This window comes from Triticum urartu, chromosome 4 (genome assembly GCF_003073215.2).
Source record: "Triticum urartu cultivar G1812 chromosome 4, Tu2.1, whole genome shotgun sequence".
Lineage (NCBI taxonomy): Eukaryota > Viridiplantae > Streptophyta > Magnoliopsida > Poales > Poaceae > Triticum > Triticum urartu.
In genome coordinates, this window is record NC_053025.1 from 614,399,071 (window position 1) to 614,460,212 (window position 61,142).

Below are 61,142 nucleotides of genomic sequence, written 5' to 3' on the forward strand. Positions count from 1 at the left end.
CCGGATCCAGCGAGTGCATGGTACCGTGAGTACCATGACGCTGCCGGTCCCGCGCTTCCTGAGATGGGCGCGGTGCATGCACGGACGCCGAGGTCTTGGAGTGCGCCCGGTCGTTGAGGGAGCCGGCTACGCCGCCGATGGGCAGCGCAGCCTTGCCCTGGGACCTGGCAGCACCGCGAGTTCCCTCGTCGACGCGTGTTCCTCCGCCGGCGCCTGCCCCACCGGCCGTTTGCTCCGGCGGTGGCTGGCTCGGCGCGGACGGAGCAGCTGCCTCCGAAACTTTCTTCTTCGGCGGCATGTTGATGAAGAAGACGAAGATCTAGCCCGCGAGAACGCCGGATCTGATTCACACAACTTCGACGCCCCCTACCTGGCGCGCCAGAGATGCCGGGGTTTCTGATCCACGGACACCTATGGGACCGGCGGACCGGGTCCCTTTTTGGTTCGGCGGGGGCGGAGGTCGCGCAAAGAGTAGATCGAGGCGAAGCACGCGAGCGGAGAACAGATCGAGGCGAAGCACGCGGGTGATTTACCCAGGTTCGGGCCGCACGGATGCGTAAAACCCTACTCCTGCTTTGTGGTGTTGTATTGATTTCTAGCTCGGGAGCGCGGAGTGCTACAGTATACTCCAGCAGCTAGCAAGACCGAGCGTGAGTGTTCGAAGTGGCTAACCCCGAAGGCTCTCAGAATGGCCGACCGACCCCCTCTACGTTGCAGACAGGCCTCCTTTTATACTCAAGGGGTTACCGACATAGAGCAACGGGGGCCAAGGGCAAAAATGGAAAGGGAGCCGTGGATAGGCACAACTAGGTGCTGTAGCAGGCACAGCTACCTGCTACAGTGCTATCATACCTAACCCTGACGGCAGGGGACAAGGGCATTAAATGCCCGTCTGTGTCGCCTAAACAGTACCGAGAGGGACCGCTAGGGACACCACCGTTCGCCACGATGGTTATCTCGTCAGCGCCTGCTCGCCACCTCGCACCCCTACCTGCGCGGCCTCCTGCCACGTGTGCTTGGGGGAGGCCCCCAGAGCGACACTTGGTGGTTGTGCTGGGGCGCGGGCTCGGAGAGGCGGTTCCCGCGGCAAACTCCCCGCCGCGGTCGTCGTCTTGTCGCGTCCGGGAGCTTGTCGCTCACCGGGTCTTGCCGGGACACGTGGCACGCCACGGCAGGTCTTCTGGGAATGCCTTGAGTGGGGCCTTGCCGGGACGCGTGGTGCGCCACGGCAAGTCCCTTGAAAATGCCTTGAGTGGCCTTCCCGGCAAGCTCCTCTTGCCGGGGTCTCGTTTCCTTCCCGGCAAGCTTCCCTCGCCGGGGCCTGGAGATGCTTTTGATAGCTTTCCCGGCAAGCTCCTCTCGCCGGGGTCTTGTCTTGGGTACTTTGTTCTTGAATGGTCTTCAAAGTAGCCGCGGAGGGTCTTGGCGGTCACCCGGCAAGCCTTGCCGCGGGGATGCTGCGACTGCCCGTGCACAAGTTCGGGGTACTAGGGTACCCCTACCTTAGTACACCGACACCCGGCTCCCATGTTTTGGTACCTTACGTTCCTCTATATCGGCTAAGGTAGCACTGGGAGAACTACTGCGATTGTGCCCCGGTTCTGCTGGGCTAAGAACCTCAGTAGAGAAAGCTAAAACTGACTGTCATGATAAGGCGAGAGACTGGTTGCTGTTCGAGAGGTTTCGAGTCCCTAAAGACTTATGCCGCTTAGAGCGAGGAGTCGGCCTTGTCCAGCTTAAGGCGTGTATCGCGCCCCAAATTCGGCCTTCTGAATACTAGGGGCTTCGCCGAAATTTAAAATTATAAAATTCTATGGCTAAGTGAGAGTGATAACGCATTATAGTCTGATTGCCTTCTTCGTTGTGCTGAGCACCTCCCTCGAAGGACCCAACAATGGGAACAAGAGTGCTCAGGTTTATCCCGAACACCCTAGCACTTGTGGAGTGGGGGCAGAAGCCGACGACTAGTCATCTCTCAGATTTGATAAACAGCTGAACATAAGGCAATATTTTAAATTCAGACAAGTGCTGCATAGCGCATATGGACAAGTTTTTCATAATACAGGATTACACGAGCAAGTTCATTCAAATATTACATCTTTTGCACACTTGTCCGCTACAAGACGGGCACCCTTTAGGACACCCTCATAGTACCTCTCGGGGTGGCGATACTCCTTGCCCTCCGGCGGCCCTTCCTTCACCAGCTTCACGGCGTCCATCTTGGCCCATTGCACCTTCACACGGGTGAAAGCCCGGCGTGCACCTTCGGTGCAGACGGACCGCTTGATGACTTCCAGCCATGGGCAGGCATCCATAAGCCGCCTCACCAGGCTGAAGTAGCTGTGGGGAAGGGCATCGCCAGGCCACATCCGGACTATAAAGCCCTTCATGGCCTATTCGGCCGCCTTATGCAGCTCGACCAGTTGCTTCAGCTGGTCGCTCAGAGGCATCGGGTGTTCGGTCCCAGTATACTGAGACCAGAACAGCTTCTCCGTTGAGCTTCCCTCCTCGGCCTGGTAAAACTGTGCGGCATCCGACACGCTGCGGGGCAAATCTGTGAATGCTCCTGGAGAGCTCCGGATTCGGGTAAGTAACAAGTAATTTACTTTCACATGCTTGCTTTGCATATAGAATGCCTTACTCGCCGCTATCTTCTTCATTGCATCAATCTCCTGGAGGGCCTTTTGGGCTTCGGCCTTGGCATTCTTTGCGCTCTCGAGGGCCGTGGCAAGCTCGGACTCTCGCGTATTTAAGTCAAGCTCCAACGCCTCATGCTTCGTCAAGAGAGCATGGAGCTCTTGCTACACCTTGCCCACCCGAGCCTCCTGCCTTTCCCGCTCGGTGCGCTCCTTGGCCGCTTTGTTTTCGGCCTTGGATAGCGCTTGCTTCAGGGTCGCCACCTCGGTTGTGGCCCCTGGCAAATTTACGATGATCCTATCATTTTGCAATCGCATTCTTTTTATATATATCCATAGACTAGGTACTACTTACCTTTGTTCTCCTCGAGCTGCCTCTCGGCAAGGCCAAGCTCTTCCTTGGACCCTTTGAGGTCCTGCTTCAGTGCGGCGACCTCCGTAGTCAGTGCGGCAGAGGCCAGCAACGAAGCCTGCATACGCATATAGACATACTTATATTAGACTCCTACGATATTGTTTGATCCTCTGTTCAGCTTTTCTTTGTGAACACCGAACAGAGCATCAGGGGCTACTGTCTATGCGGTAATATTTTCCACATATTTCAAATACTTACCTCAAAGCCTGTTAGAAGGCTGGCACAGGCTTCAGTCAGTCCGCTCTTGGCGGACTGAACCTTCTGGATCACCACACTCATAATAGTGCGGTGCTCTTCGTCGATAGAAGCGCTACGAAGCGCTCCCAGCAGATTGTCCGGTGCCTCTGGATGGACAGAGGCCACCGGCACAGGTGTCTTGCCTCTTTTGGAAGGAGGCCGCCTGCCTGAGTCCGGAACCACTGGAGGTTCCGGCACGGTGTTCGGCTGAGGGCTGAACTCGGAGCCCTCGGGAGCCTTGCTCCCTCTGCTCCCGGAATCCGGAAGGTCGCCTTGAGGCGCCTCCGGGACTGTCTCCCCTCGACCCGGTGCCTCTTGAGACAATACCTCGGTGTTGTCCGTAGGGCAAGGGGAGGTGGCAGTCGGAAGTGGATCACTATCCATATCCGACGAGCCCAGGGAGCTGTCCGACGAAGATACATCGATACGGGCTCGTGGCGGTCTGCATAATCATAATTCGACGTTAGGAGAAGCAGTGCGACAAAGGTATGCTATGAGTTACTCTGGTATCCGAATACTTACGACTTTGCCAGGGGCTTGGCCCTGAGCAACCACTCGTCTTCGCCTTCGGCGGTGGTGGTGGAGTAGTCCAGAAGGAGAGTCCTTCCCTTCTTGGACCCTTCGCCCCCCCGGTTGGGGCAGTCTTCCTTTTCTTGTCTCCCCCGACTGGAGGGGGAGCATCTTCATCTTCCTCCTCGTCTTCGGGGGAGGAGTGCGTCGCGGAGTTATCGGACGATGAGTCCGATAACACCTAGCGTCGGGAACTCTTTCGGGTTCCCTTGGCCTTCTTGGTCTTCTCCGGCACCTTGTAAGGAGCCGGAGTCAGCATCTCCGTCAGGAGAGCGTCCGCAGTGTCTTCGGGCAGAGGGGCCGGACAGTTAATCTGCCCTGACGTCTCCACCCAGTCTTGTCAAAGGCATGGAGCTCAGACCCCGCACATGATTAAGCTAGGGGAAATAAAATATCCTATCGGATGTATAGAACTCACCGAATGCGCTGGGCGCTTCGCGCTTAGCCCGCGATCCTCGGTGAGAGAGGGAGGGGCCTCGGCACCCTTGAAAAACACCCTCCAGACGTCCTTGTGCGTCGTGTCGAAGAGCTCGCTCAGAGTCTGGTGCTGGGCGGGTCGAACTCCCACAAGTTGAAATCCCGTTGTTGATACGGGAGGATCCGGCGGATGAGCATGACCTGGACTATGTTGACAAGCTTGAGCTTCTTGCTTGCCATATTCCGGATACATTTCTGGAGTCCGTCCAGCTCCACCGATGAACGCCAGGATAGGCCCTTCTCTTTCCAGGAGGTGAGCCACGTGGGGATTTCGGGTCGAAACTCGAGGGCCACCACCCAGTTGGTGTCGCGCGGCTCGGTGATGTAGAACCACGCCGATTGCCACCCCTTTATGGTCTCCATGAAGGAGCCTTCAAGCCATATAACGTTGGGCATCTTGCCCACCATGGCTCCGCCGCATTTCCGCTTGTTGGCCTCCCACCACCTTCGGCTTGATATTGAAGGTCTTTAACCATAGGCCGAAGTGGGGCCGGATGCGGAGGAAAGCCTCACACACGATGATGAACGTCGAAATGTTGAGGATGAAGTTCGAGGCCAGATCATGGAAGTCTAGCCCGTGGTAGAACATGAGACCACGGACGAATGGATGGAGGGGAAACCCCAGTCCACGGAGGAAGTGGTGGAGGAAAACTACCCTCTCGTGAGGTTCAGGGGTAGGAACGATCTGCCCCGTAGCGGGCAGCCGATGTGCGATATTCGCGGCTAAGTATCCGGCTCCATGCAGCTTCTTGATGTGTCCCTCTGTAATAGAGGAAGCCATCCATTTGCCTCCCGCTCTGGACATAATTGGAGAAGGTTGAGGGGAAGGATGTAGACTTGGGCGTTGGAGTTCGAGTGCGCAAGAATGGATGAGCAAGGAGGAAGAAGTCGTGGGTAGAAAAAGGTTAAACCTTGTCCCTTTATAAGGGCGGCTGAACCTATGCGCCCCCACTAGCCTGGTAAAACTTTATTGTCCCCCAAGCGCCGTAATCGATGGCGCGGTTGGGTTACCCACGCCCATATTTATGAGAATCCCGTAATAAGGGGGACACAATCTCTACTTTGACAAGACGTGTCAAGAAACTGCCTCGCGTTATGTGCGGGACCAAAACGTGTCAGCAGATTAGATTTGTGGAAATATTATTCTCTCTACGGTGGTATGTGGAACTTATTTTGCAGGGTCGGACACTATCCTTGTATTCAAATTCTTCCGTGGTGTATTCGGAGGAGGAACCCGCCTTGCAATGCCGAAGACAATACTGCGCGCCGGACTCATCATTATTGAAGCCTGGTTCAGGGGCTACTGAGGGAGTCCTGGATTAGGGGGTCTCCGGACAGCCGGACTATATCCTTTGGCCGGACTGTTGGACTATGAAGATACAAGATTGAAGACTTCGTCTCGTGTCCGGATGGGACTCTACTTGGTGTGGAAGGCAAGCTAAGCAATACGGATATGTATATCTCCTCCTTTGCAACCGACTTTTGTGTAACCCTAACCCCCTCTGGTGTCTATATAAACTGGAGGGTTTTAGTCCGTAGGACAACATACAATCATACCATAGGCTAGCTTCTAGGGTTTAGCCTCTCCGATCTCGTGGTAGATCAAATCTTGTAATACTCATATCATCAAGAATAAATCAAGCAGGACGTAGGGTTTTACCTCCATCAAGAGGGCCCGAACCTGGGTAATACATCGTGTCCCCTGCCTCCTGTTACCATCCGCCATAGACGCACAGTTCGGGACCCCATACCCGAGATCCGCCGGTTTTGACACCGACAACCTCCCTCCGTTCCCGACCTCCGTCTCCAGCCGTTACCGGCGAGCAAGCCGCTGCCGCCCGCCTCATCGCGTTCCCCTCCGCATGTGTCTGCCATGTTCCATCTCTGTTAGGGCCTGCCTCCTGCCGCTGATGTGCTGCGGGACCTCGATGCTGAGTGCCTCATCGTTGGATTCCTCATAGTCACCATCGAACCCATTTTGTGTACTTTTTGTTGTCGGATGCGCCAAGTCCAGCCAGTCCGGGACCACCTCAAGTTCGACTACACGAAACTCCAAGTCCGAAGACTGCCGTGGCCGTGTATCTCGCCTGCTGTCACTTTGGTTCGTCTACACGACCTCTTCGCTGAACGACTGAGACGTCCCCGCACATGAGCACTTTGGTTTTGCAAGACCCGTACCTGGATCATCAAGTAATACTCTTGCCGTTCGGCAAGTTCGACTACTGCACGGATACGCCAAGTTCGCCTATGAAACATGTACCCTACCATCGACTGCATGGACGTCAAGATCCTCTTCGTGACCTCGAACATCTACAGAATGTGTACGAGTACGAAACGTGTACCACTACTTCCACGACCGCCGCGAGAACTTCTACTTCCACTCTAAACTCGAACCACCTCGAAAACGCACGCTTCGAAAGGTATAACCCCGAGACGACCGCCCGTGAACGAATGCATGTGTGATTTATGAGATGCCCGTGCTTGCACCGTGCTCAAATTGTCGGTGCATGTTGCCCCTCTTTTGCCTTGTCACCGACATGTGGAAACCCGGTTACCGGGATCACCCCATCATCTTGCATGACACGCTCACGTCACTTTTCCTTTTGCACCGGTATCTCCATGAGCTACCGGAACCGATATGTTGCCGTGGCATCATTTTCGGATTCGTTGCCGTGGCACCCCTTTCATTTCCGCCACGATGACTAATGCTTCATAAAATGCTCTTATCAACATTTTCATAAAACTTGCATAAACTTGCACATGTCATCCGCATCATGACAACAACATTTAAATGGTTAAAAGTGTTGTTTGCTTAAATTGCTAATGCATATGGGGATTTACCAGAATTGTTGTTTGTTGTTCCGGCCTCATTTAAACTTGCCTAAACTGTTAATTTAATTATGCTTCACCTCTTGCCATGCTTAACAACATTTAATATTGTTGGGTACATAAACGTGAGAGAACTTAATAATTGATGTGGTGTTTCGTCAATATGCAACTCGTTGCATATTGAGCTCCACTTAACTTGTAGTTTTGTTTATGCACTTTGCCATGCCATGCTTCATTAAACCGGACATGCATCATACTTGGTTGTGCATCATGCCATGTTTATGTGATGGTTGTTTACCATGTTGTTTGCTCCTTTCCGGTGTTGCTTCTTCTTGTTAGTTCCGGTAACGTCGTGTTTGTGAGGATCCGCTCGACTACGTCCGTTTGTCTTCTTCATGGACTCGTTCTTCTTCCTTGCGGGATCTTAGGCAAGATGACCATACCCTCGAAATCACTTCTATCTTTGCTTTGCTAGTTGTTCGCTCTATTGCTATGCCGCATTACCTACCACTTGCTATATCATGCCTGCCATATTTCCATGTCAAGCCTCTAACCCACCTTTCCTAGCAAACCGTTGTTTGGCTATGTTACCGCTTTTCTCAGCCCCTCTTATAGCGTTGCTAGTTGCAGGTGGAGATGAAGTTTGTTCCATGTTGGAAGATGGATATTGTTGGGATATCATTATTATATCTTGTTTACTTTAATGCATCTATATACTTGGTAAAGGGTGGATGGCTCAGCCTTATGCCTGGTGTTTTGTTCCACTCTTGCCGCCCTAGTTTCGGTCATACCGGTGTTATGTTCCTTGATTTTGCGTTCCTTACGCGGTTGGGTGTTATGGGAACCCCTTGACAGTTCGCCTTGAATAAAACTCCTCCATCAAGGCCCAACCTTGGTTTTACCATTTGCCACCTAAGCCTTTTTCCCTTGGGTTCCGCGGACTCAAGGGTCATCTTTATTTTAAACCCCCCGGGCCAGTGCTCCTCTGAGTGTTGGTCCAAACTGGGCGATGTCCGGCGCCCCCTGGGCAACCAGGGTCTATGCCAACCCGACGTCTTGCCCATCCCGTGTGCCGTGAGAACGAGATACGTGCGACTCCTATCGGGATTTGTCGGCACATCGGGTGGCTTTGCTGGTCTTGTTTTACCATTGTTGAAATGTCTTGTAACTGGGATTCCGAGTCTGATCGGGTCTTCCTGGGAGAAGGAATATCCTTCGTTGACCGTGAGAGCTTGTGATGGGCTAAGTTGGGACACCCCTGTAGGGTTTGAACTTTTGAAAGCCGTGCCCGCGGTTATGGGAAGATGGGAATTTATTAATATCCGGTTGTAGAGAACTTGACACTTAACTTAATTAAAATGCATCAACCGCGTGTGTAGCCGTGATGGTCTCTTTCCGGCAGAGTCCGAGAAGTGAACACGGTTCTTGTGTTATGCTTGAACGTAAGTAGCTTCAGGATCACTTCTTGATCACTTATAGCTTCTCGACCGTGCTTTGCTTCTCTTCTCGCTCTCTTTTGCGTAAGTTAGCCACCATATATGCTAGTGCTTGCTGCAGCTCCACCTCACTACCCTTTCCTACCCATAAGCTTAAATAGTCTTGATCTCGCGGGTGTGAGATTGCTGAGTCCTCGTGACTCACAGATACTTCCAAACAGTTTGCAGGTGCCGATGATACCAGTGCAGGTGACACAACTGAGCTCAAGTGGGAGCTCGATGAAGATCTTGATCATTGTTTTGTGTCTTTTCCGGTTGATCAGTAGTGGAGCCCAGTTGGGACGATCGGGGATCTAGTATTTGGGGTGGTCTTTCTTTATTTTGGTTCCGTAGTCAGACCTTTGTTTGTACCTTGGATGGTGTATGGATTATTATGTATTGTGTGAAGTGGCGATTGTAAGCCAACTCTTTATCCGTTTCTATTCAGTACATGGGATTGTGTGAAGATTACCCCTCTTGTGACAAACCTACCATGCGGCTATGCCTGTAAGTCGTGCCCCGACACGTGGGAGATATAACCGCATCGTGGTTGTTACAAGTTGGTACTCAGAGCCTTCCCCGACTTAGGAGCCCCCTGCTTGATCGAATCGCTGACGTTGTTGAGTCTAGAAGAAAATGTTTTGAGTCTTAGGATTATATATCGGAGAGTAGGATTCTTTTTACTCCTCAGTCCCTTCGTCGCTCTGGTGAGGCCTCCTGACGTAGAGTTTTGACTCTTCTCTCCTCAAATTTCACTAAAAGAAAATTTTTAGGATCACGCGGGTATCTTGGAATCGTTCCGATGGTTTTGTGACGAGAACATTGTTCTTGGTGCCTCCTGACATTTAGGGGTTGTGGCAGTGTCCCGGGGAGTTGAGCTCTGAGGTGTTGTCGTCACAATTTTATCATTGCAGTTCTAGAATACCTGAGTTCGCGGACATTGAAAATCTCTTTTATGCAGTCGTTGGTGAGATAACCTCGACGCCACCCAGTACTAGGGCGGGAGTTCGGGAGTATTGCCATAACTCGTACAACGGATGCTTTTCGAAGGTTGAGGTACATGATTTCCGAAGGTTTCTTGGTTATGTGTTGAAGGATGGATACAGTTGGATGTAGGATTTGTTAGTTTTGGGTGAGATATTATGCTTCCCCTGTATCCCCAACACCTGATCGCATAACCAAAAAGTTCCGGGAGTTTATAAGTGGGAATTCAAATAGCTCCTAGAATATCTTTCCAACACACACATGATACGATATGGGATCTATCATATGTTTGTTTCCGTCTTATTTTGCAACCTAAACCTTTGTTTTATTTTAAGTTGTGGTATTCAAGTTGCTTCAAAGTCAAATGTTCATTCCATACCTTTTCCTAACTGGTGTTCTCACATTTCTATGTGAATACTAATCCTTCATGATAATCGAGATTGTCTTGTCAATTCTTTCCAACCGGTGTGCTCCTCTTCAAGTGGATGCGATCATATTCAACATCCGCAAGATCAACTCTAAGTCTTCTCAACGTTGTTTGTTTCATCCGTCCCAAGTTACCTTTGTTTTTCCCGCCCTCCCACCCTTTTTTCTTCAAGGATTCAGATTTCTTAATCAAGTATTCTTTTTATTGATGGGAAGCCTCTCCATTCATTTCCGTCAATGTTCTTATCCGGTGATTCTCAGGAAGATACTAACGGAGCTTCAAGTTAATCTTTCTTCATTCTTTTTCTTCTCTGGTGAATTCAATTCAAGCTTTCGGTGTTTGATCACATTTCTTTCCTTGTTTCAAATGCTTTCCCATGCTGGTGCTCCTCTTAATCGTTCATCTCTCTTTATTCATATCCGAAGTGCCGAAGATATCTCGGAAGATTTGTGTTTCCATTCCTAATCGGTTCAAGCTATTTCGAGGTTGTTATCTCATTCAAGCCATTTAATTCAACCGGTGCAATCTCTCTTTCAAATCGTTCAACGGTGTTTCTTTTGAGCGGGCCCTAACCCACAAGTCTTTTCCTAGGATCTTACCTGACTCTTCTAACTTTTCTCGGAGCTATCCCCAAAATCTTTTTAAAGTTTGACGTAAGAATGAGTTACCATTAGTCAAATGCCTTTCTCCAAGATCTTTAAATTTCTTTTCATCAATGGTTCAACCTTTCTAATTTTCATCCCGGAATATCTAAACAATTCATGGTGGTGTTTCTCATCGTCATTCTCAACACTTGAAGACCGAAGAAGAGTTTCTCTCAAATCTTGGTCCATTCTCTCGAAGATGCGTAGTTCAAGCTTGATGCCATCCTCTCATAATTGTTTTTGATTGTGAGAATTCTTTTCACCTATCCGGAGCAATTCAAGAGTTTTTTCAGTTTGATTCTCCAGAGCCCATCATCTCAGAATTATTCATTCTCAGCGTGTAGCTATCGTTCTCCAAATCTTACCGGTGAATCATTCAAATATCATCTAATCAGTTCATGATCTCTCCGTTCTCATGTATCTAAATCCCCTCAAGTATCTTCATTCGTTTCCCAAATTCTTCCCGGTGAATTGTGCCTTTGCTACTTTCATTTTCAACTCTTATGGTGGTTCGGTCAAGATTTATCTTCCTTTGTTTTCATATTAATTTATCCGTTGTTTTCAATCCTACCGGTGGTTCGTTGAAGTCCTTCTCAAGTTTGCGCTATATCTATCTTAATTCCTTTCAACGAGAATAAGTAGCATGCCAAATCCATTTCTTGTCATCAATTTAATTGGTGAAGGATAAGCATAATGTAATTCTTATTCTTGTTTCATCGAGTAAATTCAATTCCTTATTCTGGAGGCTCAACATGGTGGCTCATCAAGGATTTCTTTCATTCTTCATTCATTCTTTAAGATTTCTCTTGAAGTTAAGATCCGCCAAGATATACTCTAAAATAAACATGGTGTTCAACACATGTTGTGTTTTGAAGAGTTCAAGCATTCTTCATCTTGCATTCCGAAGTGCAATTCTTTCATATCTCATCTTTTGAGGTGGTGTTATGTCACTCTTGACAATTTCCCTTCGTGTTTCATGATTCACAAGTTGTTCGGAATAAAATATTTTAAACCCATCATTTTCATTTCGTTCATGAGATCCTTTGCAACCCATCAATCTCTTCATTGGAGTTATCTTGGGTTATATTTCACCTAAAGCTTTCCCTAAGGATTGTGCTATTTATGGTGCTTATAAATGACCCTAGTTCTTCATTTATCCTCCCGGTGAAATAAGTTTCTCATCTCCTTGTTGATGTCAATCCAATCTATTGTTTCCGTTAGTGGCAGAATTTCACATCATAGTTTCGAGATGTTCTCCATAAGCCCACTGCAACCTTGTTCTTTTCGTTGTTGGTTTTCCAACAACTCCGTTCGACCCTTCTCCTAAAGATGCTTTTCAAGCTCATTTGAGGTAGAAGATGTTGTTTTCTCATCCGTTCTTTTGATTCCATTCTTACTTTTGTTCCGGAGGCATTGTGATGTTGCTCTCTTCGACCCATCATCGTGTTTGTCAAGATCATGTTCAATTCCTTCCATTTACTGTCGGAGTGCTGTCCAAATTATATCATTCTTATTTCTTCTCTATCTTGTGTTAACCGGAGTGTTGTCGTAATTGATTTTTTCTCGTTCCTTGTACATCTTGTTTCAACCAGAGTGCTTGCATGTACTTCTTGTCCATTGAAACCCTTTTCTTATGTCTGTCAACCTACAAGGTTCCCGTAATTTTCCTTGTTCCTCCTTTCTAACGGAGTGTTTTCAACCTCGTTCATCTCCGTTATATTCTCTTCTCAAAACTGTTTAACCTCTCAAGGTTCTCTGGTTTTACTCATTTGTCAAAGAAGCAACTTTGTTTTACCTCTTCCTCTTCCGTTATCTATCCGGTGCCATCCTAGATCTCGGGACGAGATCCTCTCGTAGTGGTGGAGTGTTGTGACGCCCCAAGACCAGAGCATTAGATGCCTTCCAGGGTTTCCGAGATTCGTTGTGTGATTTGTTTTGTCTGTTGCATTCATCTTTGCATCATGTGCATTGCATCATGTCATCATGCCATCCTTTTCTCAACAATCAAATCGTATGGATCTTCGATCCATTAAAACCAGGGAATTCACATGGTGTTTCTCTTTAGAACATATACTCCCAATATATTTAGGGAGCTATAATAAATATTCCATTAGTTTGGAATTAACCGAAAACACACTTGCAAATAATCCTCATGCCTATTCCACTTCGAGTTTGGCCTTCAAATCTTGTCTACAATTGTTTATCTCTTTTATCGAGGCTCTTCCTAAATTCCCAACATTTTTTTGGACTCTTCAATACCTTGAACTTATTCAAACCATTTGAATTAAATTCAAATGGATTTGAATTTAGATCGTTCAATCATGGCCTTTTCTATTTTCTCGGAACAAGCACATTTTTGTGTGTCCGGGAAAATTATTCGCGTGTACAACTTCTTTCCCTAACCCCCTCTTTTTTTCTTCTCTTTAATTGTTTTCTGCTAAGGAAATAAGGAGAGAGAAAGAGAGCAGCCCATCCAAGAACTCAGGCCGGCCCATTTGTTCCTGGAGGCCCAGCCGCGCCCCCTGTCTTAACCCTAGCCATCGCTCTGTCCCTCTCCCCTCGTTCTCTCGTTCCCTCCCGTAGTGCCGCACACGAACCCCATCTCCCTCGTAGCCTCTCTCTCTCCCGATCCAATCGTCCCTCTCCCTCGATCCCCTCCTTCCACGTGCGCCGACCCTCAAGTTCGTCACTGCCTGATACGTCTCCAACGTATCTATAATTTTTGATTGCTCCATGCTATGTTAACTACTGTTTTGGGCAATATTGGGCTTTATTATCCACTTTTATATTATTTTTAGGACTAACCTATTAACCGGAGGCCCAGCCCAGAATTGCTGTTTTTTGCCTATTTCAGTGTTTCGAAGAAAAGGAATATCAAACGGAGTCGAAACGGAACGAAATCAACTGGAGAAGTTATTTTTGGAAGGAAAGCTACCGGATGGACTTGGACCCCACGTCAGGAGTCAAGGGAGGTGCTCACGAGGGTGGGCACGCCCCCTGCCTCGTGGGGCCCCCGAAGCTCCACCGACATACTTCCTGCACCCATATATACTCACGCACCCTAAAACTTCCAGAACAGACGATAGATCGCGAGTTCCGCCGCCAGAAGCCTCCGTAGCCACCAAAAACCAATCTAGACCCGTTCCGGCGCCCTGCCGGAGGGGGCAATCCTTCTCCGGTGGCCATCTTCATCATCACGGTGCTCTCCATGACGAGGAGGGAGTAGTTCTCCCTCGGGGCTGAGGGTATGTACCAGTAGCTATGTGTTTGATCTCTCTATCGTGTTCTTGAGGTGATACGATCTTGATGTATCGCGAGCTTTTCTATTATATTTGGATCCTATGATGTTTTCTCCCCCCTCTACTCTCTTGTAATGAATTGAGTTTCCCCTTTGAAGTTATGTTATCGGACCGAGTCTTTAAAGATTTGATAACACTTGATGTATGTCTTGCCGTGCGTATCTGTGGTGACAATGGGATATCACGTGATTCACTTGATGTATGTTTTGGTGATCAACTTGCGGGTTCCGCCCATGAACCTATGCATAGGGGTTGGCACACGTTTTCGTCGTGATTCTCCGGTAGGAACTTTGGGGCACTCTTTGAGGTCCTTTGTGTTGGTTTGAATAGATGAATCTGAGATTGTGTGACGCATATCGTATAATCATACCCACGGATACTTGAGGTGTCATTGGAGTATCTAGGTGACATTAGGGTTTTGGTTGATTTGTGTCTTAAGGTGTTATTCTAGTATGAACTCTAGGGTTGTTTGTGACACTTATAGGAATAGCCCAACGGATTGATTGGAAAGAATAACTTTGAGGTGGTTTCGTACCCTACCATAATCTCTTCGTTCGTTCTCTGCTATTAGTGACATTGGAGTGACTCTTTGTTGCATGTTGAGGGATAGTTATGTGATCCAATTATGTTATTATTGTTGAGAGGACTTGCACTAGTGAAAGTATGAACCCTAGGCCTTGTTTCAACGCATTGCAATACCGTTTACGCTCACTTTTATCATTAGTTACCTTGCTGTTTTTATATTTTCAGATTACAAAAACCATTATCTACTATCCATATTGCACTTGTATCACCATCTCTTCGCCGAACTAGTGCACCTATACAATTTACCATTGTATTGGGTGTGTTGGGGACACAAGAGACTCTTTGTTATTTGGTTGCAGGGTTGCTTGAGAGAGACCATCTTCATCCTACGCCTCCTACGGATTGATAAACCTTAGGTCATCCACTTGAGGGAAATTTGCTACTATCCTACAAACCTCTACACTTGGAGGCCCAACAACGTCTATAAGAAGAAGGTTGTGTAGTAGACATCAAGCTCTTTTCTGGCGCCGTTGCCAGGGAGGTGAGTGCTTGAAGGTATATCTTTAGATCTTGCAATCGAGTCTTTTAGTTTCTTGTTTTATCACTAGTTAGTTTATAAAAGAAAATTACAAAAAATATATATGGAATTGAGTCTATCTCATACGCTTCATCTTTTTAATATCTTTCGTGAGTATGATGGGAAGGAAAATTGTGCCAAAGTGTTAGAAGAAGAATGCATTAAAATGTTTGGCACTAAATATTTGAATGATGAGCATGATTCCAATGTTGTTAGTATGAACTCCTTGAATATCCATGATGCTAATGATATGCAAAGCGACAAGCTTGGGGAATCTATGTTTGATGAAGATGATATTTTTTGTAACCCAAGTTTTGATGAGAAAATTTATTATGATGAAAGCATGCCTCCTATTTATGATGATTATATTGATGAAAGTGGATTTGGAGATGTCATGACTTTATTTTGTGATGAATCCACTATTCCGGAAGAGGTTCCAATTGATTATGAGAACAAAGTTACTATCTATGATGATTATTGTGATGACTTGTATGCTATAAAGAATAATGATATCCATGAAACTTGTCATCATGATTTTAGTTTTCAATTGTATTATGCCTCACATGATAATTATTTTGTTGAGTTTGCTCCCACTATTATTCATGATAAGAATTTTGCTTATGTGGAGAGTAGTAAATTTTGTATGCTTGTAGATCATGAAAATAATGCTTTAGGTGCTGGTTATATTGTTGAATTCATTCATGATGCTACTGAAAATTATTATGAGGGAGGAACATATGCTTGTAGGAATTGCAATAATATCAAGTTTCCTCTCTATGTGCTTAAATTTTTGAAGTTATGCTTGTTTTACCTTCCTATGCAAGTTGATTCTTGTTCCCTCAAGTTGTTTTCTCACAAAATCCCTATGCATAGGAAGTGGGTTAGGCTTAAATGTGCTATTCATATTCTTCATGATGCTCTCTTTATGTTTCAATTCTTATCCTTTATGTGAGCATCATTGAAATCATCATGCCTAGCTAGGGGCGTTAAACGGTAGCGCTTGTTGGGAGGCAGCCCAATTTTATTTTTGTTCCTTGCTTTTTGTTCCTGTTTAGTAATAAATAATTCATCTAGCCTCTGTTTAGATGTAGTTTTATTCTTTTAATTAGTGTTTGTTCCAAGTAGAACCTTTGGGAAGACTTGGGAAAGTCTTGTTGATCATGCTGTAAAAAACAGAAACTTTAGCGCTCACGAGAATTGCTGCCATTTTTATTTGGAGAGTGCTATTTAGTTAATTCTTTTTGAAGATGATTAATATATAAATTCCTCAGGTCCAGCAATTTATTTGAGAATTTTATGAGTTCCAGAAGTATACGTTTGATCCAGATTACTACAGACTGTTCTGTTTTTGACAGATTCTGTTTTTCATGTGTTGTTTACTTATTTTGATGAATCTATGGCTAGTAAAAGAGTTTATAAACCATAGAGAAGTTGGAATACAGTAGGTTTAACACCAATATAAATAAAGAATGAGTTCATTAAAGTACCTTATGATGGTGATTTGCTTTCTTATACTAACGGAGCTTACGAGTTTTCTGTTAAGTTTTGTGTTGTGAAGTTTTCAAGTTTTGGGTAAGCATTCGATGGACTATGGAATAAGGAACGGAAAGAGCCTAACCTTGGGGATGCCCAAGGCACCCCAAGGTAATATTCAAGGACAAACAAAAGCCTAAGCTTGGGGATGCCCCGGAAGGCATCCCCTCTTTCGTCTTCGTTCATCGGTAACTTTACTTGGAGCTATATTTTTATTCACCACATGATATGTGTTTTGCTTGGAGCATCAATTTATTTTGTTAGAATTTGCTTGCTGTTATATAGAACAATGTTTTGCATATTTTATTTCAATAAAAGTGGCATTGATAGCCTTTACTATGCCTATTTTAGAAGTCCACCTGTTGCTATTTGAAAACAGAAAGTTTACCGCTGTTGCAATAATTCCCTAGAAAAGTCAGAATGTGATAAAATGTTGAAACCTTTTGCATATTAAGCTCTGATAAATTTACTACAGCTGGAATTTGCTTTCATAATTTTTGGAGCTAGGGAAGTATGGATGTTGCTGCATTCTTTACAGACTGTCCTGTTTAGGCAGATTGCTGTTATGTTTGCATTGTTTGCATATGTTTGCTTCTTTAATGATTCTATTTGAGGATAGGACTATTAAATATGCAGAGGCATTTAGTATGCAATGTTGAATAATAATTTTAGTGATTTTCTACAGTAGAGTATGATAAGGTTTTTGCAATGGTTTATACTAACTTATCTCACGAGTCCTTGTTGAGTTTTGTGTGGATGAAGCTTTTGAGATTTAGGGAGACCGTGATATGAGAGGAATTAATGAGACACAAAAGCTCAAGCTTGGGGATTCCCAAGGCATCCCAAGATAATATTTCAATAAGTCTCAAGCATCTAAGCTTGGGGATGCCCCGGTTGGCATCCCACCTATCTTCTTCAACAACTATCGGTTAGTTTCGGTTGATCCTAAGTTTTTGCTTCTTCACATGATGTTTGCCATTATTAGAATGCCATTTTATTTAGTTTTGCTTGCTGTTTGAATAAAATACCAAGATCTGAAATTCTTAAATGTTAGAGAGTCTTCACATAGTTGCATAATTATTCAACTACTCATTGATCTTCACTTATATCTTTCGGAGTAGTTTGTTGTTGCTCTAGTGCTTCACTTATATCCTTTTAGAGCACGGTGGTGGTTTTTAGAAACTATTGATCTCTCATGCTTCACTTAGATTATTTTGAGAGTCTTAAACAGCATGGTAATGTGCTTAAAATCCTAATATGCTAGGTATTCAAGATTAGTAAAACTTTCTTACGAGTGTATTGAATACTAAGAGAAGTTTGATACTTGATGATTGTTTTGAGATATAGAGGTAATAATATCAAAGTCATGCTAGTTGAGTAGTTGTGAAATTGAGAAATACTTGTGTTGAAGTTTGCAAGCCCCGTAGCATGCACGAATGGTAAACGTTATGTAACAAATTTGAAACATGAGGTGTTATTTGATTGTCCTCCTTATGAGTGGCGGTCGGGGACGAGCGATGGTCTTTTCCTACCAATCTATCCCCCTAGGAGCATGCGCGTAGTGCCAAGGTTTTTGATGACTTGTAGATTTTTGCAATAAGTCTGTGAGTTCTTTATGACTAATGTTGAGTCCATGGATTATACGCACTCTCACCCTTCCATCCTTGCTAGCCTCTTCGGTACCGTGCATTGCCCTTTCTCACGTTGAGAGTTGGCGCAAACTTCGCCGGTGCATCCAAACCCCGTGATATGATATGCTCTGTCACACATAAACCTCCTTATATCTTCCTCAAAACAGCCACCATACCTACCTATTATGGCATTTCCATAGCCATTCCGAGATATATTGCCATGCAACTTTCCACCATTATGTTCATCATGACACATTCATCATTGTCATATTGCTTTGCATAATCATGTAGTTGACATCGTATTTGTGGCAAAGCCACCGTTCATAATTCTTTCATACATGTCACTCATGAATCATTGCACATCCCGGTACACCGCCGGAGGCATTCATATAGAGTCATACTTTGTTCTAGTATCGAGTTGTAATCATTGAGTTGTAAATAAATAGAAGTGTGATGATCATCATTATTAGAGCATTGTCCCAAGTGAGAAATAAAAAAAGAGAAAGGCCATAAAAAAAGAAGACCCCCAAAAAAGAGAAAGGCCATAAAAAAGGGGAAAGACCCAAATAAAAAAAATAAAAAAAGAGAGAAAAAGAGAGAAGGGACAATGCTACTATCCTTTGCCACACTTGTGCTTCAAAGTAGCACCATGATCTTCATGATAGAGAGTCTCTTGTTTTGTCACTTTCATATACTAGTGGGAATTTTTCATTATAGAACTTGGCTTCTATATTCTAACAATGGACCTCCTCAAGTGCCCTAGTGTCGGTGTACTAGAGTAGGGGTACCCTAGTATCCCGAACTTGTGCACGGGCAGTCGCAGCATCCCGCGGCAAGGCTTGCCGGGTGACCGCCAAGGTCCTCCGTGGTTCCCCTGGAGCCATTCAAGGAGACAAGACCCCGGCAAGAGGAGCTTGCCGGGAAGGCCAACCAAGGCATATCAAAGCCAAGGAGACAAGACCCCGGCAAGAGGAGCTTGCCGGGAAGGCCAACCAAGGCATCCCAAGGAACTTGTCGCGATGCGCCACGCGTCCCGGCAAGGCCCGGTGAGCGACAAGCTCCCGGACGCGACAAGACAACGACCGTGGCAAGGCGCTTGCCGCGGCAAACCACCACTCTGTGTCCGCGCTCCAGCACATCCACCAACGTGTCGCTCTGGGACCCTTCCAGGCGTACGTGGCGGAGGCTGTGCAGCCAGCGGTGCGCGGTGGCAAGCGGCGCTGACAAGATTGCCGTCGTGGCGAGCGGTGGCGTCCCTGACGGTCCCTTTTGCACTATTTAGGTGACACAGACGGGCATTTAATGCCCTTGTCCCCTGCCGTCAGGGTTAGGTATGATACACTGCAGCGGGTAGCTGTACCAACCACAGCACCTTTCCATTTTTACCCCTGTCTACGTTGCCACCTGTCGGTGACCCCTTGAGCATATAAAAGGAGGCCCATGCACAACGTAGAGGGGGTTGGCGAAAAAGAGAACTCTCAGGCTCGGTCTCGTTAGCTGCTGGAGTGTACTGTAGCACTCCGCGCTCCCGAGCAAGAACTCAATACAAACCACAAAGCAGGAGTAGGGTTTTACGCATCCGTGCGGCCCGAACCTGGGTAAACCGCTCGTGTGCTCCACCTCGATCCGCTCTTCGTGCGACCCTCACCCCCGCAGAACCAAAAGGGACCCGGTCTGCCGGTCCCATAGGTGCTCGTGGGTCAGCTCCCCAGCATCGCGCGGTGGATACGGAGAGAGATACGGCGTAACCCAGGCCGCGCGTGCCCGTGCCCTGTTTTGGGCCTGGCCCAACAGCGCTCGGCACCGTGTATGGCCCAGGCCCGGGGGCTCCTGTCGGTGTACTAGAGTAGGGGTACCCTAGTATCCCGAACTTGTGCACGGGCAGTCGCAGCATCCCGCGGCAAGGCTTGCCGGGTGACCGCCAAGGTCCTCCGTGGTTCCCCTGGAGCCATTCAAGGAGACAAGACCCCGGCAAGAGGAGCTTGCCGGGAAGGCCAACCAAGGCATATCAAAGCCAAGGAGACAAGACCCCGGCAAGAGGAGCTTGCCAGGAAGGCCAACCAAGGCATCCCAAGGAACTTGCCGTGACGCGCCACGCGTCCCGACAAGGCCCGATGAGCGACAAGCTCCCGGACGCGACAAGACAATGACTGTGGCAAACCACCACTCTGTGTCCGCGCTCCAGCACATCCACCAACGTGTCGCTCTGGGACCCTTCCAGGCGTACGTGGTGGAGGCTGTGCAGCTAGCGGTGCGCGGTGGCAAGCGTCGCTGACAAGATTGCCGTCGTGGCGAGCGGTGGCGTCCCTGACGGTCCCTTTTGCACTATTTAGGCGACACAAACGGGCATTTAATGCCCTTGTCCCCTGCCGTCAGGGTTAGGTATGATACACTGCAGTGGGTAGCTGTACCAACCGCAGCACCTTTCCATTTTTACCCCTGTCTACGTTGCCACCTGTCGGTGACCCCTTGAGCATATAAAAGGAGGCCCATGCGCAACGTAGAGGGGGGTTGGCGAAAAAGAGAACTCTCAGGCTCGGTCTCGTTAGCTGCTGGAGTGTACTGTAGCACTCCGCGCTCCCGAGCAAGAACTCAATACAAACCACAAAGTAGGAGTAGGGTTTTACGCATCCGTGCGGCCCGAACCTGGGTAAACCGCTCGTGTGCTCCGCCTCGATCCGCTCTTCGTGCGACCCTCGCCCCCGCCGAACCGAAAGGGACCCGGTCCGCCGGTCCCATAGGTGCTCGTGGGTCAGCTCCCCGGCACCTAGGTCTTCGTGAGCAAGCAATTTGGATGCACACCCACTAGTTTCTTTTGTTGAGCTTTCATACATTTATATCTCTAGTGCATCCGTTGCATGGCAATCCCTACTCCTTGCATTAACATCAATCGGTGGGCATCTCCATAGCCCATTGATTAGCCTCGTTGATGTGAGACTTTCTTATTTTTTGTCTTCTCCACATAACCCCCCTCATTATATTCTACTCCACCTATAGTGCCATGTCCATGGCTCACGCTCATATATTGCGTGAAAGTTTATAAGTTTGAGATTACTAAAGTATGAAACAATTGCTTGGCTTGTCGTCGGGGTTGTGCATGATGAGAGCATTCTTGTGTGACGAAAATGGAGCATGACTAAACTATATGATTTTGTAGGGATGAGCTTTCTTTGGCCATGTTATTTTGAGAAGACATGATTGCTTAGTTAGTGTGCTTGAAGTATTATTATTTTTATGTCAATATGAACTTTTGTCTTGAATCTTTCAGATCTGAATATTCATGCCACAATTAAGAAGAATTACATTGAAATTATGCCAAGTAGCACTCCGCATAAATTTTTTTGTTTTTATCATTTACCTACTCGAGGACGAGCAGGAATTAAGCTTGGGGATGCTTGATACGTCTCCAACGTATCTATAATTTTTGATTGCTCCATGCTATGTTATCTACTGTTTTGGGCAATATTGGGATTTATTATCCACTTTTATATTATTTTTGGGACTAACCTATTAACCGGAGGCCCAGCCCAGAATTGCTGGTTTTTTTGCCTATTTCAGTGTTTCGAAGAAAAGGAATATCAAACGGAGTCGAAACGGAACGAAATCAACTGGAGAAGTTATTTTTGGAAGGAAAGCTACCAGATGGACTTGGACCCCACGTCAGGAGCCAAGGGAGGTGCTCACGAGGGTGGGGGGCGCCCCCCTAGGGCGCGCCCCCTACCTCGTGGGGCCCCCAAAGCTCCACCGACGTACTTCCTGCACCCATATATACTCACGTACCCTAAAACTTCCAGAACAGACGATAGATCGGGAGTTCCGCTGCCAGAAGCCTCCGTAGCCACCAAAAACCAATCTAGACCCGTTCCGGCGCCCTGCCGGAGGGGGCAATCCTTCTCTGGTGGCCATCTTCATCATCCCGGTGCTTTCCATGACGAGGAGGGAGTAGTTCTCCCTCAGGGCTGAGGGTATGTACCAGTAGCTATGTGTTTGATCTCTCTCTCTCTCCCTCTCTCGTGTTCTTGAGGTGATACGATCTTGATGTATCGCGAGCTTTGCTATTATATTTGGATCCTATGATGTTTTCTCCCCCCTCTACTCTCTTGTAACGAATTGAGTTTCCCCTTTGAAGTTATCTTATCGGATTGAGTCTTTAAAGATTTGAGAACACTTGATGTATGTCTTGTCGTGCGTATCTGTGGTGACAATGGGATATCACGTGATTCACTTGATGTATGTTTTGGTGATCAACTTGCGGGTTTCGCCCATGAACCTATGCATAGGGGTTGGCACACGTTTTCGTCGTGATTCTCCGGTAGGAACTTTGGGGCACTCTTTGAGGTCCTTTGTGTTGGTTTGAATAGATGAATCTGAGATTGTGTGACGCATATCGTATAATCATACCCACGGATACTTGAGTTGACATTGGAGTATCTAGGTGACATTAGGGTTTTGGTTGATTTGTGTCTTAAGGTGTTATTCTAGTACGAACTCTAGGGCTTTTTGTGACACTTATAGGAATAGCCCAACGGATTGATTGGAAAGAATAACTTTGAGGTGGTTTCGTACCCTACCATAATCTCTTCATTCGTTCTCCGCTATTAGTGACTTTGGAGTGACTCTTTGTTGCATGTTGAGGGATAGTTATGTGATCCAATTATGTTATTATTGTTGAGAGGACTTGCACTAGTGAAAGTATGAACCCTAGGCCTTGTTTCAACGCATTGCAATACCGTTTACGGTCACTTTTATCATTAGTTACCTTGCTGTTTTTATATTTTCAGATTACAAAAACCATTATCTACTATCCATATTGCACTTGTATCACCATCTCTTCACTGAACTAGTGAACCTATACAATTTACCATTGTATTGGGTGTGTTGGGGACACAAGAGACTCTTTGTTATTTGGTTGCAGGGTTGCTTGAGAGAGACTGCTACGTCTTGAGCTTGCGTTGGTTTTCCCCGAAGAGGAAGGGATGATGCAGCAGAGTAGCGCAAGTATTTCCCTCAGTTTTTGAGAACCAAGGTATCAATCCAGTAGGAGGCCACGCTCAAGTCCCTTGTACCTGCACAAAATGATAGCTACTCGTAACCAACGCAATTAGGGGTTGTCAATCCCTTCACGGTCACTTACGAGAGTGAGATCTGATAGATATAGTATTTTTGGTATTTTTGGTATAGAGATGCAAAGTAAAAAGTAAAAGCAAAGTAAAAAGCAAAGCAAGATTAAAGTGATGGAGATTGATATGATGAGAATAGACCGGGGGGCCATAGGTTTCACTAGTAGCTTCTCTCAAGAGCATAAGTATTCTACGGTGGGTGAACAAATTACTGTTGAGCAATTGACATAATTGAGCATAGTTATGAGAATATCTAGGCATGATCATGTATATAGGCATCACGTCCGTGACAAGTAGACCGAAACGATTCTGCATCTACTACTATTACTCCACTCATCGACCGCTATTCAGCATGCATCTAGAGTATTAAGTTAAAAACAGAGTAACGCCTTAAGCAAGATGACATGATGTAGAGAGATAAATTCATGCAATATGAAATAAACCCCATTTTGTTATCCTCGATGGCAATGATACAATACGTGCCTTGCTGCCCCTTCTGTCACTGGGAAAGGACACCGCAAGATCGAACCCAAAGCTAAGCACTTCTCTCATGGCAAGAACTACCAATCTAGTTGGCTAAACCAAACAGATAATTCGAAGAGACTTGCAAAGATAACCAATCATACATAAAAGAATTCAGAGAAGATTCAAATATTATTCATAGATATACTTGATCATAAACCCACAATTCATCGGTCTCAACAAACACACCGCAAAAAGAATATTACATCGAATAGATCTCCACAATAGAGGGGGGGACTTTGTATTGAGATCCAAAAAGAGAGAAGAAGCCATCTAGCTACTAACTATGGACCCGAAGGTCTGAGGTAAACTACTCACACTTCATCGGAGAGGCTATGATGATGTAGAAGCCCTCCGTGATGACGGCCCTCTCCGGCGGAGCTCCAGAACAGGCCCCAAGATGGGATCTCGTGGATATAGAAAGTTGCGGCAGTGGAATTAGGTTTTTGGCTCCTCATCTGTTCGTTTGGGGGTACGTAGGTATATATAGGAGGAAGAAGTACGTCGGAGGAGCACCGAGGGGCCCACGAGGCAGGGGGGCACGCCCTAGGGGGGGCACCCCCCACCCTCGTGACCGCCTCTCCGATGCCTTGGCGTAGGGTCCAAGTCTCCTAGATCACGTTCGGTGAGAAAATCACATTCCCGAAGGTTTTATTCCGTTTGGACTCTGTTTGATATTCCGTTTCTTCGAAACATTGAAATAGGCAAAAAACATCAGTTCTGGGCTGGGCCTCCGATTAATAGGTTAGTCCCAAAAATAATATAAAAGTGGAAAATAAAGCCCAATATAGTCCAAAACAGTAGATAATATAGCATGGAGCAATCAAAAATTATAGATACGTTGGAGACGTATCAGGCATCCCCAAGCTTAACTCCTGCTCGTCCTCGAGTAGGTAAATGATAAAAGGAGAATTTTTGATGCGGAGTGCTACTTGGCATAATTTCAATACAAATCTTCTTAATTGTGATATGAATATTCAGATTCGAAAGATTCAAGACAAAAGTTTATATTGACATAAAAAATAATAATACTTCAAGCATACTAACAAAGCAATTATGTCTTCTCAAAATAACATGGCCAAAGAAAGTTATCCCTACAAAATCATATAGTCTGGCTATGCTCTATCTTCACCACACAAAGTATTTAAATCATGCACAACCCCGATGACAAGCCAAGCAATTGTTTCATACTCTAACTTTTTCAAAACTTTTTCAATCTTCACGCAATACATGAGCGTGAGCCATGGATATAGCACTATAGGTGGAATATAATGGTGGTTGTGGAGAAGACAAAAAGGAGAAGATAGTCTCACATCAACTAGGCGTATCAACGGGCTATGGAGATGCCCATCAATAGATATCAATGTGAGTGAGTAGGGATTGCCATGCAACGGATGCACTAGAGCTATAAGTATAAGAAAGCTCAAAAAGAAACCAAGTGGGTGTGCATCCAACTTGCTTGCTCATGAAGACCTAGGGCAATTTGAGGAAGCCCATCATTGGAATATACAAGCCAAGTTCTATAATGAAAGATTCCCACTAGTATATGAAAGTGATAACATGAGAGACTCTCTACTATGAAGATCATGGTGCTACTTTGAAGCACAAGTGTGGTAAAAGGATAGTAACATTGTCCCTTCTCTCTTTTTCTCTCATTTTTTTATTTTTATTTGGGACTTTTCTCTTTTTTATATATGGCCTCTTTTTATTTGGGCTTCTTTGGCCTCTTTTATTTATTTTTCGTCCGGAGTCTCATCCCGACTTATGGGGAAATCATAGTCTCCATCATCCTTTCCTTACTGGGACAATGCTCTAATAATGATGATCATCACACTTTTATTTTTCTTACAACTCAACAATTACAACTTGATACTTAGAACAAAATATGACTCTATATGAATGCCTCCGGCGGTGTACCGGGATATGCAATATGACAATGATGAATGTGTCATGAACGGAACAGTGGAAAGTTGCATGGCAATATATCTCGGAATGGCTATGGAAATGCCATAATAGGTAGGTATGGTGGCTGTTTTGAGGAAGGTATATGGTAGGTGTATGATACCGGCGAAAAGTGCGCGGTATTAGAGAGGCTAGCAAAGGTGGAAGGGTGAGAGTGCGTATAATCCATGGACTCAACATTAGTCATAAAGAACTCATATACTTATTGCAAAGATCTAGAAGTTATCAAAGAAAAGTATTACGTGCATGCTCCTAGGGGGATAGATTGGTAGGAAAAGACCATCGCTCGTCCCCGACCGCCACTCATAAGGAAGACAATCAATAAATAAATCATGCTCCGACTTCATCACATAACGGTTCACCATACGTGCATGCTACGGAAATCACAAACTTTAACACAAGTATTATTTAAATTCACAACTAGTCAACTAGCATGACTTTAATATTATCACCTCCATATCTCAAAACAATTATCATGCTTCAATATTTTCTTAGTATTCAACACACTCAAAAGAAAGTTTCACAAATCTTGAATACCAAGCATATTATTATTAACCAAATTACCATGCTATTAAGAGACTCTCAAAATAATTTAAGTGAAGCATGAGAGATCAATAGTTTCTTTAAAACAAATCCACCACCGTGCTCTAAAAGATCTAAGTGAAGCACATAGAGCAAAATTATAACGCTCAAAAGATATAAGTGAAGCACATAGAGCAAAACTACATAGCTCAAAAGATATAAGTGAAGCACATAGAGTATTCTATCAAATTTTAATTCATGTATGGCTCTCTCAAAAGGTGTGTACAGAAAGGATGATTGTGGCATACTAAGACACAAAGACACAAATAATACAAGACGCTCCAAGCAAAACACATATCATGTTGGTGAATAAAAATATAGCTCCAAGTAAATTACCGATGGAAGTGGACGAAAGAGGGGATGCCTTCCGGTGCATCCCCAAGCTTTGACTTCTTGGTGTCCTTGGATTATCTTGGGGGTGCCATGGGAATACCCAAGATTAGGATCTTGCCACTCCTTGTTCCATAATCCATCAAAAGAATTCACCCAAAACTTGAAAACTTCACAACACAAAACTTAAAGCAGAAAACTCGTGAGCTCCGTTAGCGAAAGAAAACAAAAGACCACTTCAAGGTACTGTAATTAACTCATTCTATATTTATATTGGTGTTAAACCTACTGTATTCCAACTTCTATATGGATTATAAACTATTTTACTAACCATAGATTCATCAAAATAAGCAAATAACACACGAAAAACAGAATCTGTCAAAAACAGAACAGTCTGTAGTAAATCTGTAGCTAGCGCAAGATCTGGAACCCCAAAAATTCTAAAATAAATTTCTGGGCATGAGGAATTTATCTATTAATCATCTTCAAAAAGAATTAACTAAATAGCACTCTTCAAATAAAAATGACATCAGTTCTCGTGAGTGCTAAAGTTTCTATTTTTTACAGCAAGTTCAACAAGACTTTCCCCAAGTCTTCCCAACGGTTCTACTTGGCACAAACACTAATTAAACACAAAAAACACAACCAAAACAGAGGCTAAATAATTTATTTATTACTAAGCAGGAGCAAAAAGCAAAGAATAAAAATAAAATTTGGTTGCCTCCCAACAAGCGCTATCGTTTAACGCCCCTAGCTAGGCATAAAAGCGAGGATAGATCTAGGTATTGCCATCTTTGGTAGGCAATCCATAAGTGGCTCTCATGATAGTTTCATATGGCAATTCTATTTTCTTTCTTGGAAAGTGTTCCATGCCCTTTTTTAATGGAAATTGAAATCTAATATTCCCTTCCTTCATATCAATAATCGCACCAACCGTTCTAAGGAAAGGTCTACCAAGAATAATAGGGCAAGAAGGATTGCAATCTATATCAAGAACAATGAAATCTACGGGCACATAATTCCTATTTGCAACAATAAGAACATCATTAATCCTTCCCATATGTTTCTTAATAGTAGAATCCGCAAGATGCAAGTTTAGAGAGCAATCATCAAAATTACGGAAATCTAGCAAATCACACAAAGTCTTGGGAATAGTAGAGACACTAGCACCCAAATCACACAAAGCATAAAACTCATGATCTTTAATTTTAATTTTAATAGTTGGTTCCCACTCATCATAGAGTTTTCTAGGGATAGAAACTTTCAACTCAAGTTTTTCTTCATAAGATTGCATCAAGGCATCAACAATATGTTTGGTGAAGGCTTTATTTTGACTATAAGCACGTGGAGAATTTAGCACGGATTGCAATAAGGAAATACAATCAATTAAAGAGAAACTTTCATAATTAAATTCCTTGAAATCCAATATTGTGGGTTTAGCAACATCTACATTTTTATTTCTTTCAATCCCACTTTCATCAATTTCATCACAAAGATCTAAATACTCCGAATTTTTAGAACGCCTTCTAGGTAAAGGAAGATCATATTCAGTTTCATCAAGATTCATATTGCAAAATAAAGATTTAATAGGGGACACATCATTAACTTTTAGATCTTCATCTTGATTTTCATAAGAATTGGAAGAACACGCTTTAATAAAGGCATCTTTGGAAGCATGCATCCTAGCGGTTCTTTCCTTGCACTCATCAATGGAAATTCTCATGGCTTTGAGAGACTCATTGATATCATGCTTAGGAGGAATAGATCTAAGCTTTAAATAATCAACCTCAAGAGAAATTCTATCAATGTTCCTAGCCAAATCATCAACTTTAAGCAATTTCTCTTCAAGAAAAGCATTAAAATTCTTTTGTGAATTCATAAACTCTTTAACACTATTCTCAAATTCAGAGGGTATCTTATTATAATTTCCATAAGAGTTGTTGTAGGAATTCCCATAATTATTAGAAGGATTACTAGGATATGGCCTAGGATTAAAATTCCCTCTATAAGCGTTGTTACCAAAATTATTCCTACCAACAAAATTCACATCCATAGATTCATTGTTATTCTCAATCAAAGTAGACAAAGGCATATCATTAGGATCAGAAGAAACACTCTTAGTAGCAAATAATTTCATAAGTTCATCCATCTTTCCACTCAAAACATTGATTTCTTCTATCACATGCACTTTTTTATTAGATGATCTTTCAGTATGCCATTGGGAATAATTAACCATAATATTATCTAGGAGTTTAGTAGCATCTCCTAAAGTGATTTCCATAAAAGTGCCTCCCGCGGCTGAATCTAAAAGATTTCTAGAAGCAAAATTCAATCCGGCATAAAAATTTTGTATAATCATCCACAAATTCAAACCATGAGTAGGGCAATTACGTATCATTAATTTCATTCTCTCCCAAGCTTGTGCAACATGTTCATGATCAAGTTGCTTAAAGTTCATAATATCGTTTCTAAGAGAGATGATCTTAGCGGGAGGGAAATACTTAGAGATAAAAGCATATTTGCACTTGTTCCAAGAGTCAATACTATTCTTAGGCAAAGACGAAAACCAAGCTTTAGCATGATCTCTAACCGAAAAAGGAAATAGCTTCAATTTAACGACATTATTATCGACATCTTTTTTCTTTTGCATATCACATAAATCAATGAAGCTATTCAGATGAGTAGCGGCATCTTCACTAGGAAGGCCGGCGAATTGATCTTTCATAACAAGATTCAACAAAGCAGTATTAATTTCACAAGATTCAGCATCGGTAAGAGGAGCAATCGGAGTGCTAATAAAATGATTGTTGTTGGTATTGGTGAAGTCACACAATTTAGTATTATCTTGAGCCATCGCGACAGACAAGCAAACTAGCACACGAGCAGACAAGAGCAAACGGGCAAAAGAGGCAAATAGAGAGGGAGGATAGAGAGAGAGAGAGGGCGAATAAAACGGCAAGGGTGAAGTGGGGGAGAGGAAAACGAGAGGCAAATGGCAAATAATGTAATGCGAGAGATAGGGATTGTGATGGGTACTTGGTATGTTGACTTTTTGCGTAGACTCCCCGGCAACGGCGCCAGAAATCCTTCTTGCTACGTCTTGAGCTTGCGTTGGTTTTCCCCGAAGAGGAAGGGATGATGCAGCAGAGTAGCGTAAGTATTTCCCTTAGTTTTTGAGAACCAAGGTATCAATCCAGTAGGAGGCCACGCTCAAGTCCCTCGTACCTGCACAAAACGATAGCTACTCGCAACCAACGCGATTAGGGGTTGTCAATCCCTTCACGGTCACTTACGAGAGTGAGATCTGATAGATATAATATTTTTGGTATTTTTGGTATAGAGATGCAAAGTAAAAAAGTAAAAGCAAAGTAAAAAAGCAAAGCAAGATTAAAGTGATGGAGATTGATATGATGAGAATAGACCCGGGGGCCATAGGTTTCACTAGTGGCTTCTCTCAAGAGCATAAGTATTCTATGGTGGGTGAACAAATTACTGTTGAGCAATTGACAGAATTGAGCATAGTTATGAGAATATCTAGGCATGATCATGTATATAGGCATCACGTCCGTGACAAGTAGACCGAAACGATTCTGCATCTACTACTATTACTCCACTCATCGACCGCTATCCAGCATGCATCTAGAGTATTAAGTTAAAAACAGAGTAATGCCTTAAGCAAGATGACATGATGTAGAGAGATAAATTCATGCAATATGAAATAAACCCCATCTTGTTATCCTCGATGGCAACGATACAATACGTGCCTTGCTGCTCCTTCTGTCACTGGGAAAGGACACCGCAAGATCGAACCCAAAGCTAGGCACTTCTCCCATGGCAAGAACTACCAATCTAGTTGGCCAAACCAAACGGATAATTCAAAGAGACTTGCAAAGATAACCAATCATACATAAAAGAATTCAGAGAAGATTCAAATATTATTCATAGATAGACTTGATCATAAACCCACAATTCATCGGTCTCAACAAACACACCGCAAAAAGAAGATTACATCGAATAGATCTCCACAAGAGAGGGGGAGAACTTTGTATTGAGATCCAAAAAGAGAGAAGAAGCCATCTAGCTACTAACTATGGACCCGAAGGTCTGAGGTAAACTACTCACACTTCATCGGAGAGGCTATGATGATGTAGAAGCCCTCCGTGATGACGGCCCTCTCCGGTGGAGCTCCGGAACAGGCCCCAAGATGGGATCTCGTGGATACAGAAAATTGCGGCGGTGGGATTAGGTTTTTGGCTCCTCATCTGTTCGTTTGGGGGTACGTAGGTATATATAGGAGGAATAAGTACATCAGAGGAGCACCGAGGGACCCACGAGGCAGGGGGCGCGCCCTAGGGGGGGCACCCCCACCCTTGTGACCGCCTCTCCGATGCCTTGGCGTAGGGTCCAAGTCTCTTGGATCACGTTCGGTGAGAAAATCACGTTCCCGAAGGTTTTATTCCGTTTGATATTCTGTTTCTTCGAAACACTGAAATAGGCAAAAAACAGCAATTCTGGGCTAGGGCCTCCGGTTAATAGGTTAGTCCCAAAAATAATATAAAAGTGGAAAATAAAGCCCAATATAGTCCAAAACAGTAGATAATATAGCATGGAGCAATCAAAAAATATAGATATGTTGGAGTCGTATCAGAGACCATCTTCATCCTACGCCTCCTACGGATTGATAAACCTTAGGTCATCCACTTGAGGGAAATTTGTTACTGTCCTACAAACCTCTGCACTTGGAGGCCCAACAACGTCTACAAGAAGAAGGTTGTGTAGTAGACATCACTGCCTCCCGCGTCGCTCTTCACCTTGCGCAACCCGCACGGCCGCCGGCCATGGAGGCCACCGTGCTGGCCCACAACTTCGCCACTGCGCCCTGCTTCTCCTCCCACGCCAGCGAGCCACGCCTGCGCCTCCTTGCCCCGCGCCGGCCAGCGTGCTGCCCGGCGAGCCCCTCCCTGGTGCCGCGCCTATTTACCCTCCCGCATCACCTGGTTCTCACCTGAGACGACGTCCAGAGATCGGAGCAGCACCTCCCTCCGTTCCCTGTGCCGCTGCATCGCCGGAGCAGAAGCTCCATCCGCCCCGACCCCCGTCTCCAGCCGTTGCCAGCGAGCAAGCTGCTGCCGCCCGCCTCGTCGCGTTCCCCTCCGCCTGTGTCCGCCATGTTCCATCTCTGTTAGGGCCTGCCTCCTGCCGCTGATGCGCTGCGGGACCTCGATGCCGAGTGCCTCATCGTTGGATTCCTCATAGTCACCACCGAACCCGTTTTGTGTACTTTTTGCTATCGGATGCGCCAAGTCCAGACGGTCCGGGACCACCTCAAGTTCGACTACACGAAACTCCAAGTCCGAAGACTGTCATGGCCGTGTATCTCGCCTGCTGTCACTTCGGTTCGTCTACATGACCTCTTCGCTGAACGACCGAGATGTCCCCGCACATGAGCACTTTGGTTTTGCAAGACCCGTACCTGGATCGTCAAGTAATGCTCTGGCCGTTCGACAAGTTCGACTACTGCACAGATACACCAAGTTCGCCTACGAAACGTGTACCCTACCATCGACCCCGTGGAAGTCAAGATCCTCGCTGTGACCTCGAACATCTATGGAATGTGTACGACTACGAAACGTGTACCGCTACTTCCACGACCGCCGCGAGAACTTCTACTTCCACTCTGAACTCGAACCGCCTCGAAAACGCATGCTTCGAAAGGTATAACCCCGAGATGACCGCCCGTGAATGAATGCATGTGTGATTTATGAGATGCTCGTGCTTGCACCGTGCTTGAATTGTCGGTGCACGTTGCCCCTCTTTTGCCTTGTCACCGACATGTGGAAACCCGGTTACCGGGATCACACGCTCACGTCACTTTTCCTTTTGCACCAGTATCTCCATGAGCTACCGGAACCGATATGTTGCCATGGCATCATTTTCGGATTCGTTGCTGTGGCACCCCTTTCATTTCCGCCACGATGACTAATGCTTCATAAAATGCTCTTATCAACATTTTCATAAAACTTGCATAAACTAGCACATGTCATCCGCATCATGACAACAACATCTAAATGGTTAAAAGTGTTGTTTGCTTAAATTGCTAATGCATATGGGGATTTACCGGAATTGTTGTTTGTTGTTCCGGCGTCATTTAAACTTGCCTAAACTGTTAATTTAATTATGCTTCACCTCTTGCCATGCTTAACAACATCTAATATTGTTGGGTACATAAACGTGAGAGAACTTAATAATTGATGTGGTGTTTCGTCAATATGCAACTCGTTGCATATTGAGCTCCACTTAACTTGTAGTTTTGTTTGTGCACTTTGCCATGCCATGCTTCATTAAACCGGACATGCATCATACTTGGTTGTGCATCATGCCATGTTTATGTGATGGTTGTTTACCATGTTGTTTGCTCCTTTCCGGTGTTGCTTCTTCTTGTTAGTTCCGGTAACATCGTGTTTGTGAGGATCCGTTCGACTACGTCCGTTTGTCTTCTTCATGGACTCGTTCTTCTTCCTTGCGGGATCTCAGGCAAGATGACCATACCCTCGAAATCACTTCTATCTTTGCTTTGCTAGTTGTTCGCTCTATTGCTATGCCGCGTTACCTACCACTTGCTATATCATGCCTCCCATATTGCCATGTGTCAAGCCTCTAACCCACCTTTCCTAGCAAACCGTTGTTTGGCTATGTTACCGCTTTGCTCAGCCCCTCTTATAGTGTTGCTAGTTGTAGGTGGAGATGAAGTTTGTTCCATGTTGGAACATGGATATTGTTGGGATATCATTATTATATCTTGTTTACTTTAATGCATCTATATACTTGGTAAAGGGTGGAAGGATCGGCCTCATGCCTGGTGTTTTGTTCCACTCTTGCCGCCCTAGTTTCCGTCATACCAGTGTTATGTTCCTTGATTTTGCATTCCTTACGCGGTTGGGTGTTATGGGAACCCCTTGATAGTTCGCCTTGAATAAAACTCCTCCAGCAAGGCCCAACCTTGGTTTTACCATTTGCCACCTAAGCCTTTTTCCCTTGGGTTCCGCGGACTCAAAGGTCATCTTTATTTTAAACCCCCTGGGCCAGTGCTCCTCTGAGTGTTGGTCCAAACTGGGCGATGTCCGGCGCCCCCTGGGCAACCAGGGTCTATGCCAACCCGACATCTTGCCCATCCGGTGTGCCCTGAGAACGAGATACGTGCGACTCCTATCGGGATTTGTCGGCACATCGGGTGGCTTTGCCGGTCTTGTTTTACCATTGTCGAAATGTCTTGTAACCGGGATTCCAAGTCTGTTCGGGTCTTCCTGGGAGAAGGAATATCCTTCGTTGACCGTGAGAGCTTGTGATGGGCTAAGTTGGGACACCCCTGTAGGGTTTGAACTTTTGAAAGCCGTGCCCGCGGTTACGGGCAGATGAGAATTTGTTAATATCCGGTTGTAGAGAACTTGACACTTAACTTAATTAAAATGCATCAACCGCGTGTGTAGCCATGATGGTGTCTTTCCGGCGGGGTCCGGGAAGTGAACATGGTTCTTGTGTTATGCTTGAATGTAAGTAGCTTCAGGATCACTTCTTGATCACTTATAGCTTCTCGACCATGCTTTGCTTCTCTTCTCGCTCTCTTTTGCGTAAGTTAGCCACCATATATGCTAGTGCTTGCTGCAGCTCCACCTCACTACCCTTTCCTACTCATAAGCTTAAATAGTCTTGATCTCGCGGGTGTGAGATTGCTGAGTCCTCGTGACTCACAGATACTTTCAAACAGTTTGCAGGTGCCGATGATACCAGTGCAGGTGACGCAACTGAGCTCAAGTGGGAGCTCGATGAAGATCTTGATCGTTGTTTTGTGTCTTTTTCGGTTGATCAGTAGTGGAGCCCAGTTGTGACGATCAGGGATCTAGCATTTGGGGTGGTCTTTCTTTATTTTGGTTTCGTAGTCGGACCTTTGTTTGTACCTTGGATGATGTATGGATTATTATGTATTATGTGAAGTGGCGATTGTAAGCCAACTCTTTATCCCTTTCTATTCAGTACATGGGATTGTGTGAAGATTACCCCTCTTGCGACAAACCTACCATGCGGCTATGCCTCTAAGTCGTGCCCCGACACGTGGGAGATATGGCCGCATGGTGGGTGTTACAAAGGAGATCGCCTACTTCGTGAAGATCTACCCGAGTGAGGCAAGTCCTTCATGGGCGACGGCCATGGTGGGATAGACAAGGTTGCTTCTTCGTGGACCCTTCGTGGGTGGAGCCCTCCGTGGACTCGCGCAACCGTTACCCTTCGTGGGTTGAAGTCTCCATCAACGTGGATGTACGATAGCACCACCTATCGGAACCACGCCAAAAATCTCCATGTCTCCAATTGCGTTTGCACACTCCAAACTCCTCCCTTTACCTTCATATGCAATTGTTTTACTTTCCGCTGCTATACTCTTAGAATTGCATGTGTAGGTTGATTGCTTGACTTGTGCTAAGTTACTAAAATCTGCCTAGAACTAAAATTGGGAAAAGGCTAGATTTTTCTTTGGTCAAGTAGTCTAATCACCCCCTCTCTAGACATACTTTCGATCCTACATGAAGCTGCTGGAGGAGGAGCTGCCGCCCGTTTCGTTCAAGCGAAGAAACATGATGAGTTGCTCACGGCACGGATCCACAATTTGGAAGAAATAGGAGGAGGATCTGCCACCGAATCCGCGTAAGGAAGACAGGGAAAGGTCACTGAAGCCGCTAGAGGAGGGACACGAGCTAGAGGGAGGCAAAGAAGGTCGCGCGAGAAAGTAGTCAGAGTCGGTATCGGTGAAGGCGCGCGATCGCGAGAGAGATGATGATTTTCTACCAACCACGACCTGAGACATGGATTCTTTCCTCATGAAAAACACGTGGATTGGGGCGAGAAACCCCTAGATGAAGGGCGTTCAAATGCGCATGTGAATCAAACTGGCGTTAACTTGGCCCGTGGACTGACCACCTGGGGTTTCTGTCGGGATCTGGGGAAGATCCCTGACTACCAAACATGTCCTGAGGGTGTCGTTTCTCCATCTCCGTTCCGCGACACCATGGACAACCAGCACGGAAAGAAAGCGCAGTCTCCTCGTTCCAATCGTCGGAGTTCACCACCGCCCCTGATTGAAACCCTAACCCTAGCCGCCCGCCTACCGATTGCCTAAGCAAATCGCCACTCGGAAGTTTGTAAGGTTTTCCGTGGTGGACCCGCTTAGTTCATAATTTGAAGTTCTTTTTGGATTGTGCTTAATAAGCTGCTAAAAAAATAAGAGAAAAGGCGAAAAGAAGTGCCACCAAAAATCCCCGTCGTCTTCCTCGGATACCTTCCTTGTTTACTCGCCGCCGGTACGCCTCTTTACTCCCCGCCGAGCCTCGCCGTACTCTACTCCGTCCGACCAACCGGTCGACCCACCGCGGCTCGACCTGCCGCTGCCGCTGCCGGTGCCCTACCTCTTCTCCTCCGCTACCCCCTCTGCCCTTCACGCGCCGCCATCGCCGTTTCCCTTCCCTGCCTGTCTCAGCCCGGTCCGCTATTCCGGCCTCTGCTTTCTGAGGTATGAGCATCCATCCATCCATGATTAGTTAAACTCCATTGACGCCATCGAGAAATTCTTGGTGCACGCCAGATCCGCCCCTGGCCTGTCCCCAGTAAAGGAAGCAACTTTTTTTAGTTGTGTTTTTTTTTGGTGGTGGTTAGGGGGCTTGACTTCTTATGAAAATTTATTAGGGAAAATCTGTTTTAATCGGGCTTCTCCTTGTGTTTTGCAGTCTACAATGGGGAACATGCTCACCTTCATGCCTGGAACAACTGCAGTGGTGAATCATTGCCATCCAAGGCAACTCCACCCAGGAGCCACCAGCAGCAGGATAGCAGGCCGTCAGTTTGAACCGCTGAGCATTCTGGCTTTCAGGGCTATGTCTGAGCACATAGGACGTAGTGAAGCGTTCTGTCGAAAGCAGATATCGAATGGCCGGTTTCAACTGCTGACCATTCTGGTTTGCGGAGCAATCTGTGCCGAGGGAATTACAGCAAAAGATCCATTCAAACTGTGTGGCATTCTCATCTGTGGAGTTTTGTCTGACTACATCCGTCATGGCGCAAAGGAACCAGCGGTTGATCTGCTTGGAGACCTTCCAGAGGTACCATGCTAAAATCTCGTGCTCCAGCCCGTCTCTTGGTTGCGGATTACTAATTTCTACCTGTGCGCAACTACAATATATTTTTTGTTCTGCAGGACGTGTTATGCACAGTTTTGTCAAAGTTGTCTCTGGAAGAGGCTGTAAGAACCAGTGCCGTCTCAAGGAAATGGAGATACTTGTGGACAGCTTGTCCTAAACTGAGTTTCGATGGAAATACAATATGTGGCAAGAATAATTATGAGAAAAGAGTGTATAATCTAGTGTTCAGTCACATTGTTAATAGAGTCCTGGGACAGTGCAGGGGCAAGTTGGTTGAAGAGCTTGAAATCAAAATTGGGTTGAACCGGATGTTGGTTGAACATCTTGATAATTGGGTTCGTTTTGCTGTATCATCGCGGACAAAGGCACTAGTTTTTGATTTAGCACGAGAACAGCGTCAACCTCCAGGTTGTGTTGATCGGTACAAATTTCCATTTGAGCTTTTAGATGAGGACAGTATACACCGTCTACAGAAACTTCATCTTAGCTTTGTAGATCTCCAGCCACCAACGCATTTTAGTGGTTTCCCTAACGTAAGGAAGCTTGATCTGAGCATAGTGAGTGTCAATGGGAAGGGTATTCAACATATGTTGTCAAACTGCTGTAACTTAGAGTGGCTGAGTATTGTTAGATGCCATCTCAATGGTGAACTAAAGGTTAACGGCCCACTGCCTCACCTGCTATACTTGAAAATTGCTTCGTGCAGATTAACAAATATAGCATTCCATGCCGTGAACCTTGCGACTTTTGAATACAGAGGAGTGGCGGTGCCTATTGACCTCGGTAAATCATCGGAACTGAAATGTGCAAACATATATTATTTTGGAGACACTCTTGAGCACACTATTACCGTGCTTGCTAAAGTTCTTACAAGTGTGCAACATCTGACCCTCAATGCAGGCTGTAAATCATCAGAGGTTTGCTCTTCGACCATCTTTTATATCGTGGATCATCCCATTATATTATATTATCGTGTCATGACCTTTGGTTATCTATCTTTCAGGTTCCCTGTTTGATGTCTTACCCATGCAAGTTTTCTCGGATGACATACTTACAATTGAGGTTGGCCTATGTCAAAGAATTCGACAGCTTGTCGTTGGTCTCTTTTATGAGGTCTGCTCCTTTAATTGAAAAGCTAGAGCTGCACGTAAGTACTCATATGGGTTTTTGGCTGATGGTCTATACATTTCTTATTAGTATTACTACATTATAGCTTCTGTCAAGGCACTACACATCTCATTTTTGAACCATAGAAATGTCATGCTTACAACTGAGAAGCATATTTGTCCGAGTATAAAACGTGATGAGCCAAGTTATGCTGGACAATTTCTTTTTATCTTTGTTGTTGCACATACTGTCTTGGAACTAATGCAAGGAGATTGACTGTTAGACAGACTCGCCGTTCCTTTCCCACCCTTTTTTTCCTTTTCTTTTCTTAAGCTACTGTTTTTTGTTTAGTTTAAATCTTTCACAAACTAAAACAGCAAATTGATAAAACTCTGTCGAAACTTGGTCATGTACTCAGATTATTCATTGACATTTGATTATAGATAGATAAAATGAATAACAGGTTAGCCACAAGCCTTCTCACTTCATTTTTGGTTCAAAATTGCAGTTTTGTAACGATGCTTATGTGCGCGTGGTACAAGAACCTGAACCTATGAGGAATCTTTCAAAGCGTCTGTTCAACGACATGAAGAGCCTGCATATTACAGGATTTGAAGCATGCAAGGGCGAAGTTGAGTTCCTTATGCACATGGTTGAAAATGCCCCTGCATTGGAGGTCTTATGTATAGATCACTCATATCAATATCCAATAGAAGGCTTTCGCAAAGACAAAGAATTGGATGTTGACTTGCTTCATACAACTACAAGAAGGCATCTTAAAGGAAAATTTTCACCCAATTGCACCTTGATTTTACTTTAAGGGATTAGTTGGTGTAGGGATGTATAGCCAGGGATGGAAATCCGATGCGGTATCCTGAAATGTTGGGGGCAGCAGAGGATGGACTGTCAGGTTCAGAGAACATACCGACTCGTTCAGTTGTCCAGTTGCTATGAGAAGTCCATCAAGCGTGATCCGACGGCTCGTGATGCTTGCCGTGTTTTAACTAGTTACCTGTAGCGTTTCATTTCAGTGTGAAGGCTATATGACAGCCAAGTCCCACCCCTGCGTGGGTATGCCATTTCTATTGTGATCAAATTACTTTACAGCTATACTGCTACAGTACAGTATAATGGAGATTTCCTGTTTGTTTGGCTGAACTGATTCCCCGCTCAAACCCTAGCTTCTAAATCGATCCCCTTCCTCTGATGTTTTCTTGGCGCCATGATCGCGCGGTGGCACGCTAGTTGTTCCCCTCCCTTTTCCCACCCTGATTCCTGTCGGTGGTGGCGGTGCTGTGGTGGTGTTGGTCATACTGACAAATTCGTTGGCAGCTCGCGAGGCGGAACTGGTTGCTGGGATGCCCTGTCTCGGTGGTGAAATTCCAGGTTTACGTGTGGGTGGTGCTGATTTTGGTGATGTTCTTAGGCGGCAGTAGGATCTGCTCTGGTGGTTTGGGTTGCCGCTGTGCGCGGGTGTAAAATTCCTCTCCATAGAGCGGGATCATGGGGCGTTCGAAGCCAAGCATCGATGAGCCAGATCTGACGGAATTGCTCAATCTCAAGGACGACGTGCTGGCAAATCGGGAAGAAACCACAGGTTTGCGTGAAGAGGTGGATCTGCTTAGGAAAGAGGTTCAGAACACGAATTCCAAGCAGGATGCCATGACAAAGGTTATCTCAGGTGTCCAGGGTGCATCAGGCAGCCTTGAGTGGACAGCTCTCGACGATCACAAATGTGCTTAAAACTCTCAGTGCCTATATGCCGTCCTCTTCAGCGCCCCCGACCGTGTTGGTGTTGAGGAACAAGAGCAACAACCAGAAAAACCTTCAGAAGCAGACGAAATTCAGAAAGAGGGAACAGAGGAACACCAGCGTTCCATCAACAACAGCAAAATAGGCAATCAATTGCAGTGGGATGATTATCCAAAAGCTTATGATAAGGATATGAGAACACAGTTCCTTAAGTCCATAACTAAAGGCCCCCCTCGTTTCGATGGTACTAATCGCACTGGATGCATTCGACAGGCAGAAAAATATTTTCAGATGGCAGGTGCACCTCCTGAGTAGTATAAAATATCTTTGGCACAACTTTATTTTGTGGATAGAGCAGATGTTATGGCTGAGGAGACCAAATGTTCTCAGTAAACAGTTAACATGGGGACAGTTTTGTGAGGAGATTCTTCATCGTTTCTCTGCTTCTAGTACCTATGGTTTGGTGGACAGGTTTAATGCTTTTAAGCAAAACAACTTATCCATATCTGAGTACACTGACCAGTTTGAAGATCTCATGGCTCAAGTTCAGGAAGAAAACCCAAACCTCACTGAAATGTGGTTTGTAAAATGCTATGTAAATGGCATGGGAGCACCTATATATTAAGTTTCAGTTGAGACCTGAAACATTGACAGATGCATACTGGTTAGCTGTGGACATTGAGCAAGCTACACCTTCAAAGAAGCCCTATCTTGCTGTTACTGCTGGCCACAACAAACATTATTTTCAGTACAACAGACCTCAGACCAACTTGCCAGATAAAGGAGGGGAGTTCAAGCAACCAGCTGTAATTCAGAAAGCAGGGGAACCCGGGAAGTTTTGGAGATGTGGGGATGTTTGGTTTCACGGCCACAAATGCAAACAAGCTCCAGCCATTAATATGTTGACTGGAGAAGAAGCTATTGATATTCAGGAGGAACAAGAGGAATTAACTGAAACTGACAATCCTGAGCAGCCACAGACTGATGAGCAGTGCATGCAAATTTCTGTCCAAGCTGTCAGTACAACAAGTGTCAATACTATGTCTGTCGTAGTGAACTTTGGGGGAAAACAAGCTTTAGCACTTGTGGATTCTGGAAGTAATTATACTTTCATAAATTTGAATTTTCCCCTTACCACTACTTGCAATATTATTATGGACAAATAAAAGCTGTGCGAGTTGCAGGTGGGGGAGTGTTGTGGTCTGGATCCTTTATTCCTACCACCAAGTTTACTATGGGCAAAGAACAATTTGAACACTCTGTTAGAGTGTTAGATTTACCTGGGTATGATATGGTCCTAGGGTGTGACTTCCTGGCAAGGCATAGTCCAGTTTCTTTTGATTATGAGCAGAGAGCTGTCATTGTCAGAAAAGATGGAAGCACCTGTTAACTATTCCTTCTTGGAATTCCATTGCATCAGCTACTGAAATGGGGAGCTCTGAGTTACATTCTATGCTATCAGCTGGAGCAACTGGATATGCTCTGAACTTAATTCAAGACATCTCTATGAAGAAGCCTGCTCAACATGTTATGAAACAATGAATACAACAACATCCTGAAGTGTTTGAAGCTCCTCAAGGTTTGCCTCCTGCCAGGAGCTCTGACCACAAAATTCCTTTAAAACCTAATGCTGTGCCCCCTAATATAAGACCTTGTAGAATTCCACATAAGCATAGAGATGAAGTGGAGCAGCAAGTGCAGCAGTTACTGATATTCAAGGTACTATCAGGCCTAGCCAAAGTCCACTGACAGATATACTTTGATGGCACAACCCAAAGAGAACCTATTAGCTGCCCAAGCTAGGATGATTTAATATGCTGATAAAAAGAGAACAGAAAGAGTACTGGTCCCTGGTGACATGGCGTACTTGATCACGATAAGCAGGAAAAGAAGAGAACGAGTGTGTCTACTCTATGATAAGTGATGACAGGACAGGTCCTCGGCGAAAGAGCGACGGCCGTGCTCCGGAATCCATAAGGATGTTGTTGATGATGAGAGCCTCCTCGTGAGGGAGGTGCGGCGGCACATCGACGACCACCGTCGACGTCTCGACGCTATCCCGGTCTCGGATCATCGCTCGCGCCTCGTCAGCACCGGAAACAAGCACCGCCTGGGCGCTCTCCTCGGAATCAACCTTGCCCTCGGCGGCATCATCACTCGGCGTAGTCAGAGCGACAATGGCAGCAGCACGCGCAGCGGCAGCGGCATCGCGCATCTCAAGCATCTTCATCATGGCCAGGACGTGAATAGTGATGACGTACACCGTGCGGGCGAGGGCCAGACGAAGGGCGATGAGCGCGGGGGTCGGAGATACCCTGTCTGCAGCAGGTCGAGCCGGGATCCTCGCGAGCGCGTGGCGGATCAGTAAGTGCACGCCGTCATCAGCGGCTGCGGCTGGCGTCGGAGCACGCGGGCGGAGCCTGGCGGGCGCACGCGGGGGCGGGGGTGGGATGCCCGCGTGGGCCTCCTCGGTGCCCGAAGGAAGAAGACGGAGGCTGAGGGGCCTGAGAAGAGCGACAAAATCAACAAGGGCGGCATCCTTCTCGCGGGGAATCGCGGACAGGAGCCGGCGCAGGGCGAGGTAGAACAGCACGCCGAGGATGGTGGACTTGACGCGGGCGCTCGGGGTCGGCGGAAGAAGCCGGCGAGACTGGCGCTCGGGGAGGCGGAGGAGGAGCCGGAGAGCGAACGGCTCTGTCGGCAAGGGAGCGACGCGGCGTGCCCAGTGAACGAGCGCGCCGAACACGATCCTCTCGAACTGCTCGCGGGCGTCGACTGTATCGGGAGGCGCCGGCGCGTGGAGTGGAGCGGGAGGCGCGCCCGCGCGGATCCGGGCGAGCGCGAGGCGGAGCAGAGCCTGTCGCGCCTCCGCGTCGGCCGCCATGGGGAGGAGGGGCGGAGCGAGCGGCACGTCGCCGGCAGCGAACGGAGGCGCCGGGGCCGGGCCGCGAGGGAGGCGGAGGATCCCGGCGGAGAGGAGGGCGGCGAGGATGCTGCTGGCGTCCACCTCGGCGGGCTGCGGGGCTGGTGGCGGGAGCAGCACTCGAGCTGCCTCGCGCGCGAGGAAGCAGAGGAGGTCGAGGGGGGCGTCCGGTGGGAGGCCGCGGCGACGGCGGTGGAGAAGCCAGAGGAGGCGGCGGAGAAGGCGAGCGACGAGCTCCATGGCCGACGGCGGCGAGCTGTTGGTAGGGTACTGGTGGTGGCGGTTACGGTGGTGGGCGGGGAATTTGGATTTCGGGGAAATTGCGTGGTGTAATTACTGTAGATCGAAAAAAAGGATATTTAGAGGCGGTTGCTCTGTTTTCTCCTCTTCAATCAAATCAAACCCCCATCTAATCTAATCTAAAAATAATACATTAACAAAAATCAAATCAAACCTCCCAACTGACAAGCTTAGGAAAAAATTAGTGAGACTAGTATGAAAAATCAGTGCATTTTCATGCATACACATATATGAGTATAAATAAATAAAGAAAAAGGAAAACAAAAAATGTCGGGCAAACTAAACGGTTTCTCGTTGGCTTCATGTTGTTGAAGGTTTCATTTCTACATATCGCTTGGGGTATGTTTTCACAAAAGAAAATTCGAGTCCTAGAGTTGTCAACCCCGTGGTTAATCAAGGAACCGTTATATTCTTATCAAGGTTACCTCGTAGCAGAAACACCCCCGTGTTTAAAGTTGTCGCCCATGTGGTTATTAGATTTGCAATGCTCAAAAAATGTTGGGAATTCAAATATACATGTAACAAAGTAATCCAATACCGTTTTGCCTTTTTTGGGGACAAATGGTGGCATCTGAGGTGCCTATCACTAACATGAAGAACAAGGTACAAATATCAGTTTACAATCCTACATGTATAAACTACCTAGTTTTGCGAGCGTAGGATAGTGGTCGGCTAAGAGCAACTCTAGCAGACCCCGCATCCCACCGACCCGCAAAACTCGTTTGCAGTTCGCGCAAAACAGCTTTTGCGGGCCGGCACAGGCTGTCACAGATGCAGACCCCCCAAACGGATCCGTAAAAAAGCATATTCGCGGAATATGTTTTTTTACGGGTCGGCTATGCGGGGTCTGCTCTTTGCGCCGCTGCATCCCGCATATTATCAGCCCGCAAATATCAAATCCAACATAATTCAACAATCGAAAACAAACTGAATTATGCAAATCGAACATAAAACAATAATCATCCACATTACAAATAATTATTCATATCACCATAGCAAACTTAAATAATGCAATACAAAACTTGTCATGAATACAAATACAAATGAATACAAAAGTTAGTCACTGTCCAGCCCTTTGCCAATGGTGCTCAGTGAGATCTTTCTGAAGTTGAAAGTGTGTGTCTGTGTTTTCAATCACCTTGTATGTCTCAAGAAAAGCTCTAATGCGGTTTGGGTCTCTACCTGGTTTGACACGGCTACCCACATTGTCGTAAAAGAATTCTAAGTTCATTCATCTCTCATCTTTAAAAATCATATTGTGCAGAATAACACAACATGTCATGATGTTCTTCAAAGTTTTCTTATCCAAAAAACGAGCAGGACCACGGACAATGTGTAACACCCACCATGCGGCTATATCTCCCACGTGTCGGAGCACAACTTAGAGGCATAACCTCATAGTAGGCATGTCGAGAGGGGTAATCTTTACACATCCCATGTAATGAATAAGGAAGGGATAAAGAGTTGGCTTACAATCGCCACTTCACACAGTACAGAAATATAGCATTGAAGGAAATATGCCCTAGAGGCAATAATAAAGTTATTATTTATTTCCTTATCATGATAAATGTTTATTATTCATGCTAGAATTGTATTAACCGGAAACATAATACATGTGTGAATACATAGACAAACAGAGTGTCACTAGTATGCCTCTACTTGACTAGCTCGTTGATCGAAGATGGTTATGTTTCCTAACCATAGACATGATTTGTCATTTGATTAACGGGATCACATCATTAGGAGAATGATGTGATTGACTTGACCCATTCCGTTAGCTTAGCACTTGATCGTTTAGTTTGTTGATATTGCTTTCTTCATAACTTATACATGTTCCTATGACTATGAGATTATGCAACTCCCGTTTACCGGAGGAACACTTTGTATGCTACCAAACGTCACAATGTAACTGGTGTTGGGGAACGTAGTAATTTCAAAAAAATTCGTACGCACACGCAAGATCATGGTGATGCATAGCAACGAGAGGGGAGAGTGTGATCTACGTACCCTTGTAGACCGACAGCGGAAGCGTTAGCACAACGCGGTTGATGTAGTCGTACGTCTTCACGGCCCGACCGATCAAGCACCGAAACTACGACACCTCCGAGTTTTAGCACACGTTCAGCTCGATGACGATCCCCGGACTCCAATCCAGCAAAGTGTCGGGGAAGAGTTCCGTCAGCACGACGGCGTGGTGACGATCTTGATGTTCTACCATCGCAGGGCTTCGCTCAAGCACCACTACAATATTTTTGAGGATTATGGTGGAAGGGGGCACCGCACACGGCTAAGAATACGATCACGTGGATCAACTTGTGTGTCTAGGGGTGCCCCCTGCCCCCGTATATAAAGGAGCAAGGGGAGGAGGCCGGCCGGCCCTATAGGCGCGCCAAGGAGGAGTCCTCCTCCTACTAGGAGTAGGACTCCTACTAGGAGGGGGAAGGAAGTGGGGAGGGAGAAGGAAAGGGGGGCGCCGCCCCCCCTCTCCTAGTGCAATTCGGACCAGGGGGAAGGAGGCGCGCGGCCCACCCTGGCTGCCCCTCTCTCTCTCCACTAAGGCCCATATGGCCCATTACTTCTCCCGGTAGGGTTCCGGTAACCCTCCGGCTCTCCGATTTTCTCCGAAATCACCCTGAACACTTCCGGTGTCCGAATATAGCCGTCCAATATATCAATCTTTATGTCTCGACCATTTCGAGACTCCTCGTTATGTCCGTGATCACATCCAGGACTCCGAACTAACTTCGGTACATCAAAACTCATAAACTCATAATATAACTGTCATCGAAACCTTAAGCGTGCGGACCCTACGGGTTCGAGAACAATGTAGACATGACCGAGACACGTCTCCGGTCAATAACCAATAGCGGAACCTGGATGCTCATATTGGCTCCTACATATTCTACGAAGATCTTTATCGGTCAGACCGCATAACAACATACGTCGTTCCCTTTGTCATCGGTATGTTACTTGCCCGAGATTCGATCGTCGGTATCTCAATACCTAGTTCAATCTCGTTACCGGCAAGTCTCTTTACTCGTTTCGTAATACATCATCTCGCTACTAACTCATTAGTTGCAATGCTTGCAAGGCTTATGTGATGTGCATTACCGAGAGGGCCCAGAGATACCTCTCCGAAAATCGGAGTGACAAATCCTAATCTCGAAATACGCCAACCCAACATGTACCTTTGGAGACACCTGTAGAGCTCCTTTATAATCACCCAGTTACGTTGTGACGTTTGGTAGCACACAAAGTGTTCCTCCGGCAAACGGGAGTTGCATAATCTCATAGTCATAGGAACATGTATAAGTCATGAAGAAAGCAATAGCAACACACTAAACGATCGGGTGCTAAGCTAATGGAATGGGTCATGTCAATCACATCAATCTCCTAATAATGTGATCCCGTTAATCAAATGACAACACATGTCTATGGTTAGGAAACATAACCATCTTTGATTAACGAGCTAGTCAAGTAGGCATACTAGTGACGTTTAGTTTGTCTATGTATTCACACAAGTATTATGTTTCCGGTTAATACAATTCTAGCATGAATAATAAACATTTATCATTATATAAGGAAATAAATAATAACTTTATTATTGCCTCTAGGGCATATTTCCTTCAGTCTCCCACTTGCACTAGAGTCAATAATCTAGATTACACAGTAATGATTCTAACACCCATGGAGCTTTGGTGCTGATCATGTTTTGCTCGTGGAAGAGGCTTAGTCAACGGGTCTGCAACATTCAGATCCGTATGTATCTTGCAAATCTCTATGTCTCCCACCTGGACTAGATCCCGGATGGAATTGAAGCGTCTCTTGATGTGCTTGGTTCTCTTGTGAAATCTGGATTCCTTTGCCAAGGCAATTGCACCAGTATTGTCACAAAAGATTTTCATTGGACCCGATGCACTAGGTATGACACCTAGATTGGATATGAACTCCTTCATCCAGACTCCTTCGTTTGCTGCTTCCGAAGCAGCTATGTACTCCGCTTCACATGTAGATCCCGCCACAACGCTTTGTTTAGAACTGCACCAACTGACAGCTCCACCGTTTAATGTAAACACGTATCCGGTTTGCGATTTAGAATCGTCCGGATCAGTGTCAAAGCTTGCATCAACGTAACCATTTACGATGAGCTCTTTGTCACCTCCATATATGAGAAACATATCCTTAGTCCTTTTCAGGTATTTCAGGATGTTCTTGACCGCTGTCCAGTGATCCACTCCTGGATTACTTTGGTACCTCCCTGCTAGACTTATAGCAAGACACACATCAGGTCTGGTACACAGCATTGCATACATGATAGAGCCTATGGCTGAAGCATAGGGAACATCTTTCATTTTCTCTCTATCTTCTGCATTGGTCGGGCATTGAGTCTTACTCAATTTCACACCTTGTAACACAGGCAAGAATCCTTTCTTTGCTTGATCCATTTTGAACTTTTTCAAAACTTTGTCAAGGTATGTGCTTTGTGAAAGTCCAATTAAGCGTCTTGATCTGTCTCTATAGATCTTAATGCCCAATATGTAAGCAGCTTCACCGAGGTCTTTCATTGAAAAACTCTTATTCAAGTATCCCTTTATGCTATCCAGAAATTCTATATCATTTCCGATTAGTAATATGTCATCTACATATAATATCAGAAATGCTACAGAGCTCCCACTCACTTTCTTGTAAATACAGGCTTCTCCAAAAGTCTGTACAAAACCAAATGCTTTGATCACACTATCAAAGCGTTTATTCCAACTCCGAGAGGCTTGCACCAGTCCATAAATGGATCGCTGGAGCTTGCACACTTTGTTAGCTCCCTTTGGATCGACAAAACCTTCCGGTTGCATCATATACAACTCTTCTTCCAGAAATCCATTCAGGAATGCAGTTTTGACATCCATCTGCCAAATTTCATAATCATAAAATGCGGCAATTGCTAACATGATTCGGACAGACTTAAGCATCGCTACGGGTGAGAAGGTCTCATCGTAGTCAATCCCTTGAACTTGTCGAAAACCTTTTGCGACAAGTCGAGCTTTGTAGACAGTAACATTACCGTCAGCGTCAGTCTTCTTCTTGAAAGATCCATTTATTCTCAATTGCTTGCCGATCATTGGGCAAGTCAACCAAAGTCCATACTTTGTTCTCATACATGGATCCCATCTCAGATTTCATGGCTTCAAGCCATTTTGCGGAATCTGGGCTCACCATCGCTTCTTCATAGTTCGTAGGTTCATCATGATCTAGTAGCATGACTTCCAGAACAGGATTACCGTACCACTCTGGTGCGGATCTTACTCTGGTTGATCTACGAGGTTCAGTAGTATCTTGTTCTGAAGTTTCATGATCATCATCATTAGCTTCCTCACTAATTGGTGTAGGTGTCACAGAAACTGGTTTCTGTGATGTACTACTTTCCAATAAGGGAGCAGGTACAGTTACCTCATCAAGTTCTACTTTCCTCCCACTCACTTCTTTCGAGAGAAACTCCTTCTCTAGAAAGTTTCCGAATTTAGCAACAAAAGTTTTGCCTTCGGATCTGTGATAGAAGGTGTATCCAATAGTTTCCTTTGGATATCCTATGAAGACACATTTCTCCGATTTGGGTTCGAGCTTATCAGGTTGAAGCTTTTTCACATAAGCATCGCAACCCCAAACTTTCAGAAACGACAACTTTGGTTTCTTGCCAAACCATAGTTCATAAGGCGTCGTCTCAACGGATTTTGATGGTGCCCTATTTAACGTGAATGCGGCCGTCTCTAGAGCATAACCCCAAAACGATAGCGGTAAATCAGTAAGAGACATCATAGATCGCACCATATCAAGTAAAGTACGATTACGACGTTCGGACACACCATTACGCTGTGGTGTTCCGGGTGGCGTGAGTTGCGAAACTATTCCGCATTGTTTCAAATGTACACCAAACTCGTAACTCAAATATTCTCCTCCACGATCAGATCGTAGGAATTTTATTTTCTTGTTACGATGATTTTCAACTTCACTCTGAAATTCTTTGAACTTTTCAAACGTTTCAGACTTATGTTTCATTAAGTAGATATACCCATATCTGCTTAAGTCATCTGTGAAGGTGAGAAAATAACGATATCCGCCACGAGCCTCAATATTCATCGGACCACATACATCTGTATGTATGATTTCCAACAAATCTGTTGCTCTCTCCATAGTACCGGAGAACGGTGTTTTTGTCATCTTACCCATAAGGCACGGTTCGCAAGTACCAAGCGATTCATAATCAAGTGGTTCCAAAAGTCCATCAGTATGGAGTTTCTTCATGCGCTTTACACCGATATGACCCAAACGGCAGTGCCACAAATAAGTTGCACTATCATTATCAACTCTGCATCTTTTGGCTTCAACATTATGAATATGTGTGTCACTACTATCGAGATTTAATAAGAATAGACCACTCTTTAAGGGTGCATGACCATAAAAGATATTACTCATATAAATAGAACAACCATTATTCTCTGATTTAAATGAATAACCGTCTCGCATCAAACAAGATCCAGATATAATGTTCATGCTTAACGCTGGCACCAAATAACAATTATTTAGGTCTAATACTAATCCCGAAGGTAGATGTAGAGGTAGCGTGCCGACCGCGATCACATCGACTTTGGAACCATTTCCCACGCGCATCGTCACCTCGTCCTTAGCCAATCTTCGCTTAATCCGTAGTCCCTGTTTCGAGTTGCAAATTAGCAACAGAACCAGTATCAAATACCCAGGTGCTACTGCAAGCATTAGTAAGGTACACATCAATAACATGTATATCACATATACCTTTGTTCACCTTGCCATCCTTCTTATCCGCCAAATACTTGGGGCAGTTCCGCTTCCAGTGACCAGTCTGCTTGCAGTAGAAGCACTCAGTTTCAGGCTTAGGTCCAGACTTGGGTTTCTTCTCTTGAGCAGCAACTTGCTTGTTGTTCTTCTTGAAGTTCCCCTTCTTCTTCCCTTTGCCCTTTTTCTTGAAACTAGTGGTCTTGTTGACCATCAACACTTGATGCTCCTTTTTGATTTCTACCTCCGCAGATTTCAGCATTGCGAAGAGCTCGGGAATAGTCTTATTCATCCCTTGCATATTATAGTTCATCACGAAGCTCTTGTAGCTTGGTGGCAGTGATTGGAGAATTCTGTCAATGACGCAATCATCTGGAAGATTAACTCCCATTTGAATCAAGTGATTATTATACCCAGACATTTTGAGTATATGCTCACTGACAGAACTGTTCTCCTCCATCTTGCAGCTATAGAATTTATTGGAGACTTCATATCTCTTAATCCGGGCATTTGCTTGAAATATTAACTTCAACTCCTGGAACATCTCATATGCTCCATGACGTTCAAAACGTCGTTGAAGTCCCGGTTCTAAGCCGTAAAGCATGGCACACTGAACTATCGAGTAGTCATCAGCTTTGCTCTACCAGACATTCACAACATCTGGTGTTGCTCCAGCAGCAAGCCTGGCACCCAGCGGTGCTTCCAGGATGTAACTCTTCTATGCAGCAATGAGGATAATCCTCAAGTTACGGACCCAGTCCGTGTAATTGCTACCATCATCTTTCAACTTTGCTTTCTCAAGGAACGCATTAAAATTCAACGGAACAACAGCACGGGCCATTTATCTACAATCATACATAAACAAGCAAGATACTATCAGGTACTAAGTTCATGATAAATTTAGGTTCAATTAATCATATTACTTAAAGAACTCCCACTTAGATAGACATCCCTCTAATCCTCTAAGTGATTACGTGATCCAAATCAACTAAACCATGTCCGATCATCACGTGAGATGGAGTAGTTTCATTGGTGAACATCACTATGTTGATCATATCTATTATATGATTCACGCTCGACCTTTCGGTCTCCGTGTTCCGAGGCCATATCTGTATATGCTTGGCTCGTCAAGTATAACCTGAGTATTCCGCGTGTGCAACTGTTTTGCACCCGTTGTATTTGAACGTAGAGCCTATCACACCCGATCATCACATGGTGTCTCAGCACGAAGAACTTTCGCAACGGTGCATACTCAGGGAGAACACTTCTTGATAATTTAGTGAGAGATCATCTTATAATGCTACCGTCAATCAAAGCAAGATAAGATGCATACATCACATGCAATCAATATAAGTGATATGATATGGCCACCATCATCTTGTGCTTGTGATCTCCATCTCCGAAGCACCGTCATGATCACCATCGTCACCGGCGCGACACCTTGATCTCCATCGTAGCATCGTTGTCGTCTCGCCAATCTTATGCTTCCATGACTATCGCTACCGCTTAGTGATAAAGTAAAGCATTACAACGTGATTGCATTGCATACAATAAAGCGACAACCATATGGCTCCTGCCAGTTGCTGATAACTCGGTTACAAAACATGATCATCTCATACAATAAAATTTAGCATCATGTCTTGACCATATCACATCACAACATGCCCTGCAAAAACAAGTTAGACGTCCTCTACTTTGTTGTTGCATGTTTTACGTGGCTGCTACGGGCTTAAGCAAGAACCAATCTTACCTACGCGTCAAAACCACAACGATAGTTTGTCAAGTTGGTGCTGTTTTAACCTTCGCAAGGATCGGGCGTAGCCACACTCGGTTCAACTAAAGTTGGAGAAACTGTCACCCGCAAGCCACCTATGTGCAAAGCACATCGGGAGAACCGGTCTCGCGTAAGCGTACGCGTAATGTCGGTCCGGGCCGCTTCGTCCAACAATACCGCCGAACCAAAGTATGACATGCTGGTAAGCAGTATGACTTATATCGCCCACAACTCACTTGTGTTCTACTCGTGCATATAACATCAACATATAAAACCTAGGCTCGGATGCCACTGTTGGGTTTCATAGTAATTTCAAAAAAAATCCTACGCTCACGCAAGATCATGGTGATGCACAACAACGAGAGGGGAGAGTATGATCTATGTACCCTTGTAGATCGACAACGGAAGCGTTTGGTTGATGTAATCGTACGTCTCCACGGCCCGACCGATCAAGCACCGAAACTACGGCACCTCCGAGTTCTAGCACACGTTCAGCTCGATGACGATCCCCGGACTCTGATCCAGCAAAGTGTCGGGGAAGAGTTCCGTCAACACGACGGCGTGGTGACGATCTTGATGTACTACCGTCGCAGGGCTTCGCCTAAGCACCGCTACAATATTATCGAGGACTATGGTGGAAGGGGGCACCGCACATGGCTAAGAATATGATCACGTGGATCAACTTGTGTCTCTAGGGGTGCCCCTGCCTCCGTATATAAAGGTTCAAGGGAGGGGGGCCGGCCGGCCAAGGTGTGGCGCGCCAGGAGGAGTCCTACTCCCTCTGGGAGTAGGACTCCCCCCCTTTCCTAGTTGGAATAGGATTCGTGGGGTGGGAAAAGAGAGAGAGAGAAGGAGGGGGGGCGCCAGACCCCTCTCTCCTTGTCCTATTTGGACTAGGGGTGAGGGGCGCACGGCCCAGCCCTAGCTGCCTCTTCTCTTCTTCCACTAAGGCCCATATACCTCCCGGGGGTTCCGGTAACCTCCCGGTACTCCGGTAAAATCCCGATTTCACCCGGAACACTTCCGATATCCAAACATAGGCTTCCAATATATCAATCTTTATGTCTCGACCATTTCGAGACTCCTCGTCATGTCCGTGATCACATCCGGGACTCCGAACAACCTTCGGTACATCAAAATGCATAAACTCATAATATAACTGTCATCGTAACCTTAAGCGTGCGGACCCTACGGGTTCGAGAACAATGTAGACATGACCGAGACACGTCTCCGGTTAATAACAAATAGCGGAACCTGGATGCTCATATTGGCTCCTACATATTCTACGAAGATCTTTTATCGGTCAGACCGCATAACAACATACGTTGTTCCCTTTGTCATCGGTATGTTACTTGCCCGAGATTCGATCGTCGGTATCCTATACCTAGTTCAATCTCGTTACCGGCAAGTCTCTTTACTCGTTCTGTAATACATCATCCTGCAACCAACTCATTAGTTGCAATGCTTGCAAGGCTTAAGTGATGTGCATTACCGAGAGGGCCCAGAGATACCTCTCCGACAATCGGAGTGACAAATCCTAATCTTGAAATACGCCAACCCAACATGTACCTTTGGAGACACCTGTAGAGCTCCTTTATAATCACCCAGTTACGTTGTGACGTTTGGTAGCACACAGAGTGTTCCTCTGGCAAACGGGAGTTGCATAATCTCATAGTCATAGGAACATGTATAAGTCATGAAGAAAGCAATAGCAACATACTAAACGATCGGGTGCTAAGCTAATGGAATGGGTCATGTCAATCAGATCATTCAACTAATGATGTGATCCTGTTAATCAAATGACAACTCTTTGTCCATGGTTAGGAAACATAACCATCTTTGATTAACAAGCTAGTCTAGTAGAGGCATACTAGTGACACTCTGTTTGTCTATGTATTCACACATGTATTATGTTTCCGGTTAATACAATTCTAGCATGAATAATAAACTTTTATCATGATATAAGGAAATAAATAATAACTTTATTATTGCCTCTAGGGCATATTTCCTTCAACCACCACTATCATATTACTTTGCTTCTAAACACTTTGCTGCAGATACTAAGTTTCCAGGTGTGGTTGAATTGACAACTCAGCTGCTAATACTTGAGTATATTCTTTGGCTCCCCTTGTGTCGAATCAATAAATTTGGGTTGAATACTCTACCCTCGAAAGCAGTTGCGATCCCCTATACTTGTGGGTTATCAAAAGGCAGCAGCGGGGTCCGGCGAGGCAGGGGACTTCGATGGGATGGCAGGGATGGAGCGGACATAGGTGGGTCAAGGCAGACGGACCGAGCGGGCGCTGCTCCTGGCGGCGCGCCATTGTTCCTGTGAAGGTTCAGAGAGAGGGAGAGAACTGTGTGAGAGGGAGAAAACAGAGGGAGGAAGGAGAAATAAGGGGAGGCGGCGAGGGCCCTGGCCTGATGCAGCGGCGCTGCTCCGGTGAAGCCGTCGTCGGGTGGTGGTGCTCGGGCCAAGGCGCTCGGGAGGAGGAGGTCCAGCATGAATAAGTCAAGGTACAGCGGCGGCGAGGCAGAACGGTTGCGGGGTGGCTGCAGCTCAGGGAGGAGGAGCTCAGGCTCCTGGCTTGCGGTCGACGATGGGAGGCAGCATGGATGCAAATCAGCAGTGGCTGGTCTCGAAGAAGCGGGACGACGACCATGGTCCTGTTGCTACTGCTCGCGGGATGGTGAAGGCAAGGGAGATCTGGCGCGAGGGCCTTGTTCCTGTAGGCGATGGATGGCAGAGGAACGGAATCAAGAGGAGGCTTGGGGCTACGGGAGAGCAAGGAGGATCTCCTCCCTTGGATCGTGCGCGCGAGGCAGAGCGCTCTGGCTCGGCAAAGCGAAGGGATCGAGAGAAGGATTGGGTTGGTTGGTGGATGGATGGATCGAACAGATCCCGAGGAAGAAGGTAGGTAGGTGACGGCGGGTAGGGGATGGATGGAACATTGCTCCTAAATTCTAGGGTTAGGGTCTATTTATATAGCAGGTAGATTAGTTTAGGGGCTACTCGGGCCCTCCGATCATAATCAGACGGTCCGAGATAATTAGGTTAGGAGACTCCAACGAGAAAACGATGATACTTTATAGATGTTCAGGGATGATCCGAATCCAACGGTGACGACTGTCCGGGTTGGGTTCGGGGGAGTTTCTTGGACGCGCGTGGGAGGAGAGCCGCAGGCTGACGAGAGAGGTTAGGTTGGGCCTGACGGTAGGTAGTGGACTGTGTAGACGGTCTAAGGAGGAAAGAGAGGGAAAGCCCGGCAACAGTTTTCGGAGACCGAAAACGTCCGACGATTTGACCGACTATATTGTCGCTATAGTTATCCGTTGGGGCGTCAAACGGACTCCGAATGCGATGAAACTTGGCAGACGGTCTACCTACAACATAAAAAGACCGCACGCCAAATCCCATCCCATTCTGAGAACATTTTCCGGCCACTTAAAAAAATACTATTCGGACATGCCGCGGGTGCGTGCGTGTGTGGTTGGGCTCGGAACGGACAACGGACGGAACTGGGGAACCCAGACGGATGCAAGTTTTGAAAACATGATGATGCAATGCACATGATGACATGATAAGATGCAACACGTAAGCGAATGACATGGCAACAACGCGCATAACTGGGAGACACCTGGCGCAACGGTCTCGGGGCGTCACACAATGGCAAACCTAGATTGCAAAACACCGAATGCTCTTTCAATGTCTTTTCGGGCTGCCTCTTGCACCCTTGCAAATTCACATTGTTTTTTTGTTTTGTGTTCTTTGATGCTCCTTGACAAATGTGCACCAAGGAGGGTATATACCATCTGCAAGATAGTACCCCTTTGTGTATTCATGCCCATTGATAGTGTAGTTGCAAGCATGAGCATCACCACTAGCAAGCCTAGCAAACAAATGAGAGTTTTACAACACATTGATATCATTGAGAGTGCCCGGCATACCAAAAAAGCAATGCTAAATCCATAAATCCTCGGATGCTACGGCCTCTAGCACAATTGTTGCATCACGAGACTTGCCACAATACATTCCTTGCCAAGCCTTGGGGCAATTTTTCCAATTTCAATGCATACAATCAATGCTACCTAGCATGCCAGGCCAACCTCTCCTTTCATTAGATGCCATCAATTTCTTTGTGTCATCTTCATTGGGTGCCCGAAGATACTCAGGACCAAAGACACGGACGATCACTTTCGCAAATCTACGCACAGACTCAATTGTGCTATCTTCACCAATGCGAAGATACTCATCGGCATAGTCAGCCGGAACGCCATATGCAATCACCCGTATCGCTGCGGAGATTTTTTGATATGCACTAAATCCCTTTAAGCCCACGACATTTCTTCTTTGAGTAAAATACCGGCAATTTGCCTCGCAAGCTTCAACAAGTTTCACAAAGAGGGATCGGCGCATTCGGTACCTTATGCGGAAGAGGTGTGCAGGATATGTAGGATTCTCCGCAAAATAATCTTGCATCAACATCTCGTTCCCAAGATGGCGATTCCGAGGAATGCACAGACGCCCGACAGTAGATCCTCGCCTCCTCTTCCGGTACTCGTCTTCATGCTCCTTCACGGCAAGCGCCATGACTAATGTTTGCTGCCGAAAGGTCGCAAGCATGGTCTCCACATCCGAGTCGTCCGAATCGGACGAATCAGATAGCAAGAACTTCTCGCACGGGGTCAACTCCATCTACATGCACACCGGCGCGTCAATCTACCACACAGCTCGCAAAAATCACAAAAAAGAGACTAACCGGTGGCGGGTGATCCCGGGCGGCGACGAGGGGGGTGCGCTCGACGATGGTCGATCCCCAGCGGCGGCGGCGACGGGGGGCGGCTCTTCTCGCCGGATCCGGAGGGGCGGTGCAGCGGCTCGGCGCGGGAGGGTGTGGGGCGGCCCCGCGGAGCGATTCCGCCCGCAGATATGGACGGAATCACCGGCGGCGGGCGGGCGGAAGCAAGGGCGGGCGATGGCGGAAGGAGGGGGAAAAGAGCGCAGGGCTGAAATGTCCCTCCCGCCAACTGCTTCTCTGTGATGCAGGGCACCGCGGCCGCGAGGGGGAAACCCGCGTTTTCCTGGATTGGGGTCAGGAATTTGCCACGCCCCCTAAAATTTTTTGCGGGCCGGGGCGGGATGCAGGGTCTGGTCGGGCAGGCTTTCCGGCCCCTACCCGCATTTTGGCAGTTATTTTGTGGGTCGGGGCGGATGCGGGATCTGCTGGAGTTGCTCTAAATGATTTGTACTATTACGGACCATATTGGGGCTGGATTGAGTATCTATAAGATTTGCCCTGGCTTTTTTTTGAACCGGGCATAACCCCTTTCCATTAACCGAATAACGAAAATACAAAGTTCCAGAGAAAAAACTAGAAAGAGGCGGGAAAGGGAAGAGCGAGTTCAACGCATCGCTGGAAAACCCACCACAGGAACTCGCCTACAAGACACCTGCTATGGGGCGAAAACCCGGCGACACCTATATCTCAAACACAAAAAACTCCAACATCAACCTCACAGAATACATGTCCTAAACAGACCACATGCTCGCGCAAGAGCAGAATAGATCAGCGCATCCCTAGACAAAAGGGGGGGTCTCTGAGGTAACATCAGGTGGGTCGGAGTGGAGGGTGGTGACGGAGAGCGCTCGAAGGTGAAACCGCTCCTCATAAGATTAGCCCTAGTTGCACAAGTGTGAGCCCTTCTGTTGGATTCCGTAGGAATATGAACAACTTGAATCTGAATGGGGCCTGTAGATGCAAAGAAGGAAGCAAGCTGATGTCTTATCTGCCAGTGTCCAGGTTTGTGGAGAAGATATTTAGAATTTACTGGTTGTGTAAGCATTTGATTATCCACTAGGAAAATGATTCGGTTGTTGGTGATGGTCGTAGCGATCTGAGCTGCTACCTTCAGCACCACTTATCCGACACTCCAACTGTCATTTTAGGGCAACACATGCACTCCTAGCATCACATGTCATCTTTGTTTCACCTGCTCGATGATTTAGTTCTCTATTTAATTTCCTGCCCTTTTATTTTGATTCCTATGTAATATATACCCTTTGGGTCTAGGATTCCTATGTCGTTGGCGAACTCTTGCTCCTGTCACAATGAGACGGAGGCGAAGGTCTAACAATCCCACATCGTCTGACAGTCTCTCTCAGAGACGCAATTCAACTGGGGGCACCTAGTGAAGATAAAACCACTTCGTCTACAGCCAGATCAAGAATTCTTAGACATCATTAGAAGGCAGTAAACATATTTTAAAGAGCAGAGGTGGATGCTAACCTCCATCAGGCCGCTATCCCAAAACACTACATGCTTGAAATGAAAGCGTCAGAACACTTTTAGCAACGACCGTCTCCACAATCATCCATGTCATTTACCGACACAGGTCAACCCATACAAAGGGTAGGCGGCCCTTCCGTCAAGCAATATCTAGTTTCTGGAGGCCCATAACTTCGATCTCAGTAGATTGGTGCCACCTCATTGTAATCATTCCATTGATAGAACTCCAAGGCATGATGTATGCCTTTTACGCATCTAAGATAAACCCACTGTGTCATCATTATCGCTATTGAGATCCCTTCATGCATCAACCTTCCCTTTGTTGTCTTTACACGACTTCTCGTAGGCCGTAACATCGGCAGCGGTGTATTAATCATCAAAAGATAGGAGCGAGGAACCATTGCTATGCTTGTGAGAGGAGGCCGGTGCAAGCGGCGGAAACATTGTTTTTGTGGAGTTACATTTTGCCCTATATAATAAAGATTTAGTAGGTGCCTACTTTCAGAAAAGATGTGATTAACTTTAAACAAAGGACCTTCTTATCAGGTGAATGTTCGCTGGGAGGGTGGCTACTGCGAACGTCTTCTATGGCAATTTTAGTTGTAGAGGTGACAATTTCTCATGGTAATTCTTTTCTAGAGAAGTCTTTTTTTTAAAACGGTCATTATTTGATCTCAATCAAATCAAACGACCGCGAGGGAGTTTGCTAGGGGTTCTTTGTCGGTGAACGTTCAGCAATTAGCGTTATCGGAAGCTCCGGAGAAGAGGAGGACTTTGAAATTAAGGTGGACACAAATTTGGACTTCTTTTCGAATTTGTGCCTAATTCCACACCAATAATACGCTGCTAGAAATAAACGGAAAAGAAGTGCCATCAGAAATCCCCATCGTTTTCCTATCCGCCGGCCTTCCTTCCCGAGCCCTCGCCGTACTCAGTCCGAGCGACCCAGCGCTGCCGGCGCCCTACCTCTTCTCCTCCGCGGCGACCAGCCCAACCCCTCCGCCTTTCACGGGCCGCCGTTCCCGTTCCCGTTCCAGTTCGACCTTCCGGCTCCGCAATTCCGGCCACCGGTTGGTTTCTGAGGTATGAGCACACTCTCATCCAACCATGATTACTTAAAATCCATTGCTGCCCTCGAGATATTCTGGGTGCACAACATCTGGATCTGCCCATGTCCCTCCCCACCAAAGGAAACAGTTTTTTTTTCCTTCGTTTTTTGGTGGTGATGGGGGCTTGATTTCTGATGAATATTTGTTTGGGAAAAAAAATACTTTAACTGGGTTCCTCCTTGCACTTCATTGCAGTTCACAATGGGGAACTTCGTGCCTGGTATAAGTAGAGTGGATGATTGCCATCCAAGGATATCAAGCCATCGAATTGAGCCATTCACCATTCTGGCTTTCAGAGCTATATCAGAGCACATAATACGATATGAAGTGTTCGATCGAAAGCTGATAGCAAACGGCCGGTTTCAACTGCTGACCATTCTCATCTGCGGAGCAATCCATGCCAAGGGAATAGCAGTGAACGGTCGATTTAATCTGTGTGCTATTCTCATCTGTGGAGTTCTGTCCGACTACCTCCGGCACGAACCAACCGATGGAGAGGAACCGCCGGTTGATCTGGTTGGAAACCTTCCAGAGGTACTATGTCAATATTTTTGCTCCAGCTCGTCTCTTGACTGCGGATTACTAATTTCTACCTGTGCGCAACTACAATATATTTTTTGTTCTGCAGGACGTGTTATGCACAGTTTTGTCAAAGTTGTCTCTGGAAGAGGCTGTAAGAACCAGTGCCGTATCAAGGAAATGGAGATACTTGTGGACAGTTTGTCCTAAACTGAGTTTTGATGGAAATACAATACGTGGCAAGAATAATTATGAGAAAAGAGTGTATAATCTAGTGTTCAGTCACATTGTTAATAGAGTCCTGGGACAGTGCAGTGGCAAGTTGGTTGAAGAGCTTGAAATCAAAATTGAGTTGAACCGGATGTTGGTTGAACATCTTGATAATTGGGTTCGTTTTGCTGTATCATCGCGGGCAAAGGCACTAGTTTTTGATTTAGCACGAGAACAGCGTCAACCTCCAGGTTGTCATGATCGGTACAAATTTCCATTTGAGCTTTTAGACGAGGACAGTATACACCGTCTACAGAAACTTCATCTTAGCTTTGTAGATCTCCAGCCACCAATGCATTTTAGTGGTTTCCCTAACCTAAGGAAGCTTGACCTGAGCATAGTGAGTGTCAATGGGAAGGAAATTGAACATATGTTGTCAAACTGCTGTAACAAAGGTTAACGGCCCACTGCCTCACCTGCTATACTTGAAAATTGCTTCCTGCAGATTAACAAATATAGCATTCCATGCCGTGAACCTTGCGACTTTCGAATACAGAGGACTGGCGGTGCCTATTGACCTCAGTAAATCATCGGAACTGAAATGTGCAAACATATGGTATTATGGAGACACGCTCGAGCACACTATTACTGTTCTTGCTAATGTGCTTATAAATGTGCAACATCTGACCCTCGATACGGCCTGTGAACCTCCAAAGGTTCGCTCTTATACCTTCCTTTAAGTCATGGATTATCCTATAATATCACATGACTGATCATGACCTTTGGTTATCTATCTTTCAGATTCCCTGTTTGATGCATTACCGATGCAAGTTTTCTCGGATGACGTGTTTACAGTTGAGGTTGGTCTATATCCAAGAATTCAATATATTATCTTTGGTCTCTTTTGTGAGGTCTGCTCCTTTCATCAAGAAGTTAGAGCTGCACGTAAGTACTCATATTGCATTACAGCTTCTTTCAACGCATTGGATGTCTCATTATGCCAACTATCATGCTGTCAACTTAGAGGCACGTTCGAGTATAATATGTGATGAGAAGTGCTGTGCTGGACAGTTTCTTTTATTGCATATGCTGTCCTGGAAGTGACGGATGGATATAGACTGCTAAACTTACTTGTTGTTTGTTTTAGCACTCTCTTTGTTTGGAAGCAACTAGTTTTTTTATTCAATATGAATCTTTCAAGAAATAAAATGACAATTTGACAAAAGTCTGTTTAAGACTTGCTCACGTACTCACATTATGTTCTTGACTTTCAGTAATACTCACAATCCTTCAAATCATACTTCATTTTTGGTTCAAACTAATTTTTTTTACCATGGTTTTTGGTTTAAACTTGCAGTTTCATTTCCCTAGTTACGTGCATTCGGTACAAGAATC

General features: G+C 45.8%; 2 protein-coding genes across 2 annotated transcripts; both read left to right on the forward strand.

Moving 5' to 3' along the window:
* The first annotated feature begins 36,055 nt into the window (after positions 1 to 36,055).
* LOC125553244 (F-box/FBD/LRR-repeat protein At1g13570-like) lies at positions 36,056 to 39,224 on the forward strand. Its single transcript, XM_048717049.1, has 5 exons — positions 36,056 to 36,334; positions 36,549 to 36,920; positions 37,016 to 37,876; positions 37,963 to 38,106; positions 38,575 to 39,224. The coding sequence occupies exons 2-5, from the start codon at positions 36,555 to 36,557 to the stop codon at positions 38,884 to 38,886; spliced, it is 1,683 nt and encodes a 560-aa protein (XP_048573006.1). The 5' UTR covers positions 36,056 to 36,334; positions 36,549 to 36,554; the 3' UTR covers positions 38,887 to 39,224.
* Positions 39,225 to 58,756: 19,532 nt separating this feature from the next.
* Positions 58,757 to 60,334, forward strand: LOC125553245 (F-box/FBD/LRR-repeat protein At1g13570-like). Its single transcript, XM_048717050.1, has 3 exons — positions 58,757 to 58,992; positions 59,214 to 59,552; positions 59,647 to 60,334. Exons 2-3 carry the CDS (start codon positions 59,220 to 59,222, stop codon positions 60,205 to 60,207), a joined length of 894 nt encoding a protein of 297 aa, XP_048573007.1. The 5' UTR covers positions 58,757 to 58,992; positions 59,214 to 59,219; the 3' UTR covers positions 60,208 to 60,334.
* The last annotated feature ends 808 nt before the right edge of the window (positions 60,335 to 61,142 follow it).

What these genes read in the sequence shown, in the direction of transcription:
- LOC125553245 (XM_048717050.1), top strand. Translation starts at nt 59,220, where the DNA reads ATGGGGAACTTCGTGCCTGGTATAAGTAGAGTGGATGATTGCCATCCA. An exon ending in TGGTTGGAAACCTTCCAGAG is followed by an intron (nt 59,553 to 59,646) that starts GTACTATGTCAA and finishes TTTGTTCTGCAG; the next exon opens with GACGTGTTATGCACAGTTTT.
- LOC125553244 (XM_048717049.1), top strand. Translation starts at nt 36,555, where the DNA reads ATGGGGAACATGCTCACCTTCATGCCTGGAACAACTGCAGTGGTGAAT. An exon ending in TGCTTGGAGACCTTCCAGAG is followed by an intron (nt 36,921 to 37,015) that starts GTACCATGCTAA and finishes TTTGTTCTGCAG; the next exon opens with GACGTGTTATGCACAGTTTT. An exon ending in CAGGCTGTAAATCATCAGAG is followed by an intron (nt 37,877 to 37,962) that starts GTTTGCTCTTCG and finishes TCTATCTTTCAG; the next exon opens with GTTCCCTGTTTGATGTCTTA.